This window comes from Panthera leo, chromosome D1 (assembly GCF_018350215.1).
Source record: "Panthera leo isolate Ple1 chromosome D1, P.leo_Ple1_pat1.1, whole genome shotgun sequence".
NCBI lineage: Eukaryota > Metazoa > Chordata > Mammalia > Carnivora > Felidae > Panthera > Panthera leo.
Genome location: NC_056688.1, coordinates 105,696,500 through 105,754,729, shown reverse-complemented (window position 1 = coordinate 105,754,729; position 58,230 = coordinate 105,696,500). Strand labels below are relative to the sequence as shown.

The window sequence follows — 58,230 nt, the reverse complement described above, 5'->3', positions numbered from 1 at the left end:
GAGGGCACGCGCGGCGCCGGCCGAGGGTGTAAAGTCCCCGTCCCTCTCCCGTGTTCCCCGCCCCACCCGCGGGGCCGGGAGCGGACGACACCCCCGGCAGCGCCGGGCGTGGTGGCCGCGGCCCCCGCGGGCGGGGCGGGCCCCCCCAGACGCCGCCCTCGCCGGCCCGGAGAGCCGCGCAGCCAATGGAGGCCGAGGCGCTGCGCGGGGATTGGAGCGGGCGCGGGGCGGGCCGGCGGGGCCGAGCGAGGGGAGGAGGCGAGGCGAGCGCTGTCAGCGCGGTTATAAGGGAGGGAAAAGTTCCCTGCGCCGGGAGCCGGGCAGGCGCACGCTCGTACGGCGGCCGCAGCGGCAGGGCGGGGCCGCGGAGGAGCGGGTGGCAGCGGAGGACGCCCCCGGGGACGCGACTCGCTCCCCTCGGGGTCTCTGTCGGACCTCGGAAAGGTACCGGCAGGGGGCGGGGGGGCCGAGGGCTTTTGCACGGGGCCATGGGCGACGTCGGGGAGCCCGGCCGGGGGCCCGCGCAGCCGGGGGCGCCGCTGCCCACCTTCCGCTGGGAGCAGATCCGCCCGCACAACCTCCCGGGCGACAAGTGGCTGGTCATCGAGCGTCGCGTCTACGACATCAGCCGCTGGGCACAACGGCACCCGGGGGGCAGCCGCCTCATTGGCCACCACGGCGCTGAGGACGCCACGGTAAGGAAGCCCACCGCTGGCCGGGTTGGAGCCTGGAGCTCGCTGGGGCCTGGTCGTGGGCACTGCGATCCGCTCTGCTTGCACGCTCTGGCATCCTTTCTACTCTTCGCTGACCCTTGATCTCCTGGTCCGGGACCCAGAATTGGGATGGACAAGCCAGGGCCTGATGTGGGCTGAGGAGGCCACGTCCCTGCGCGGAGGACCTGCACACCCGGCCATGGACGGGGTGGGGGCTGGGCTGGAGCGGGTCTGTAGGGGGAGTGAGGGGCTCTCAGAGGTGGGTGTGCCATGGCCGACTAGCCGGCCCGAAGCGTGAGCCCTCCCTGCTGCTCTGAGCTTCTCTCGGTTCTGGGTCCCCCAGGCCAGGTTGCTTCTGCCGAGTGCCAGGGGTAGGGTGGGGTCCCCAGGGGACTGGCAAGGCTGTGCCACCAGAGGCTGGGGGCTGGGCAGTAAAGCTTGGGCAGTGCCCAGAGGTCTGTGGCTTTCCCAAGAGCTGCTGTAAACTGCTTTGAGGGGCAGTGACTCACCTCTCCTGGGCTGGCAGCTGCACGTGGGAGAACTTTGCCAGCCAGGCTGGGTGGGCCTCCTCGGGAAGCACAGTCACCCCAGGAATAGACTGACCCTTGGGAACCCCGACTTCCCTTTCCCAGCCCGTGTCTAGACGTGTCTTGCCAAGGAGGGTTGTGACCCGGTCCAGTGCGAGCATCTGGCCGGAGCCCAGTGGTAGAGCAGCCTGTGCGGGGAGCCTCCTCACCAGCCCCTTCCCGTGGTCCAGCAGTCCCTCGTCTGGAGAGACCACGATGCTCTGCCTTGACCGTGGAACATTCGAGATGGGCCACACTGGGTACCAGGAATCTTCAAGATTCCAGGAGACGAATCCCTAAGTGGCAGAACTTTCGGCAGCAGAAGAGCGTGTCCTGTCCCGGGAGGTCCTGTTTACCAGGACTTCCAGGTTGGACAGTCTCCAAAGACTCTAAGGGAAAGGTCCCTCTTCCCCACTTCCCCCCTAAGAAGCTAAGGGTTTAGAGGCAGAAGCCTCCTGAAAGGCTAGACACTGACAGACTTGTCCACGGGCCGGGTGGTGGCCATGGAGTTGAAGACGACTATGGGCCAACAAGTGGGTGGCCATGCACAGGTCTGTATGCGCGTGAGCGCTGCACGCATTCGTGTGCACGGTTGGACGCGCATGCATTTCTGCGGGGGTATGGGGCGGTTGGGGTGCCGCTGCCCCTCCCCCTCAGCTGGCTGTGCCCTCGCCGCCCCTGAGGGATCCTATGGCTGCGTGCTCGGGCCTATTTCAACCTCGGAGCTGAAGGGCAGAGTGGAGGCAGGCGAGAGGAAAGGCTGACGGAGGGCATTTTTCAATGCTCTTTCCTGCCTGGTGCCCAGGCCGGTGCTGGGGGCCTCTCACAGGGGAACCCCATCAGACGCTTATCTCTTGACCCTGAGACCTCCATCTGGCAGGTTTCTCACTGATTCATCACCGGTAAGGTCTGTTGCCCATTTCCAGAGAAGCAGTCTGTGTGCTCCCTGGGGCTCGGTCCTGGCTCTGCCAGTGGAGACTCTGTGTGACCTTGAAGCAGGTGTCACTCCTCTGAGCCTCAGTTTCCTCATCTGTGAAGAGGGGAGAGCTGGGCCAGACAGTGAGCCAGCTGTGGGCAGGACCCTGCCTTTTCAACTTTGTGGCCCCAGGCCTGCCCACGGAGTAGTCCTTCCTGGTCGGTATACGTTGCTGGCTGATAAGTGTGCGCGTGTCCTGCAAACAGATGGACAGATTATAGACCGGCCCACTGCTGTGTGTGGTCAGGCCCAGCCCCCAGGCGCCCATTCCGGGCCGTGGAGCGCAGGTAGGGGTGGGGCAGCTGTCATGCCGGGGCTGTGTTCCTGAGGCCATCTCTCACTAGCCCCAGCCGCCCATCAGCTGTTCTCATGTCCAGGCAACAGAAGCCTTCCTGCCAGGAAATTCCCAGAGTTCCTGTGCCATGAAGTCAGCCTGTGGCCATCCTGGGATACAAAACTGGGTACCCTGGGGAGAGTGCTCTGGGCCCCGAGCCAGGTTTCTCTAAGAGTCATAGGCGGCTTGAGACTAGTGGAGGCAGCCAGGGAGGGGCGAGGCCTGGCTGTTGCTGACCAGAAGTATACCAGGGCTGGGTACTGAGTACTTGCTCTGTGCCAGGCTCCGGGTTTAGCACTTGACTTACGGATACTCTCTTTTAATCCCCAGGATACCCCTAGGAGGCAGGTACATTACTGGTTTTTCCCACTTTACAGATGGGACAACTGAGGCTCAGAAAAGCAGAGTGACTTGAAATTAAGTGGTGGGTCTGAGATTTGAATCCATAGCCCATCTTCTTAACCCCACGCTACCCTGTGACTTCACCGGCTTTTCCATTCGTTCATTCTGCAATTATTGGATCAGTAAACCCAGTAGCAGATATTCAGCGAGCAGGTCCTAGCCACCAAACTCTGCTCTAACCTCTGAAGATACAGCTGCGAACAAAACATCTCAAGGAGGAAGTTAGAGCAAAAGCTCAGAAGTGGGACGGTACTCAAGGAACAGTGAGGGTATGGTGTGGCTGGGAGGGGGCAGGCAGCGAGGTCCAGAGGTGACAGGAGTTGGCTGGGCTTCTGTGTCCTTGGAAAGGGGACTTTGGTTTATTCTAAGGGGGATCTTTGGAGGGCAGAGCAGGGAAGCCAGGGGAATCTGATAAACATTTAAAAGGATCCCTAGGGAAGACAGAGCCTTCCTGGAGAAAGGCAGGAGGCTAAGGGAAGAGATGGTGGGATGATTCTCCCAGGTAAGGTCACTCAGAAGAGGTGGCCATTCACCTGGGCTCCGAAACGCAGGCATGGCCAGGGCAGAAGGCAAGAGCGGCTATCGCGTGGCATTCAGACAACAACCGATTGGAAGAAAGCGGGTATGAGTGTTCGCCCATTTTGCGACAGGCTGAATATGGGTGATGCGAAGGGACCTTCTTGGGGCCCTCAAAAGGCAGGGCATCAGGTCCTTGGGCTCGGAGGGTGGGACTTGTGTCTGGGTAGCAGCTGGGGGGAAGTGAGGCATATCCCAGGCCTCAGAGTGAGGGTGGGGCCTCAGAGAGGGGCTGGCCATGAACCCAGATGACCTGGCCCCAGAGCCCACGCTCAGGCTTCCTCCCACCTCGCTGGCTGCCTTGGAAACCCTGCTGCCTGATGGCCACTCCCCATGAAGTGTGACCTCTCCGGGCTCCGTAGGTGGTTTCTGTAATGTCCCCACCCACTCAGGCCCCTTCCCAGGGTAGTCACAGTGCCCAGCTCCCCCCCTGGGGGAGTGCTGGGCAGGAACGCGGTACAGAGGTGGGCCGGGCACCCTGGCAGTCCTGCTTTTCCTCCCCAGGGCACCCAAGCGCTACTCTGTATGGCAGAAAACAGCTAGGGAGAACCAGGGCTTGAGGAGGGAACTGGAGAGTGGTAGTGGAGAAAGTGTCCGTGGATATGGCCCCTTTGGGGTCGCTGACTCGGGAAGTCAAGGGTGCTGGGGGGAGGAGCCCTACTGTGTGTGCTGGCCCGTCACCAGCCACACCAGGCTTCCCGGGAGGGTCTGTCCTTGAGTTGCCCCCGCCCGCGTGGGTGCGAGTTGGACGCGTCGCGTTCGGAGCTGTGCCTCAGTGTCCTCATCTGCAAAACGATGCACTGATAGTGCTTCTCCGCTGGCTCTGATGAGGAATGATGTGGGGAGGGGATGGTAAAGAGCATGAGTGCTGGGCACGAGGGTCTCCTGCATCTTCCACCTGCGAGAGGGAGGGGCGGCGGGATTCCTGGGGTGTCCCTTGACGCTTACCCCCCTACTCCCCATCCTCACAACCCACCGCTGCCTCCTCCACAAAGGCTTAAGGAGGCAGCAAGGACAGACCCAGACCTCCTGAGCGCCCCACCCCCACCCCCCCACCCCCGCCCACAGCCCCGCTCCATTCCCTTCCTGAGCTGGAACATTCCCGATTCTTTGGGGGAGTGACCAGAAATGTTCCCCATCCTGTGTGTCTGTTCCCCAGACTGTTCCCCAGTCCGTTCCCCAGTCTGTTCCTCCTCAGGCTGGCCAGGGCCCGACCGGCAGGGTGGACCCCGCTCTCCTCCCTCACGCCTACAGGCCCACCCTCCAAGGCCACTAAGTCTGAGTGGACTCGGGACAAGGGCGCATCAGGCCAGCGGGGCCTCGGCCAGAGCTGGACGCCGGGCCCTTCTAAGTGTACTTTTACCTGCACTGACTCAGTCCTCCCCGCAGCCTCACGAGATGGGCACGGGCGGTTTCTGATTTACTAATGCGAAAATACTGAGTGGAGGAGAGTGCGATCTTGTCTGTGGCTCATAAGTAGCTGTTCACGTTCCCTTCTCAGCAGGCTGGCGCTGAGCCCCCCACTCCCGCCCCTCAACTGGCTGCTATTTGGGGCTCATGTCGGGCTATGGGGGCAGGGCAGGAGCCACTATGAGCTTTCCAGGGACCGAGGCGGGGCTGGCAGGGCGTGGACATCACAGAGCTGCTTGGGTTCGCATCCCGACTCTGTCATGACAAGCTCTGACCTGGGCAGATGCCCCTGCCACTCCGAGCCTCTGTTCCAGGAAACTGGTTCATATCCCTGCCTTGTTGGCTGTGGATGGTTGGCTCGTGTCCACTCACTCACACCTGCTGTCCAGCCCCTGCCCTGCCAGGCTCTGAGGACGCTCTGTGACCGTAGCCTGTCACTGCCACCAGCGGGTTCACCCAGCTCTCTTCCCAGACCCCGCGAGAGACCCCGAGTGCCACCTTCCACTTGTTAGGTGGGGAAGGATCATAGGGAGGATGTTTCCAGGTGCACCAGGGGTAGGTGGGGGTGGGGCCTCCTGCAGTGAGTGCCCCAAGAAATGCCAGGACCACCCTCCTGTCCCCTACAGTCCAGTCGCTAAACAGCCAGGTCCCTGGCTGTGTCGGTTGATGAACAGCTTCATGGTGAGGCCCCCCACTACAACCTTCCCCCCCCCCCCCACACACACAGGAGACCCACTGCCTCCTCCTGGCCCAGGAGCGGCCACAAGCCCAGTTTTGTAGTCAGACTGGGTTCTGATCCACTCGCCATCAAATGGAACTGTGTGCTCTTTGTAAGTGGCTTAACCTCTCTGAGTCTTCTGCCCAGGCCCCGGGTCCTTAAGCAGTAGCCCAGAGAGGATCTGGTCCGTTGGTCCCAGCAAGTATTCCAGCAAGAGCTGATTTGCTGGTGCGTCGGGTTTGGGTCTGAGGCCGGCGACCCACCTTGTTGGTGCCGAGAACGCGATAGGGTCAGTGGTGCCCACCTGCTTCCCAAGGACCCGCCACAGCCCCGCCCATCCCCTCCCATCAGCTGGAGCCTGGTCTGCGAGCTCTGGGGTTTTCCCGCCAGCCCTTCCGGGGCTCACACCTCCCCTTGCCACACCAGGGGATAGACCTGGCTGGAGGGCCCTCGGGTGGCCCTGTCCATCAGCGCTTCTCCAGGCCTGGCCTGGGTGAATCAGGACCCAGGGAGAAGCATCCAGGAAGTTGGCCCTGGACCCCCCGGAGATCTGCTGGGCGCTAGGGTGGTCCCAGAAGACACAGAGGGAAGAAGGGCTGGGAGAGAAGGACTGGAAGAGGAAGGAAGAAATCCTGGGGCCGTGGCCACAGTAGGCACGCGTGGGCCCCATGTGCCACGAGGGAGTTTCAGCGGAAACTCCCCAGTGCCTGCTCATCAGCCTTAAAAAGGAAGGAAATTCTGACACCTGCTACAATAGGGGTGAGGCTTGAAGATGTTATGCTGAGTGACATGTTAGTCTGGCATAAAAAAGGACAAATCTGTTTGATTCCTCTTATCAGGGGTCCCTCCAGTGGTCCAATTCGTAGAGACAGCAGAGTGAGTGGTGGCTAACAGGGGCTGGGGTGGGGGTGGGGGGTTGGTGGTTCATGAAGACAAGAGTTTTAGTTGGGGAAGGTAAGAAAGTTCTAGAAGTGGACGGTGGTGATGGATGGCCAGCAATGTGAGCACACTCAGTGCCGTTAAACTGCACACTTAAAAAGGGTGAAAGCGGTGAATTAAGGGGCAAAAAAAAAAAAAAAAAAAAAAAAAAAAAGTTACTGCTCTGAAGTCCAGAGCCAGAAAGGCCCCGGAGTCTTGCCCTCTTTTGTCTAGTCCCAAGCTGGAGGGTCGACTCGCTCAAGGTCGCAGCGGGTGGGGTCAGCCCAGCCAGCCCCAGAGCGGCCTTCCCTCCCAGCTCCCCAGGAGCCTGGGGTACCCCCCCCACCCCGTCAGCAGCTTCCTGGGGTGGGGGCCAGCCTCCCCCACACTTTCTCACTCCCAAATGTCCTGCCCCTCCATCAAGGTCATCCCGGAGAGGCGGGGAGATCGGTAGTACACAGCCCCCCTCCCCTCTTAGGAGCTCAGGGAGGGAGTCTAGGTTGTTCCAGAAACAGCACCCTCCCAGCCCCCCAGCTCTCTGGGCTGCCCTGGGCCAGCAAGAGAGCAGACAACAGGAAAGGGGACCGCTCAGGTGGATCTTGCAGGTGGTGCCTCTGCGTGGGGGGTGGGGGGTGGGGGCCCGGAGGGGCCTAAAGTGCTTCCTCCTCCCAGGACTGTGGGGAAGTCCCGGTAGTGAGTGTAGGGCCTCAGCTTCTGGTAGGCTCCCTAGCAAGAGAACGACGGGAGGCCCCTGTTGTCAGCCTTGGTCCAAGGTGCCTCCTTTGGTCGCACGCAGTCACCTTCCCAAGGCCCAGGGGACACCCACCCCGTGGTGTTTCTACAGTTCGGGCAGCTGGATGACTAGTCCCTTCGGAGAGAGTCCAGGGAGAAAGACCCATTGAAGAGCTGGGGACAGTAACGAGCCAGGCACACCAGGACCGGATTAGAGAGACTGAGGGAGTCCGGCGGGGCAATCCGAGTTGGCTCACACTCCAGTGCTGCCTGGGCCACTTCCTAACTGGTCCCTGACCCCAGCGCTTTGTCTTTCTCGACTTTCCAACCCCTGTTGCATTGCACCCCATCCCCACCCCCAGCTGTTCCAGAGAATCACAGGAATGTTCCATATTTATTTGATTTTTTTTTTTTTTTTTTTTTGTAAAACCCATCGTTTCCACGTCTGCTTTTAAAATCAAATGAGTTGAACTGTGTATCTTCCTTGCAAACCTGAGAACCCAGTCTGTGTGGCCCTGGACTGATTTTTGGAGAAGGGTGCCCTGTGCTGGGAGAAGCAGCTGGGGCCTGGGGCACCCAGGGCCTGAGGAGGATCTGGCAGGGCATCCAGGGCCCGGGGAGGACCCGGCAGGGCACCCAGGGCCCAGGGAGGACCCAACAGTGTACCCAGGGTCCGGGGAGGACCAGGCAGGGCACCCAGGGCCCGGGCAGGACCAGGCAGGGCACCCAGGGCCCAGGGAGGACCCGGCAGGGCACCCAGGGCCCAGGAAGGACCCAACAGGGCACCCAGGCCCTGGGCAGGACCAGGCAGGGCACCCAGGGCCTAGGGAGGACCAGGCAGGGCTAATGGGCAAGGCTGACCCATTTGGCCCTCTTTTTATGACCCCTGAACGACCAGCTGCTTCTCCGTCTGTCTGCTCTGCCTTCTACCCCGTCTCTATCTGCCCCTCCGTCCACCTGACTGTCTGCTCTCCTTCAGGATGCCTTCCACGCCTTCCACCAGGACCTCAATTTCGTGCGCAAGTTCCTGCAGCCCCTGCTGATTGGAGAGCTGGCCCCGGAGGAGCCCAGCCAGGATGGACCCCAGAATGTGAGCGGGGCCCCAGTGGAGGCTAAGCCCCCAGTGCGGGGGCCTGGAGGGGCGGGGAGCATCGCCGGTAGCAACGCCATCCACATTACTCCGGGGGGGACCTGGGTCCTGGGCTGGGTTTGCCTTCCCTTCCCGGGCAGCAGCCGAAGGTAGAGCTGTAGGAGGCCCGCAGGAGCCCAAGGCCCGGGTCTGGCGGGGCCGGCATTTGCCACGTTCCATTTCCCTTCCTGCTGAAGGCAAGCCCCTTCCTGCTCTGGGTCCGGCATCCCCATCGACACTGAGGGTTTTGAAGCACTGGGCTCTAAGGGTTTTCCCAGCTCTGCCTTTCTCTTCTTCTTGTGTGCCCACACCTCTGGCGGGGTGAGCCCCTGCCACCAGCCGGCTCCCCAGCTCAGACCCCACACCGGTGCTCTCGCCCCTCCATCTCTTGGGCTGTACCCCTTGGGCCTGACACTGGGAGTGGCTGCAGCGTGGGTCGCTGTTGGGGGCTCCCGGGGGGAGGGGGGGGGGGAGGGCGGCTTCCATAGCTGACCAGCCATTCGGCCGTGGCAGGCCCAGCTGGTTGAGGACTTCCGAGCCCTGCGCCAGGCAGCTGAGGACATGAAGTTGTTTGAGGCCAAGCCCGCCTTCTTCGCTCTCTTGCTGGGCCACATCCTGGCCATGGAGGTGCTCGCCTGGCTCACCATCTACCTCCTCGGCCCGGGCTGGGTGCCCAGCACCCTCGCTGCCCTTGTCCTGGCCACCTCCCAGGTGACTCCAGCATTCTTTTGCCGCCACCCGAACTGCCCAGTAGACGTGGGGCCCGGCCCGTGGGGACACTCTGGACATACCTGCTGAGTATGAATGACCGGCCAGAGGCCCCGTGACGGCTCTATCTGTAGGTCAAGCTGCATTTTAAATGAGCCGTGGAAGCTCAGGGCGGGGAACCAGAAGTCTCCGTGACGGACTGGCAAGCCCGTAGACCTCCCGAGACTCAGTTGCCCTCATCTGTTAAAAGAGGAAGTTGGCCCACAGGGTCTTAAGATGTAGCATGAGCGGCGGCCGCGTCTTTTGAGCGGGGAGGGCACCCTGGGGCCCCTTCCCACCGGCTCCTGACCCTGCTCCCCTCCCAGGCTCAGTGTTGGTGTCTGCAGCATGACCTGGGCCATATCTCCGTCTTCCGGAAGTCCCAGTGGAACCACCTGGCCCAGCAGTTTGTGATGGGACAGCTGAAGGTGAGGGTGGGGGTGGGTGGTGGGCAGCCGTGGGGCTGAGCTGGGGGTGCCCCGCCGGGTCCACCCACGCGGTCAGGCACCTGGCCCCCGCCCTCAGAGCCCCCCCTTGTCCCCTGTAGGGCTTCTCTGCCCACTGGTGGAACTTCCGCCATTTCCAGCACCACGCCAAGCCCAACATCTTCCACAAAGACCCGGATGTGACCGTAGCGCCCGTCTTCCTCCTGGGGGAGTCGTCGGTCGAGGTGTGTGGGAAGGATGTGGACTCACTCGTCTGGGCCTCAGGCAGGGAGGCGGAGAGGTCACAGGCAGGCGGCAGGGGACCCCGGCCACAGCCCTCCGTCGTCAGAGCCTCCATTTTCCCATCTGCGGTAGCCACTGAGTCACTGTGACCGAGCCCCTGACGGAGCCCCCCCACTGTCACTCCACGCTGAGTCCCTACCCGAAGGGCACCCCTGCCCCCCCTCCCAGCCTGCCGGGGGTGAAGGGCCCAACTGCTAGGACCCAGGGTTGCCCTTGCCCCCTGACCCCAGCCCTGGCTGTCTCCTCTGCAGTACGGCAGGAAGAAGCGCAGATACTTGCCCTACAACCATCAGCATCTGTACTTTTTCCTGAGTGAGTGTCCCTCGGTCCTCCCGGGGGTGGGGGCACAGGCGGGGCCAGGACCTGTCTGCCCCTGCCTGCTTCCACCCCCTCCCGGGCCAGGGGCGGACCTGTTCAAACCCCCTCATTATGGCGCCGGCACACCTCTCCCAGCCCCTGCCCTGCTGGCCCCCGGCCCTGCCCCGGGGTTTTCAGGATTCCTTCCTGCACGCACGCCAGAGTGGCCTGGAGCCCTAGGGCCCCGGGGGGGGGGGGGGGGTTGTCGGGGTGGCCAGGATGAAGATTTAAGGGGACGTGGGAGGCTGGCCTCCTCAGGAGGAACACGGAGGCGGTGGGGCGAGGGCCAGCCCGGGGAGGCTCGGAGGCCAAGGGAAGATGGGTGGCCGAGGCCACGTGGGTGACGCAGGGTCAGCCGGCTGGACGGGACCGGCACCAGGCCCCACGGGCGTTCCCGGGATGTCAGCGCCGCCCCGCTCCCTGACTCCCTCGGCCTGGCCTGCCTGGCACCCCTGCCCTGCTCCTGAGCCCTCCTGTGCCCCTCGCAGTCGGCCCGCCGCTGCTCACCCTGGTGAACTTTGAAGTGGAGAATCTGGCGTACATGCTGGTGTGCATGCGGTGGATGGTGAGTGGGGGCTCTGCGCAGGCCCCCCAGGGGACGCCGTTGTGGTGGCGGGACGTGGGGCACAAGGGGGCGGCCCCGTCCGCGGATGCAGACGGGTGCACACGCGTGTGCGCGCGCGTGCCGCTGTGATGCGTGTGTACTTGTGCGAGTGTGCGCGAGGCGCGCGGTGCTCTCCCGGTCGGGGTGCCCTCCCTCGGGGTGGGGGTCCCCTGGGCCGGCTCTGCCAGGCGCTTGTCCCCGGGGAGGGGTTCCCCCATTGCACACTCCTCCATGAGGCCAGCAGGGCAAGGATCCTGTCCCTTTACGTAGCTGAGAAGACAGAGGCCCAGAGAGGGGTAGTGACCCGTCCGGGGCTCCGAGGCACATCAGGCAGAAGGGGTGGATGACCCCGGCTCCCTTTCCCGGCTGCCTCGGGGGCCTCTGCCCTCCTCCACCCTCCTCTGCAGGACTTGCTCTGGGCTGCCAGCTTCTACTCCCGCTTCTTCCTGTGCTACATCCCCTTCTACGGCGTTCCTGGGGCGCTGCTCCTCTTCGTCGCTGTCAGGTATGGCCAGATTCGGGATGGCAGCGAGGTGGGGAGGCCACACACAGGCAGCAGGGGACCCTGACCACAGCCCTCCAGTGTCAGAGCCTCCATTTCCCCATCTGCAGGATGGGGACAGCAGTGCAGCCTCCCTGGGTTGTTGGGAAACACGAGTGACAGGACCCCAGGGACAGTGGGTCTGCAGGAAGTGGCCTGGCTTGTAAGCAGCCCCATGGATGTCCGCCCTCATGAGCAGGGCTGCTCCGAGCTCTGCCTGGCAATGGACCCTGCTTTGCTCAGCCTCTTTAAACACCACTGGGAAAGGGGCCCCGTGATCCCGTGGTGCAGACGAGGAAGCCAAGGCCCGGGTCTGGTGCAGGGGGTGAGCTGGACATGGGCAGTGCCTGAGCTCCCCTCACAGGGTCCTGGAGAGCCACTGGTTCGTGTGGATCACGCAGATGAACCACATCCCCAAGGAGATCGGCCACGAGAAGCACCGGGACTGGGCCAGCTCTCAGGTGGGCAGCAGGGGTGGGCCCGGGCAGGGACCCAGTGAGGGGGGTGGGGGCCCCACGCCCACCTCTCTCACCTGTGCCCCGCCCACCTCCGCCAGCTGGCAGCCACCTGCAATGTGGAGCCTTCGCTCTTCATCGACTGGTTCAGCGGGCACCTCAACTTCCAGATCGAGCACCAGTGAGTGTGGGGTGGGAGTGAGTCCTGAGCCCAGGAGCTGATGAGGGGCCCCTGTGTCTAGTCTTTCCCCAGGGAGGCCGGGACATAAGCCCTGGACTCCCTGGAGGCTGGGGAGAGGTGGTGAACGGGGGGGGGGGGGGGGGGCCTGGGTGGCGATGGGTGGGGTGGGGGCCCCCTCCGTCACCCGTCACCTCAGGTGCCAGCACACGCTCTCCCCACCAGCCTCTTCCCCACGATGCCAAGGCACAACTACCGTAGGGTGGCCCCGCTGGTCAAGGCGCTGTGTGCCAAGCACGGCCTCAACTACGAGGTGAAGCCCTTTCTCACCGCCCTGGTGGACATCGTTGGGTAAGGATCCCCCGCTCAGCGCCCCTTCCTGGGTACCTGGCTCTCTGAGCCCAAGAGCTGGCATTCAAGGCCCGTCTGATCCACCTTTCGGTCCTCAGCCTGTGCCTGCCCTCCCTTCCCAGGGCTCTTTCACACTGCCGGGGTTTAGGGCAGCATCTGCCATGGGCCCAGACCCTGTCCTGAGGGCTATAGATAACATCAGTGAGCAAAACCGGCCGAGATCCCTGCCTAGCAGATCTGGAAACCAGTTAAACTAAGTAAATTACAGAAACTGTGGGAAGAGAAGGTATGCTTTGGCGAAATGGAACCATAAAACCTAAGAGTAGGAGCAGGAGAGGGGACTTGTGAGTTTCAGTAGGGTGGCAAGGTAGGTCGAGAAGGTCACATGTAAGCAGAGACAGGGAGGAGGGCAGAGGGTTGGCAGTGGTGACATCGGGGGGAAGAGCATCTGGGGCACGGGAACAGCCGTGCGAAGGCCGTGAGGCAGGCGTGTGCTGGTGTGAGTGGAGGAGGGACACGCGGGACCTGGATGCCCTGACCGGGAGTGCACCGATGGGGCTCGATTTGAAGCGAGAAGCAGTGCAGGGGTCCCTGTAGCCGTCTGGGTGAGGGACAATGGAGGTGGCCTTGGCAGTGGGGAGCAGAGGGCAGATTCCCCCAGCCAGAGCTCTTCCACCTCTGCGCTCTGCACATGCTGTTCCCTTTGCTTGCAGGCCCTTCCTTCTAGGCTGGTGTTTGAACTCTTGCTGCTTCCCCTTCATGACCCTTCCAAGCCCCGCCGTCCGAGCCCCTGCCACTGGGCAGGGTCCCATTAGAACACCTGGCTCAGGGGTTCCTGGCGAGTGGTTGATATTTCTGGCTCCTCTGCCTGTCATCGGGCTCCTGGTGGGCAGCCTCTGTGCCTTACACACGGGCTCCAGGGTCGCAGGGCCTCGCAGAAGGAGACCAAAGAGAGAGGGACAGGCCCGTGCTGACTGCTGCCCGGCCTTGGTCTCCCCCGACCCGAGGTCTAGATTCTACTCCAGTTGATGAGAGTGTAGCCCCCTCCCCGAGTCTCCCCTTCTGCTCCCCCACCCCAGCTGCCTGGCCCAGGGGAATGGGACGCGCGGAGGACTGTCTTAGGGGAGGGGTGAGAGAAGACACCCACCCCACCTCTGCCTCCTAGGTCCCTGAAGAAGTCTGGCGACATCTGGCTGGAAGCCTACCTCCACCAGTGAAGGCGGCACCCAGGGCCCCAGCGACCACCAAGCCGGCCCAGGCAGGCTTGACCACTCCGCCCCACCCCCACCCGCACCCCACCCTCCACCTGGCCTAGGGGGCCCTGCCCACCCTTCTGGATCTGCTGTCCTCACCTCACCACCCCCCTCACCTGTCTGCTTGGCAGCCCTAAGGCCATGGCTCTTGGCCAAACAGGACCAGGGCTAGGGGGATAGTACATAAAGCCACACAGCATGGCATGTTTTCCTAGAGCAAAAATTTAGGGAAAACGGTTATTTTTATATAAAAAACAAACACAGAAAAACGGTGGAGTATTGAATCTGCAAGAATCTTGGAGCGGGGCTTCCTGAGAGGAGTTTAGGCCACTTGGGCCATCAGGGTGCTGGGGGGGCAGGGGGGCAGGGGGAGAGACTGGTGGCCCTGGGTCGGGAAGCTGGCAGCTGGCCCAGGCTCGGGTCTCTGTGACGGTCCCTCCCTTCCTGTCCTTTCACCCACTCACCAGCAACCTGTGGCCGTCACGTTGGGTTCACTCGCTTTGCTCCTCTGCAAGGTGGGACAGGAGCCGGTCCGGCAGACCAGGGCTCGGGCCACGTCTGCAGGCGCCCCCCCCCCCCCACCCAGCACAGGAAGGGGAAGCCAGGATGTCCCCCCGCCCCGCCCTGCACTGGTCTCCCGGAGCTTCCGAGGGCCACCTGCCAGTCTTAGCATTTGCACCCAGCATCATGCTGGCAGGGGTGCAGCTTGACTGTGTTCAGTGGCCCACAGGAGGGGACCCTGGGTTTCTCCCATGCCTCCCTGGGACCCGGTGCTTGCCTGCTGGAAGCAGCTTAAAGAAAACAAAGTGCTGAGCTAGCTAGGTTTTCTCTGAGGCCTTTTCTGGAGTGGGAACGGGGAGTCCTCCCCACCAGCCACAGGATTGCCCCTCGCTTTGTCAAGGCCCCCATTGCCCGGGACTGGGTTCTCTTCGGGGAGGTGGAAGGGGCACACGTGCTGGGGGTCTCGTCCAGTCTTTTCCCAGGACTGCCCGGCCCCACCCTGATCCACACCCCATGCAGCTCCCACCCTCCTCTCCTCCGTAAACCAGGGGACTAGTCCCACCTCTGCCTGGACTCAGAGCTGTGTGACCTTGTGGAAGTTATTCAACCTCTCTGAGCGGTAGTATGATCCCCGAGGGTGACGGAAGGTAAAAGGGATGCTGTATGGAAGGCTCTTTGCATAGGGCTTGGCAACAGGCCTCTGAAATGTAAAAAGTTTTATGCACAAAGCCCTACACCCTGGGGCCCCACCTGCCCTGACCTGGGACAAGCCCGTGGCTGTCTGAGCGGTGCCATGCGGGCCCCGGGATGGCATTCCCTCCATCTCCTGTACAACCGCGGCATTTCCTGCAGTGGCTCGGAGGGACAGACCTGAGGGCAGCAGTCCCCACCGTGGGGAAGGCTGAGCCTGCAACGCCACCTAGGGGCATCCAGAGTATCTGCACCATTGTGGGGCAGGGCACGCTCCATGCTGCCCCTGGTGGTGGCCGCGGGGAGTGCTCTCTCCGCCTGCAAATGGGTGGTTGCCTAGGGACCTCCTCCTCCGAGGACGCTTAGGGAAGACGCCTGGCCTCAAATAGCCACCGATCTCTCCTTATTGCCTGAAATCCTTCACTGGCGGGTCATCCTTATCCTTGTTCCACTCTGTCCCCCATGCTAGAACCTCTGGGGATAGGTCATCACGCCTCTCCTGGGCTGAGCTCCCCCTTATCAGATGTCTTATGCAGTCATGGAACAAAAACCTAGGGAGCGTGGGCTAGGTTTGTAAAAGGAAGGAAGGAAGGAAGGGCCTTGGCGGAGCCTCCAAGAAACCCCGTATCCCTGCTTTACCATCTGCCTACATCTGCACAGCCCGGGCAGATGGCAGAAAAGGAGATTCACAAGTACCAGCCCTGCCTGTGATGTTGGGAATGGCTGGTCCCAGTTATGAACGGACTCCTTTGGGACAGGACAGGTTGCTGTCTTTCACTGGTCTTTCCCACACTCCCCTTCCCTGGACACGTCCTAGAGCACCCGGCCGCCTCTTCTGCTTGGTCCTTTCCAAGCTCTCGGGACCTGTCACTAATTCTCCTGGGTACTGGCCCTTGAATTTGGAAGAAAGAACTAAATGCCTTCAAAATACAAAGAAACACATTTATAATGGCAGAGGACCATAGAGACGTGGCCTTCAAACTAGCATGCTAGGTGGCCCCTTGTGTGTATGCTTGGGCCAGTCTGGTTAGAAATGTCAAATGCGGCCAAGAGAGCTCCGGATCTCCAGACCTCTCCGGGCCTCAGTTTCTTATTTAAAAAAAAAAAAAAAAAAATTTTTTTTTTAATGTTTGTTTATTTTCGAGAGAGGCAGGGGAGGGGCAGAGAGAGAGAGAGAGAGAGAGAATTTGAAGCAGGCTCCAGGCTCTGAGCTGTCAGCACAGAGCCTGATGTGGGGCTTGAACTCACGAACTGCAAGATCGTGACCTGAACTTGACGCTTGACTGGGATGCTTGACTGAGCCACCCAGGTGCCCCAGGGGCTTCAGTTTCTTCGCAAGTAGTTGTGCGCACTCCTGGGGTCCACAGCCTATCATTTCCACGTGTCAGCTGTCAGAGCAAGGATTCTTTGAGAAGTTATGTCCTGTCCAGAGGGGCACAGCTCTCTGGGGATGGTGCGGCTGGGACAGCTGAGGAGTCCTGATTGGTCCAAAGCACGGTGTCTCATGAGCAGTGGCCGATGGCTCCCAAGGGCCATCCGGGCCCAGGGCTGCCGCCTCTGCCCTGCCCCTTGTCACCAAAGGCCTCCTCTCTCCTCCCAGTGGGCCAAGAGGGTTTCTGAGGGTCCCACCAGAGGCCTAAGGAACTTGCCAGGGCACTGACCACCTCTGGGGCTCTGGGAGCATGCACAGGCCGGGCTGCTCTGCTGACCCCTTCTCCGGGGCCTGGCACCCTGCACGTGCCCGGGCCACCCGGCAAACTGATACTATTCACCAGGGTGGCCACCTTGCTGGGAGTGTGCTCTCCTCTCCGCAAGGACTCGGCCTGCTGTCTCTGTCCCCCTAGACAGCTGCCTGGCCTCTCGGGAGTGGACTGGCATTTGACATGTTGTGTGCGTCGGGGGGGGGGGGGGGGGGGGGAGGTGCCTTGTTCTGGGAGACAGCCTTTCCCTCAAGGAAGCGAAGAAGATGCCCAGGCAGAGTGCTGGGTGAGGAGCTGGGACCCAGCTGTTGCCACCAAGTGGCCTCAGGCCAGGCCCTTCCCTTCCCGTTCCAGCCTCACCTGTGAATGGAAGCTTCCAGTCTTATCATCACTCAGAGCCTTGAATGTGAGGGTGTCATGACTTTGGCAGGGGGTGGGGATCCGACCCCCATGATTCTCTCTGCCAGGTCCGGGGACAGGAGAAGCAATTGGGCAGAGAGCAGGTATGGGCGTCCCCAGCTTCTTGCCCCAAGGGTAATACTTCAGGTCAAGGACGGTGTGGTGGGAAGGAGTCACAGAGAAGATCCACATGCCCACTGACCTGAGCCAAGGTTTAGCGGGTGCCCTCATAGCCCCAGCCGCCCCCCACTCCCACCCCACCACCACTCTCCCCTTCCCCAGGAGCCGGGCTGTCACAGGTGATGAGCCCTGGGCTTCCAGCCGGTGGGGTGGTAGGGCCACCCGGGACACAGGGGACCACACCCAGCCTAGGCAGGAGGTGGAACACAGGCCCAGGTGAGAGGGATGGGAAGTGTGTTCCTGAAGGTCTTTCAGCCTCAAGAGCCTCTAAAGGGTCTCCCAGAAGGGCCAGGGCAGGGGCTCGCAGGTCAGATCACTGTAGCCCGGTGCCTTCAATAGACAAATGTGGCCCAGAGAATAGGGGCAAAGGACTCCCCCAAGGCCACTCGGTGGGTCTCTGCCTCCTGGCTCAGGCCTCCTTCTGCAATCCTGGGTCCTACTGCAGTGTCCCCGCACCCACTGGGGACATACACACCCCCCACTCGGGACACCTGGCTGTCACTGCTGGCTATACTGAAGTCATGGGGAAAGCAAGAGGGGGACGAGGGTCTACTCTGGAGCCCTCCCCAGCCCTGCTAGGAGATGCAAGGCTAAATGGGGAGCCCCCTGAGGTGCTGGCTGTGCTGAACTTCCTGGCCCTTTCCTGGCACACCTGGCTTGACCTGCCAAGTGAGCCACCCAGAAGCGGGGGAGCAGAGCAGCATGGGAGGCAAACCGAGCAAGGATCCCTGGCACATCCCTTTGGACTTTTCCCAGGCGTGGGACTCAGTCTCTGCCATTGCCTCTGAGCTGGTGGCCCTGGACTGAGATGGCATGGCTGTCTCCCCAGGTTGTGGGGACCCAATGAGCCACGGCACGGGCCACAAGACGGAAGCGTAGGTCTCCAGGACTTTCCAAAGCCCCTTCTGAGAGTTTCTTTGCCCCCGGGGCTCTGTGCACAGACCAGGAAATGGGGAGAAGGGAGTCTGGCAGAAGCCAGTTGACCGGTGAGGTTGTGGGCAGACAGCTGGTCTGAGGATAAACTGGGGACAGAGATGGGGATGGCAGGAAGGTGGCCTCGGGCAGCTCCTCCTTGCTGCCCTCCAGAGACCTTCCAGAAAGCCTCCTGTGGCTCTGGTGGCCACGTCTGGAGTTGGGTTTGTGTGAATGCACTTAAGGGGAGGGGAGAGAAGTTCTCTCCAGAACAGAGGCAGCAGGGGGCGGAGGTGGGGTGACTGCAGCTGGGGAGGGGACAGGGAAAAGGCCGCCTGTGTCAGCACGAGCCTCCTCCCTGGTGCCCCGGACCCTGATTGCAAAGCCCCTTCCTCCAATCCCGACACCCTGCCCAGCATTAACACTCATAAAGTCATCCGCTGATCAAGAAAGTGAGAATAAAATTACTTTTATTTCCAACAAATGTAGGGGGAGCAGGGAAACAACGTGGTAAAAATTAAGATCAGTTCCCTATGGGTCCATTCTGTCTCTGGGGGAGGGACAGCTCCTTGGGCCTCGCGTTCTCAGTGGGGGGGCCTCGGGCCCACGCTGCCATGGCAAGCCGGAGGTTTGTCACACTAGAGGCTGGTCCCCCCCAGCCAGGGGGACTACAGCCTTCCCCCGAAGGCCCCACTTTGAGCTTGCTTCCGCTCCCCTCCCCTGACGCTAAATATTGGTTAGTGGGTTAGATTTCCGAACGCCCCAGGCCGGAGGCCTCCTCCCTCTCACTTCCCATCCCCTCGGCCACCTGGCCTCCAGCCCCAAACGCCTAGTTGCAGTGTTTACTCGGCCCTCATTAGACCTCCCTCCCAGTCCCCCCCGCACCCCCCCCCCCCGTCCCCGCCCAGCTGCTCAGGGTCACCTCCTCCGGGACTGCCTCTCTCTGTGCCCCCACTGCCCCCTCGACGACAGCAGCGGCCCCAGCAGCCCCCCGCAGTCAGGGCCACCGTGGGCTGAGTGAGCCCGGCTCAGCCGACTGCGGGGCCTGGGGAGGCGGTGAGGGGCAGGTGGTAAAAGTTGTCACAAGGCCCAGCCCTGCTGCCACCCGCCTGTCAGAATGTACCGTGTAGCAAAAGGTTAAAAACGCCAGAAGATGGGACAGCGGGAGACAGTGTGAGCATGTCCACACTGGCAGCCCCAACTCGGGGGAGGGGCTGCGTGAGGCCTCCCTCGGGCGCCCTCCTGCAGCTGGAAAGGCCCGAGGCCACTTGGCCAGGCGGAGAGACTGGCTGGCGCTGCCTGGCAGGTGGGGGAGCACCTTGGAGAAGGGGTCCATAGCTCCAGAATCTTAGGTCTCCCAGCCCGAAGAGGGTGGGCGGGGCGCAAGGCTGATGCTCCTGGGACCTGACAGGACCTGCCTGACCTGGCCACGGGGGGCCTCCGCTGAGCCCACCTTCAGGACCGCCCCCTCGGACCCGAGGTCATAGGCCCTGCGGCCGGGAAGACGTCGGGTGGAACAGCACAAGCCCTGGGTCAGAGGGCACCGGAGGGGCGAGGACACTTCCCGGGGCCCCGGGGGGGGGGGGGGGGGTCTGAGCTGGCTGCGCTGCTCAGGCAAAGGCAGTCGGGAGGCGGGCCAGGACCCTGGATATCCGGAGAGAGGTGGCACCGGCAGGGAGGCCCCGAGCACCGGTGGTCCCAGCGTGGGCTGGGCGGGAGACGGGAACGAGGAGGACACAGGCTCCCTGACACCGGCTGACACAGGCGGCGGGGCCTGCAGGGCCGGGGAGAGCATCGCGCCCGGCGAGGACCCCGGCCCACGGACCCCAAGAGCATCTGAGGCAGAAAAGGAGGCGTGAGGCCCAGAGGCCAGGCAGCAAGGCTGGGGAGGCGGGTGTGTCGCGGGCCGCATCTGTGGACCTCTGGCCCGACAGAAGTTTAGGGGCAGGAGGTGGGGGCTGGGACGGAGCACCTCTCTCTGCTCCTGGGGTTGGGGGCGGGGCGGAGAGGGGGAGGGGCCGCCTGACAAGAGGGCAGCCCCATGAGGGCGAGAAGGGAAGGGAAAGAGGAGAGGGAAAACGAGAGAAAGACCAAAAATGGGGTCTGTGGGCCAGCGTGTACCCCGGCCTCGCGGACACCCCTCGGAACAAAAGCCCACCCCCCCACCCCGTGGCCAGCACTCCCCCCTGCTCCCCCTTCCCCGCGGGCGCCCCAAAGGCTTCATTTGTGGAGGTACGCGTCCAGCCACAGCTGCCCGGACTTCTTCAGGGACCTGGGAGGAGGAAGGGACAGTCAGGGCCCAGGAGGGGCGGGATCCTCCCCCCACCCCCACCCCCACCTAGGAAGGACAAAGGGAAGGTCCTCAGCCAGCCCAGAGAGAAGCCAGGCCATCCCTAGTAAGGGAGGTGGCCTGGTGGGGACGCCCGCTCTGGCAGGGCGCGGCCCCCTTGCTGTTGTCAGTCCCCAGCTGTCAACAGCTGGTCTCGGCCCTGGGCCCCAGCACCCGTGGCCTCCCCCCTTACCTGATGATGTCCTGCAGGGCCCTCAGCAGTGGCTTCTCCTGGTACTTAATGCCGTGCTTGGCGCACAGAGACTTCACCAGCGGGGCCACCTTGTGGAAGTTGTGCCGGGGCATGGTGGGGAAGAGGCTGGGGGGAGCAGGGCCAGGGTGAGGGCTCTCCCGCTGTGCCCCCAGAGGAGCCGGCACTCGGGCGGTGGGGCCCAGCTGGGCCTCAGCTCCCCTGTCAGCAAAGGGATCGATCCCCCTGCCCTGTAGGCTTACAGGATCGAGGGAGGCCGTTGCTACAAGCTCTCGAATCACAAAGCTTGGGCCACACGTGAGGGGTGGCCGTCCCCGGTGCAGAGTGAGCCCCCCTCCCTGACCTCGGCTGCAGAGCTCGGTGCTCTGGAGGGAGCCTGGCCAGGGTGAGGGAGAGAGGTCGCCCCGAGGTGCTGCCCGAGCCCGAATGGGGCTGGTGGCCTCCTCCCTGTGCCACCCACCTTCCCCGCCGGCCCGCCTGCCCGCCCGCGCTCACTGGTGCTCGATCTGGAAGTTGAGGTGCCCGCTGAACCAGTCATTGAACAAGGACTGTTCCACGTTGCAGGTGGCAGCCAGCTGCAGAGGGGAGGGGGCGGGAGGCCAGGAGCGGAAGGGAGAATGAGGGCTTCACCTCCTTCCCCCCGCCCCCAGGCCCACCCCTCCCTCTCGCACAGCCCTGCCTAGAGACCTCAGCCCTCCCAGTGGGAGGCCACAGGCAGCCCCAGGGAGGCCCCACCGGGCGCACCGGGCAGCCAAGTTCTGGAGGCCGGGAAATGGACCCGCACACGCTGTGGGGCCCGGGTGACCAGCTCTGCTGCCCTCACCTGGCTGCTGAACCAGTCACGGTAAGGCTCGCAGTCGATCTCCATGACGAGGTGGTTCATCTGCGTGACCCACACAAACCAGTGGCTCTCCAGGAACCTGGAAGACAGTCCGGCTCAGCGCAGGAGCCACGGAGTCTTGCTGCCCGTGGGGCCCAGCCGTGGCAGGAACAGAGCCTCTCCCCTAGCCACAGACGGCCCGGGGCAGGGGCGGGGGCGGGGGGCGAGCCACGGCCCTTGCCGAGGCGCCACGTCGTGGGGCCCAGGGCAGGAAGTGGGGAGCTCTGAGCCCTTCCGCACGGAACCCCCCCCCCCCCCCCCCCGTGTCAAAGCCCTGTCAAGGCCAAGCTCAGGTACCTGATGAAGTTGAGGAAAAGGACGGCCCCCAGGATGCCATAGAAAGGGCTGTAGGTGAGCAAGAATCGAGCATAATAGCTGACGGCCCAGGCCAAGTCCTGCACAGAGAACAAGATTAGATGTGGGACAGCCGTCCTCCCGGGCGCTGCATCCTGACCACACGTGTGCCCACAGCCCCTCGCGCGCCGCACTAGGCAAAGGTGGCCTCAGGACGTGGGGCACCAGGCCCGCGGAGGATGCGATGCTTGCCCGCACAGGGCTGGTGGCCGTCTTTGTTTCCGGGGAAATGCTGAACGTGTGTGCAGCAGGAGGGGGCTGGGTGCTTTGCTTCAGGGAAAGAAACAGGGCGGGGAGCAGGAGACGCCAGCCAAGGAACAGCCCCTTTCTGGTCCCGGGGATTCTGAAGGTGCATATAATGCCCCCCACAGCTGCCCTTCAGCCGTGTCCTCCCATTGGGACCCGGGATCTCCTTCCTTGCAGGACAAAGACCAGCGACACCGTCCGTCCTCCACGGAAAGGCTCTCCCAGCAGGCTCTGACTCTGCTGGTCCTCTCCACACATTTGATTCTCCTCCTGTCCCCTCTCCCGGCCTGCCCCTCGCCAAGGTGACAACAGCATCGCAAGCTTGCTTGTCTTCTGTCACTGGGCAAGTGCCTCCCTCGGCTGTCCCCACTGCTCTACCCTCCACGGCAGCCCCACGGGTAGGCCCTCTGTGGAACGGGTCCCTCTCTCTCCACTGCCTCGCTGCAACCCGACCCGAGTCCGCATGCCTCCCATCGGTCTCCTGCTTCTCCTCGTGCACCATGGCAACCAGAGCCACCTTCTCAGCCCTGAGCAGAACCTGTCTCTCCCGCAGAGCTCTGCAGGATCAGGGACCACTCTCTCTCCAGCCACCCTGACCCAGCTTATTCCGGCCCCAGGGCCTTTGCACTGTTTGCTCTCCCCCATCACTTTTCCTCTCCAGAGACTCAGCGCGGCCTCTAAGTGGGGCTGCCTGTGTGAGTCCCATCTCCACCATTGGCTCTGTATAGCTGTGGGTGACTCATCCAGCTGTGCCTCTGTGTCCTCATCTGCGGGACAGGGAGAGAACCTCCCACCGAGGTTGGACATGGGTTGACCACCTATTACAACAGTAAGTGAAGCCTACAAGTATAAGCTCTGAACGACTCCAATCCAGTCCCTGCACACTGTCACCACGGAGATCTTCCTAACACGCAACTTGGATCATGACACTGCCACCCCCAAAGCCACCACTCGCCCCGTCCCCCACTAGATAAAGGATAAGCCCTAGCCTCTGGGTAGGGCGCATGGGCCCTTCACATGCCTGCCCACCGACCTGGCCTCCTCATGCAGCCAGTCTCTCGACCTAGCTCAGGGTCTGCGTCCAGGCTGCACCCACCTGGAGGCTCCTTCTCCCCTTGTCTGCTTGGCCAACTCATCCTATATCTATTGTTGTTGTCGTTGTAATGTTTATTTTTGAGAGAGACAGAGTGCAAGCAGGGCAGGGGCAGAGAGAGAGGGAGACACAGAATCTGAGGCAGGCTCCGGGCTCTGAGCTGTCAGCCCAGAGCCCGACGCGGGACTCGAACTCAAGAACCGCCAGCTCATGACCTGAGCTGAAGCCAAATGCTCAACCGACTGAGCCACCCAGTCTGGCCAGGTTCCTCCTTGAATGCCTCCTCTCTATCAGAGGCTGAGTTGGGTGCTAGGAGCAAAAGGAGGTCCTTCACGAGCCCCGCGTCTGGATGGAAGGTGACAGAAGCAATGGGGAGCACTGGGTGGGGTCCTGACACGATCCTCGGATTTAGGAAAGGCCTTCCTTAGGAGGCAGGTGCCTGAGCTGGGCTGGGACGAACCAGAGGGCAGCCAAGCAAAGAACTGTAGGAGACATTTGCAGAAAGGCGACGATACGAAAAAAAGCCCAGACAGGAGAGATGGTGGGGTGCGCGGGGGTGGGGAGGTGAGCGGGGGGCAGGGGCTGGGTTTATATGCAGATCTTACGTCCCATGTGCTACAGCCCAAGTGCTCGCCGTGGGGGCGGGAGACAACACCAGGTCCCGTCTGCCTTGGGACACTGACTTCTACCTCTCGGGCAACAGAAAACTCCTGAGAGGTTTACACATCGGAAGAACACAGTCCCATTTGAATCTTAAAATAGATCCCTGCCAACTGGAGATGGAGGGATTAGGTTATTTCGGTAGCTGAGACAGGAAATGATGGAGACTCGAAGCAGGGCCCCCAGTCCCAAGGAGGAGATACAGATTCCAGAACGATTTAGGAGGTGGAGGCAGGTGCATCTGAGGACTGGTTGGTCGTGAGGAATCCCGGCTGGTCCCTGCACTGGTGCCATCGGCTGAGCAGGAAAGGCAGAGGGGAGCAGCTGGGAGGCCAGGAGGGCACGACCTTGGGATCCAGCGAGGGGTCTTGAAGGCGGTGGGAGAAGCGAGCATTCCGAGTTCTGCTCCAACTTTTCCATCACGTTCATTTTCATCTCTTGTGTGTGTTCGTGGTACAGTAGAAAGTATGTGTATATTGGGGCTGCCTGGGCGGCTCAGTCCGTTAAGCGTCCGACTTCGGCTCAGGTCATGATCTCGCGGTTCGTGGGTCCGAGCCCCGCGTGGGGCTCTGTGCTGACAGCTCGGAGCCTGGGGCCTGCTTCGGAGTCTGCGTCTCCCTCTCCCTCGGCCCCTCCCCGACTAGCGCACTGTCTGTCTCTCAAAAATGAATAAACACTTTTTAAAAATTAAAAAAAAAAAAAAGAAAGTACATGTATATGAATGAGGTGCGTGCTTCTTTCTTTTTGTGCAGAGGGACACATGACCACAGGACCACTGATGTCAGGGGCAGGGAAGCACAGGGAGGAGAACCAGCAGAGGTAGGACGCGGACGCGGACGGAGAGAATCTCAGGAGAGAGTGGCTCGTGGCGTCGGACCCAGAACCTCCAGGATATGGTGACGGGCAACATTGCCGGAGAGTAAACACCTCTCTCCTTGAAGCTCTGACTGACAGTGTCTCAAGCCCTCCCCTCCAGGCCAGGATTTCTCATCCTCTACACGACCGACCGCCTTTGGGGCTAACTCTCCACCGCGGGGGCCTGTCTGTCCCGTCCGTGACAGGACGTTTAGCAGCGTCCCCGGCTAGATGCCCACCAGATGCCAGTCGCACTGTCTCCCCCGAGTTGTGACCACCAAAAATGTCTCCAGATATTGCCAGCTGGCCCAGCAGAACCGCTCCTGCGGCGGACCACTGCCCCAAGCCACTGCCCCAAGCCCCTGCAGGACACATGTCTGTCCCATGCCCTGTGCAGTCATGGACCCCAGGCGTGGCCCTGGATCTTAACTGCTCTGAATCCCCAGCACCGGACCTGACCGCAGTCAGCTCCTGTTTTGTAGAAGGAGCCCGAGGCTGGAGGCCGGTCCCTCTCACCCAGCTTGAACCCGACTCCCCAGCAGGGGCAAGGGCAGGGCGCTGAGGGGTCCTATCATATTCCCCTGGTTCTGCCACCTGATCCCATTGAGGTACGTAGCCTCATTTCCTTTCCTGCTGTCCTTATCAAGTACTTTGTCCCTTGGGGAACAAGGACGGTAAAAAAAAAAAGGAAATATTCAGGCAGGAGTCATCTGCCATGAAAGCTGGTTAAAATACCCCCAGTAGCTGGGGTGCCTGGGTGGCTCAGTTGGTTAAGTGTCCGACTCTTGATTTCAGCTCAGGTCATGATCTCATGGTTGGTGAGTTCAGGCCCCGCATCGGGCTCTGTGCTGACAGCACCGGGCTCTGTGCTGACAGCACGGAGCCTGCTTGGGATTCTCTCTCTCCTTCTCTCTCTCTCTCTCTGCCCCTCCCCTGCCCCTCTCTCAAAATAAATAAATAGACTTAAAAAAAAAAATACCTCCAGCAGCACCGCGAAACCCCACACGGCAGGGCTCAAGTTCCTTTTCAGCTGTGTGATCCCTTCCAGAGCCCGGGGTCCCCAGGGGAAACAGCAGTTTCCGCAGGCGGGAGGTGTGGGTTCAAATTCCCAGGGTTTAACTGACCCAGAAACTCCCATCCTCCAGCCTGTGCCGTTTAACTCATAAACCAGGGTAAAACATAAGGTAGGTGGCCGTGCTGAACTGTTCCTGGAACACGGTAAGTACTGATGAAACGCTCGCTTCCGGAAAAATATCATGTCCCAGAAGCGGGTGGTACGGGTTCTGCCAACACAGGGCTGGCAGGGACTTCCAGAATCTACTGCCTCCCGGACCACCCCAACGCCTCCTGGGTCCCAGCCCTGGACCTTAGCAGAATCAACAGGCATGGCCCCTGTCCCACAATTTCAACGAGAGAGGTTAAGGCAAAGTACTCGGAAGCCGTTCAAATGCTATAGAAACAGGAGGTAGTATTTGAGAGAGACTGGGGGCTGATGTAAGGGGAGAGCACAGGGCCTGGGTTCTAGTGCCAGACCCCCCCCCCCCCCCCGCTTGGTGTCATCCTGGGCAAGTCCCAAACTCTCAGAGTCTCAATATTCTCATTTATGAAACTGGGTTAAAAAAAAAAAAAAAAAAAGACCAGCAATACCTACGTCCAGCTCCACTTGGCCTTCAGGGCAGGGGCCCCGTCCCAGTCCCAGGGAGCCACACTCTGCCACAGGCAAGGCTCTGCCAGTGGGGATGGCTCCATCTGGGTCATTCTATCAACCTGGTGCATAGAATCACGCCTGCACTCTACGTAAAGCCAACGGCCGGGGCGTGGGCCGCGCTGGACGGCTCTCTCTGGACGCAGAATCTGGAGATTCTGCCAAGCCCGACGTGACAGGCTGGATTGTGTCCCCCTAAAATGCGTACGTTGAAACCCTGCTCCCAGGGCCTCCCGTGAGCTTGTCTGGAGCTAGGGTCGCTGCAAATGTCATCAGCTAAGCTGGGGTCCACAGGGTGGGCCCTCATTCACTGTGACCGGCGTTCTTCGCCAAGGGGAATCTGGACACAGATACAGGTGCATACAGGGAAGACGATGAGAGACACCCACAGGGGACCCGGCTGTCCACAGGCCAAGGAGACTGGCCGGGACCAGGTCCTCCCTAACAGCCCTCGGAAGGATCTACATCCCCAACACCTCACCTCTGGCTGCTAGCCCCCAGAACTGCGAGAGCGACCCCTCTGTGGTGGGACACAGCTGCCACTCTGTGCTCCTTTCTTGCACGGCCGTAGCAACCGGATGCACCTGTCATCTGAGCCAGCGCCCGGCGGCTCTCCGTTCACCACGCGGAGCATGGTGTGCCCTGGCTCACGGGGTCTCGGGGCCGCACGGGAGGCAGTGGCCGGAGCGGTGGACAGGTGGCCCGAGTCTGGCTCTCATCACGTCGCCTTTGGGAACTTTCCAAGGGAGCTCTGCAAAGGCGGTGGCCTCCCACTGCCCCCACTGTGTGTGTGTGTGTGTGTGTGTGTGTGTGTGTATGTGTGTGTGTGTGTGTGTGTGTAGGGGGGAAATGTGTGAGGCTGGGGCGCTGTGGTCTCCTCGGTTCCTGGGAGCCTCAAAGGAGGTCCTTTCCTGAGAGTGACAAGACAGCCCCCCCTCCCGAGGGGGGACAGGGCAGCCCCCTGGGCCCACCTGCCCCTGTGTGCCCCCACACCCTTGGCCAGCTGTACCCCTTGACTCACCACCCAGTCTCTGCGTGTGATCATGGTCATGATGATCTGGTACTGGAAGTACACAGGGATGAGCAGTGGTGGCCCGACTGCGGGGAGAACAGAGGTGCTCAGAGCCTGGACGGTCCGGGGCGGGAGTCGGGCTGAGCCCTGGATGGGGGGCCCAGCCCTTCAGCTCACAGGCAGAGGTGGCGACCTGTGCCCGAGGAGCAGAGGTGGAGCAGACGCCCCCCACCCCCACCCCGCCCTCCCCTCTATCTGGGACCCCACCCCCCCACCCCCTGAGTGCAGGACCCTGGGTCTGTGCCCCATCCGTATCACAGGCCAGGTGCCGTCTGCTGGGGATGCCGTTTACTGCCGGGGCCCCTTCTGCTCTAACAGGCTTGGGGGCGATTTCTGGGTCCGAAGGGGTGTCGGGCGAGAGCGGATATATGGCCCTTGTGGGGTGTGGTTGTGGGGTGCGCCCCGGCACTCACTCAGGAAGAAGTACTCGTGCTGGTGATTGTAAGGTAGGTATTTCAGCTTCTTCTTGCCGTACTGAGGGGAGCGGAGAGAGCATGAGCACCCATCACCCCCAGGCTCCGGCCGCCCGTGCCCCCCCCCCCCACCACCGCTCGGCGGCCACCGCCCCTCTCCTGTCAGTCTGCACCCTGGGCCCCCAAAGCTGAGCCCCTCTGGCCCTCGGGGCTCCTGGCTGCCCCGGCGAACAGTGGCCACCGTTTCCTCGGGTTCGCCGGGGCTGAGGGTGCCTACCCCAAGCTTCACCCCGTGCAGGCCTGAGCTCACCCACGCCTCTGCCAGCCCAGGAGGCTGGTGCTTCTGAGCACCTGGGTCAAATCATTGCCCAAGGCCACACGGAAAATGGGCCCAGCTGGGATCTGGCCCAAGAAAGCTGACTCGGAGTCCACACGGCAAGCCCTAAACGAATGTTTGTGGAGTGAGTGAGCAAATGAATGACTCACATGGGGACCCACAGAGGGAGCTCCTTGGACAGCCTCCACCCCTTTGAGGGCGAGAAAAGCTCTCGGGGCATCCCGGGGAGCTCCCCAGAGCCCGCCGCAGCCGGGAGAACCCAGGTAAGGGCCAGGGGAATTGTTAACAGTCACCGGGGTGGGAGCAGCTCCTTCCCTGGAGCCTCCCGCAATTTTCAAAAGCTAATCACTTTCCCCAGGAGGATGCTTTTCTGTTCAGGGTGCCGGCAGGCCAGGGAGGCCACGCCTAGCCATCTGGTCCCAGCCAGGGCACCCTGACGCCCAGACACTCCGAACGAGGAGGGCCACGCTGGGGCCTGGGCACATAGCTGCTTCGGTCGTGCTGAGCACGAGCCGGTAGGGGAGCCACTGCCCCACAGGGTCCCTGGAGCCCTTTATTTTTTTTTATTTTTTTTTTATTTTTTAATTTTTTTTTAACGTTTATTTTATTTTTGAGACAGAGAGAGACAGAGCATGAACGGGGAGGGGCAGAGAGAGAGGGAGACACAGAATCCGAAACAGGCTCCAGGCTCTGAGCTGTCAGCACAGTGCCCGACGCGGGGCTTGAACTCACGGACCGCGAGATCATGACCCGAGCCGAAGTCGGCCGCTTAACCGACCGAGCCACCCAGGCGCCCCTGGAGCCCTTTAATTCTAGGGTCCAGTCCTCTGGAGACCGGCCCACCTCGCTCCTTGGGGACTGAGACCGTAAGGTGATGCTCAGAGAGTGGCCCCCTGCTCCTGGTGCCGATGCTGAAGGGCCACACAGGGAGGCTGGGCTTAGACCTGCACAGATCACTTAGTCTCTCTGAGCCCTGTTCGGCACCCAAATCACTGTTCGTTAAGAGGAGCCAATGAGAACATGGGCATAAATGCCAGGTGCTGGCCCCTGGGACACTGGCCCTCATCCACCCTTCCCTGGATCCATCCACCTTCAGAGGAAGGCGATCATTCTTATTTACTGCAGTCAGGAGAGGAGAGCACATTACAGATGGCGAGACCCTGGATATTGGCCATCCAATGCCCCCATCTCCAGGTGAGAGAGAGGAAAGTGACCGTCAAGCTCACAGGCAGGGCCCATGACTCTTGAAAGAAGGGGCCCTGGTGGGAAGGAAGCCCAGACTGTCCCCAGGACTGGCGTCTTGGCACCAGGGGCCCTGGTCATGACACATCTGGCTGAAGCACCACTAGAAGTGACCCCTTTGTTCCGTGTGGCCTCCTGTGCCTTGGCAAGGGTCTCGCTCATCCCCAGAAAGTGTGGCCATTTACGCGAGGACGGTCACTAAGGCCAGGGCTGCGGCTGGTCTCGGAGAGGTCCCAGCCAAGGAAGCTTCAGAGGCAGCCTTCGAAGGTTCCTCAGCGGCCAGTTGACGGGTGGGGGAGGAATGCTGTGGTCCAGGGTTCCGGAGAGCCTACAGAAGGGGCCGCTGGATCCTGTTCTAACCTCCTCCTAGAAGCCAGGAAATGGGCCCACAGGCCCAGCCTGAGTCTGCAGGCTTCTCGGCCCTGGACAGGGGCCCTTCCGATCACATCTCGGCCCCACAGGTCATCCCAGGAGGTGGCCCCAGGCCCGGAGGACCCTCTCGGGCTAGTTGGACTCCACTCGGGAAGTGACCCTTAAGGCAGGCCCGCCAGGTGGGTAGACCAGAAGGTCCCCATAGAAGGACTTAGGGGTGGCACCAGGGAATTCAGCTGACGTTGCGTTTCTGTAGCAAGCCACTGTTTTCATCGCTTTCTGGTGGCCTCTGGGGAGTGACAGAGATCACATGGGTTGCCGTTCCCCCAGCTCCCACTGGCTCCCGTGGGTGCCCCGCCCCCATGCTGCAGACTGTCCCACAGGCGCTGCTGGGTCCCTGGCCCCCTGCCCGGCTGTCCCTTGGGCAGCGGTGGGCCTCCCTGTCAGACCCTGTGTCCCCAGGCTTAGGGAGGCAGGGGCTCGGGATTCGGAAACAATTCAGTATTTGAGCAAATTGCTTCACACACACCCTCCCCTGCCCTGTCATGAGCTTGGGGCTCCTCACTCATCGAGGGGGGGTCTGATGGGCACATCCCAGGGCTGTTGAGGGACCAGCACATGAAGCAGATATAATGGGACTTTGGGACCACGAATGGAACCATGAACTGTCGTCACAGCTACACGTGTGGCGTGCGGTGACACAACAAAACGTCACCGCACATCACTGCACGTTCCCATCTCGGTGACCTCAGCTGGAGCAGGGGCAGGGCCATCTGGCAGGGTAAGGCTGGCCCTCTGACAACCAGAGAGTGCACGCCCGGTCTGGCGATGTGTGCCTGACTTGCGGGCTCAGCTCATTGCCAGCATCTAGCCGTGTAGGGCACCAGGCTCAGGGGAGGCAGGCAGAGGGCGTCAGAACGTACAAAGCTGGGAGGAGGTGCCTGCTCCCTGCATCTCAACTCATCAGAGAGCTGGGGTGGCCCCACAAGCTCATTTCCTAATGTCCAGCAGGTGGTACCTTGGGCAGGTTCTGGCAGGACCCAGGAGCGCTGGCCTGGGGGCAGGACAGCCTGGGTTTGGATGCTGCTGCTGCCTTTTCTAGCTACAACCTCGAGCGAGTTATTTCAGGTCTCTTGGCCTTAGCTCTTCCATCCGTGAAATGGGCACGATGAGGGCTCCTGCCTCGTGGTTAAGCAAAGATTAAGCGATATGTCGCATGCCGTGTTCGGCCGATGCTAGGCGCACGACTCAGTCAGAGTCTGCTCTCCGCAACCCCCCCATAGTGGGTGCGGGGCCTGGAGGACCCCCACACCTCCTCTCCTCCAGGAGAGTCCTTGTCACACGGAGGGAGAAAGCTCAGGTGGCAGGGCTGTCATAAGTGAGACGCAGAGAAGACAGAGGGTGCTTTCACTCAGGCCAGGTGGCCTCCTGTGGTCTAGAGGACAAAACGGTGGCACACACAGGGCTCCCTTTGACGCATTCCCGAGCTGAGGCTCCTAGGGGACAAAAGCAGGGGCAGGGGGAGCCCTGCCAGCTCTGGTGGCCTGGCTTCCCGGAGGTCCCTACCGCTTTGCCCAGGCTGGTCTGACCGTCCTGTGCCCAGCCCCTCCGCAGACCACGGGCCAGGCTTGGCTTACAGGCTGAGTGGGTGCCAGGGGCGTGTGCGGGGGACTTTTCAGCTTTGGAACAAAATGTCTGAGGAACAACAAGGGCCTTCCTTGTCCGTTCAGGGTTGGGGGAGGGGAGCTGTCACCAAGCCCAGTCCCCGCCTCTGGGAACCTGCAAACTCACAGAGAGAAATGAGCTACGTGGCCACTCTGGGCTTGCACAGCATGGCAAGACCCCGGTCCGTGGGCCCCGAGAGGAGGGCCGTGGTTGTTCCAAGGGAGGGCTGGTCACTCGGCCCGTTCACAAAGGTCTCCCTGGAGGGGCAGGTGCAGACAGGCGGCGGGGCCGGGAGAGCATCCCCGTCCCAGATGGGCGGAAAAGGAGGATGTCGGGTGGGGAGGCACAGACACTCATGGCTTCTGAAAGCCTCTTACAGCGCCACCGGGATAATGGCCTCACCGTTCCCCTCGGGATGCGACAGATAGACAAATGGCTGAGCGAAGGCTGCCCCTGACATCACCGCTATTTAACTCTGTTCTGGAAGTTCCAGTAATGTCAGAAAACCCAAACCAGAAACAAGAGTGTGGAGCTATTAGAAAGAGTAAATCTTCGTTATTTTCAAGGATAGAATTGTCTACCCAGGAAACTCAGAACAAGCAGCTGAAATAACTCAAATCACAAAGAGGCCTGAGGGGGGCGCCACGGTGGCTCAGTCAGTTATGCGTCCGACATTTGATTTCGGCTCAGGTCATGATCTCACGGTTTGTGGGATCCAACCACACCCCCCCCCCCCCCCCCCCCCCCGCCGCATTGGGGTCTGCGGACGACGGCACGGAGTCCGCTCGGGATTCTCTCTCCCTCTCTCTCTGCCTTTCCCCTGTTCTCTCTCTCAAAATAAAGAAATAAATATTTTTTAAAAAGCCAAAAAACAAAAACCACCAAAAACCCCAAAGAGGACTGAGTGGACAAGCAGCTGGACCTAAGATGACAATCAAATATCAACAGCTTCCCTGAACCCTGGCGAAACCCCAATAACAAAAATGGAAAATATCCAGCATGAAATTGAACAAGAACCACCCATGAGACGTATAAAGAAAAGTCTACGAGAAATAAAAAGAGGCTTGAGCAGTCGGAGAAAGACGCCTGACTGCTGGATGGAAAGATCGAGTACGAGGACGTCAATTCTTCCCAGGAACGGAACGTCAGTCCGCTAACGAGCTTACGGTAAGTTATTAGGGGCCTAGGGTGGATGGAGGGCCGCCCAAGTCGTGCAGACGGTGTCCTGCCTGAGGCCAGACAGCCCAGCCCAGGCGCAGGGCTTGGGGGAGCCCCCCCTACCCCGCTCCGTCGTCGCCACATGGGAAGGGCCTTGCGCGCTGACAGGGGTGGTGCTAGAAAAAACTGGCTGACTCCAGAAAACTGCGGAGGGAGGACGCCAGCCTTACGCACAGCCTCTTCGGCCAAAGTTAAAATAATTCAAAGTGAAGCAGTAAGACGCTGAAAATAATATGTACGAAGGACTTCCTTGGGGTGCCTGCCCGGCTCAGTCGGTAAAGTGTGCGACTCTTGATTTTGAGGTTGTGAGTTCAAACCCCACATGGGGTGTAGAGATTACTTAAAATCTTTTTTTTTTTTTTTGTTGAAGAACTTTCAAAGCATAAAAGAAATGAAAGGAATCTGCAGGAGGGGAAGAAATGAATACATCTTGGTACAAAAAACCAACAAAATCCTCCTGAAAGTCATAAAGAAGACCAGAAGGCAGATAACTAAGAGGCCCACCCTGCTCACCCTTCTGCGTGCCGGGCAGCCCTTTGGAGCCGGTCTGTTTATCGGGGCCTGGAGATAAGAGCCCCGGCTTCCTTGCTCTGGAGGCCAGAGGCTTTCTCAAGATCCCAAGGCCTGGGGGCGCCTGGGTGGCTCAGTAGATTAAGCTTCTGACTCGATTTTTGGCTCGGGTCATGATCTCACGGTTTGTGAGGTCGTGAGTTCTCAGAGCCTGCTTGGGACTCTCTCTCTACCCCTCCCCCACTTCCTCTCTCTCAAAATAAAGGAATAAACGTTAAAAAAAAAAAAAAAAAAAAAAGAGAGAGACCTTGAGACCTGGCCATCTGGGGCCAGGTGGCTGGCCCTGGGGTGTGTGGGGTGTGTGGTATGTGGGCCCGGCCTGAGACAATGTCATCAGACCCATGGTCACCAGGGTCCCTTCCAGGGCAGCAGGGTCCTGTGGACACTGGGGCACGGCTGGGTCAGGAACCCAGCAGACATCTGGCCTTTCCCTCGACACGTGGGTCAAAGCAGAGGATTTCCACAGAGCCCCCGTGGCCCCGGCTGTGGTCTCTCAAATGCTACCGGCCATCCGATAACCAGATCCCTGAACCTTCCCTCCCCAGCACCTGCCCCAAAGCTGGCGTTCCAGAAGTGTCTACGGAGATGAGATGTTGAAAGAGGTTTCCCTGGCCACCACACGGAGAGGAAAGAAGGCTTCCTGCCAGCAGAGCTGGTGAGACTGGATTTGTGTTGTTAGGGACACAGAGAGCATCTGGCAGGACAGCCGACGACCCTACCACATGAAGCCTCAGGGAGAAAGGGAAGCCTTTGTCCTCACTCATCGAGGCCCCAAGTTCGTCGGCCCCGCTACCCGGACACCTCACATCAAAGCTAGCAAACTGTTTCCTAGAAGAAACAGGGCAAGCTTGTGCTTCGGCAGAGAATATAATCCCTGCCTGGCCAGAGAGGCTCCTCGCTTCTAAACACTGAATTTTGGCTAATTTCCTCTGCATTGACAAGGCCACGGAAAACCCATGTTTCTGCTCAGATGTTCTCTTGGGTGGAACTGAAATGGGGAAGACAGGGTAAGAGCCAGAACTGGAGGAACAGGCTCTCTCCATTCCTTGTTCCAACGCTTGGATGCCAATATCGTCGGAAACACCACAGCACCGCTGGGAATCCCAGGCCCCTCTCCTTCCTTGATGCGCCTCTCTTGACAAATGCTTACGGAGTCCCTACTCTGTGCACGGCAGCGTGACGCTTACGAGCTGTACAAGAGCAACGAAAAAATCTCCTAAACTCATCTCACCACCATATTTACAAACAGCAAAGCATATGTAGATTTTTTTTTTTTTTTTTTTTTTTTTTTTTTGTAAATTAAACCCTAGAGAAGAGAAGTTGAGAATTGGCAATGTATTTTCCTGTCTTATAAAATAGCATGGGTTATGTTATGGTATAGAAATACACCAGAGCACTGGCCAGACCCCAGCAAAGGCTGATGCACCTGGGACTCCCAGAAAGGGGTCCATGTTTGGTAAGGTGGCAAGGGGCAGGATAGAATGTCTAAGGTTGTTTACTTTGTCGTTTTTTTTTTTTTTAACTTTCTTTCTTTCCTTCTTTCTTTCTTTCTTATTATTTTAAACATTTATTTATTTTTGAGAGAGAGAGAGAGAAACAGAGAGACAGAGTGTGAGCAGGGGAGGGGCAGAGAGAGAGGGAGACACAGAATCCAAAGCAGGCTCCAGGCTCCGAGCTGTCAGCACAGAGCCCGACACGGGGCTCAAACCCACGAACTGTGAGATCATGACCTGAGCCGAAGTTGGATGTTTAACAGGCCGAGCCACCCAGGCACCCCTAAAGTTTATTTTTGAGAGTGAAAGAACGAGAGAGAGAGAGAGAGAGAGAGAGGGAACACATGCCAGCGAGTACGAGTTGGGGAGGGGCAGAGGGAAAGAGGGAGAGAGAATCCCAAGCAGGCTCTACACTGTCAGCCCGGAGCCCAACTTGGGGCTCGATCCTATGACTATGAGATCAAGATCTGAGCCGATATCAAGAGTCAGACACTTAATCGACCGAGCCACCCAGGGGCCCCAAGAATGTCTAAGTTTTAATCTTGGTTTCTAAAAAAGAAATCTGGAAGAATTTATATGCTATGTTGTCATTAGTGGTCACCGTCAGGGGTATGATCTTTGAGGCAAAGGGGGACAATAGAGGTAACAGGAGATTCGCTTTGTCACTTGGTGTATTTCTGTACCACTTAAGTGCTTGTAATGGGTAAGTTCTAGATTTATAATAAAAAAAAGGAACGAATATAAAAATAAGGCAGTGTGGTAATGTGGAAGGGAAAGGACCTGGCTGTCAGATCTGGGGCCTCGTCCCAGACTAGCCACTAACCCATGTGATCCTGAACACACCCCCTCCTTCCGCTGAGCCTCACTTTGTCACCTATGGTGAAGCGGGTTGGCCAAGGTCCCTCCCAGCATCGAGGACTGACTCTCCAAATAAGACTTCCCTGAGCTGATCTTGGGGGACCGCGCCTGAGCCCTGGGACTGTGCCTCCCTGCGAAACCGGAATCAGGTTTCCCTTGCCCCCAGGAAGAAACAAGCCAGGAAGCATTCTCCCCCAGCCCACAGGAGGGAGAGAGGCCCCTAACACCGATAAGGAGCTGATCCGTTATTTGTACGTGAGGCCACGCCACAGAAATTCCAGCTTGAGTAATTCAGGAAAGGTTTCCACGTACGCATTAGATGCAGATGCGTTTGGATGTCTATTCAACCCCCAGGATTCCTTCCCTGGTTCCCCCTCGGGTCAAACACTTCCCACGTCGACACTGACCCTTCATCGTACCTCAACGGGCTGCCATTCGCCCAGGACAAACACATGCAGCATGTTCACATCCGGATCCTTGTGGAAGATGTTGGGCTTGGCGTGATGCTGGAAGTGACGATGGTTCCACCAGTTGGCGGAGGCACCCTGTGGGGGGAGACGGGGTGAGTGGCACAGTTGTCTGGCGGGGGGGGGGGGGGGGGGGGCGGGGACCAGTTCTTAGGAGCGCCAGTGCTCAGGGCTGACTTCACCATCATACACGGGGCCTTGGGCACCCCCCGCCCCCCAAACATCAGAATGCAGTCCTGCCGGTACTAAGTCCAGAGCGCTGGGCGGCCCCAGAGGCCAGGACTTCTGGGTGGAGCCAAGCCATGCCACCCCTCCAGGCCCGTCTTCCCATCGCCTTCAGCGATGGCGGGCAAGGACAGCTAGTGCTAGGCGGGCGCCTTGGCAGGCGTGGGGTGGCCTCTGGACTCTACCAGCACCAGGTGTGAGCCTCCACCCCCCGCATCCTCTGTATGTCCCCCACATGCCACGTTCTACAAGGAGAAACACTTCTGTTTCAGGAGACGGTAAGAAGTGGTCTCTACTCTTTGGCCCGGGATCCCACTGCGAGGCAGGTACCCAAGAGAAATGAAAACACGGCCACACAAAATTGGACACCGACGTTCCCAGTATTCAAAAGAAGCCAAAAGTGGAAACAACCCAATGTCCGTCAGCCTGACGGCTGGATAAATAAAACGTGGTTGATCCGCATGGCGGGATACCGTTTGGCCACGCCACAAAAAGGTGTGAGGCACGGATATCTGCTGCAACGCAGGGGAACCTTGAGAACGTCACGGTAAGTGGGTGAAGGCAGACACAAAGGACCACGTACGTGATTCCATTTATATGAAATGTCTGGAATAGAGAATCTAGACATAGAAGGAGCCGTGGTCGCCTAGGGCTGGGGTTGGGGATGGGGGGGAGGGATGAGGGGGTTGGGAGGGGGTGGCCACGAGCTTTGAGGTTTCTTTTGGGAGTGATGAAGATGCTCCCCAAACGACGGTTGCATAAATCTGAGCACATACCATAAGCCGTTGGCAAGAGGCAACCCAACAGCCAGATAGGCTGCTGTACCGAGGGGTGAGGTCACATCCGGGAGGCCAGAAGGCGGATTTAAGAAATGACCCCTAACAGGAACAGGTAATAGCTTCCCAGTTCTAATATGTAAATATAAAACCATGATTCTAGGAGACAAGAAGCATTATGTAAGGATGTCCCGCAAGGTCAGAAAGTTCTGGCTCACCAACTCCAGCTCTTGCCACACTTTGGAGACATGCCCATCCCCCAAAGTTGCCCTGTGGCCCACAAAAGGAAATTAAGACCTTCCTGATGATTGTCTCTTTACTGGTGAACTACTCCATGATCAATCAACTCTTTGGCCAAGGGTCCGGCCATCTGCAAAAAGGCCTCATTGCTAAAACAAATATTTTACTTGGAAGATACTTTTGGCACACACACGACCTCTGGACACTAAGAGTCATGGGCTGGCACAGCCACCCGCAGCTGTAGCCTTTGTGGAGACCTGTGAGCAGGTGAGTCTCAAAACCCATCAGAGCCAAAAAAAAAAAGAAGACAGTGAGCGAGAGTTCAGAGGACTGGAAAATCAGATAATCAGATGACACATTCGCCTTTCCAGCCAGAAGGAAGGAACCCAACTCCTGGGGAAGGTCATATGGAGAAGTCTCTGGCACAAAGAAATTGAGGAGCAAGCCATGATGTTTAGGATACACCAACCCAGCGATGTTTGTTGAATGAATAAGTAAGTGAAAGAAAGAAGGCTGAACTGTGAAACCGCCCCCCCTCCCCCACCACCGCCACCGGGGATGACTCAGTGACCGACTGCCCGAGAGCTATCTCACTCTCTGGGCAGATCAGAGACAAAATGTTGTTTGATCTTGCTGTTCCCCTGCCGCGATTCTTTTCCATTCTTCACTAGGCAGAGCGATCCAGAGGCAAGCCCCTGACTAGGGAAGGAGAGGAAGGCACCCTAGCACACTGAGATGGGGCCCAGGAAGAGAAGCAAACCTGCAGGAAGAGGGGACTGGCTCGCTCTGCAGGCTGGGCAGGAGGGGGCCTGGCAGAGTGAGTGACAGGTGCTTTCCAGACAGAGGGAGGAGGCTGGGGGCAGGCCTTGAGGGTCGGGGAAGGGGTAGTGTGGACTGCTCCAGAAGCCAAAAGCCCTTTGGTTGAGTCGGAGACCCAGGATCGAGGCCAGTAATCCCGGGGTTGAGCTATATCAGAGCCTGAGGGAAAAGGAAAAACGTGTACCCCTGGCTGTAATGAAGCAAGCAAATGCATCAACAAGAGTTTCTGAATCTACTTTTGGTTTGCCTCACTTTCTTCTTTTTTTTTCATTTTTTATTTTTTTAATTTATTACTATTTGTTTAATGTTTATTATTTTTGAGAAGGAGAGAGACCAGAGAGCAAGCAGGGAAGGGGCAGAGAGAGAGGGAGACACAGAATCGGAAGCAGGCTCCAGGCGCTGAGCTCTCAGCATAGAGCAGGGTGCGGGGCTCGAACTCACAGACCGCGAGATCATGACATGAGCTGTAGTCGGCCACCCAACCGACTGAGCCACCCAGGCGCCCCTTTATTTTTCATTTTTTTAAATGTTTATTTATTTTTGAGAGAGAGAGACAGGGAGACAGAGCGCGAGCAGGGGAGGGGCAGAGAGAGAGGGAGACACAGAACTTGAAGCAGGCCCCGGGCTCCGAGCCATCAGCACAGAGCCCGACGCGGGGCTCGAACTCATGGACCGCGAGATCATGACCTGAGCCAAAATCAAGAGTCAGACGCTTAGCCGACTTGAGCCACCCAGGTGCCGCCCCACGTCTTTCCTCCCTTTTGTCTCAGGTTCCAATATGGCTCAGCACAGCCCTGACCTTTCTTTAAAATGCTGCTATTTTGTTCACGGGCAAGTTTTTTGCATTAATTTCGTTTTTTTAAAAAACACATTCAAATGTCGATTACTGAGTCTTTTGGTGTCCCCGAAATTGTGTGCGCGAGGCAAGTGCCTCCCTCGCCTTAACCCTAGTCCTGGTGGCCCGAGATGATGTACTGAAAAGGCTGTCGGTCTTCTGGTTTCCATCTCCAGATGCAGAGTACCGATTAAAGGGTTTTAAACAGGGGTGCCTGGGTGGCTCAGTCGGTTGAGTGTCTGACTTCAGCTCAGCCCATGATCTCGTGGCCCGTGGCTTTGAGCCCCGTGTCGGGCTCTGTGCCAACAGCTCAGAGCCCGGAGCCTGCTTCGGATTCTGTCTCTCCCTCTCTCTCTGCCCGTCCCCGACTCACGCTCTATCACTCAAAAATAAACATTAAAAAAAAATTTTTTTTTTAAATAACAAATAAAGGGTTTTCAACAGAGGCGTGATGGCTCAGAACTCTTGTCCACTGGAAGTGACAGGGCTGAAGGAGAGGGGGCCCTCGGGATGTGGGGAGCTCACACTGGAATCCTGGAGCACAGCAGGGTGCCAGTAAGGATCAGGTCCCAGCTCCTCGAGACTCCCGGCCCGCCGTTCTCTGTCCTCACCGGCTTGTGCTAAAACATCCAAGTTGGCAGGGCACTTGGGGACCTCCCTGCAGCCAGCCCCCTTTTTTCCCAGCAAAGGGACCAGACGAACAGGTGGGCCTACAAGACTTGCCTGCCGCTGTGTGACTACGGGGTGCCCGAGCGATTTCAGGCAAGCCGTTACCCTCCTGGCTCCTGAGCACCCCCCCCGGGGTGAACTGCATGACTGTGCCACTAGCCTAGACACAGCCGGAAGGACACGGTTAGCGGAGGGCTGGCGAGGCACGAGCGGAACCCATGTCCCCGACCTCTGCCCGTTGTGCCAGGGTTCTGATTTCATAAACTCATGTCCTCTGTCCTGGCCTCGTCTTCCATCTGACATAAGAGCGAGGCTCCAGGGCCCTTCAAAGACCGAGGGACATCAGGCAGGAAAGGCCTTCCCTCCCGGCTCCCACCCGGCGTCTGGAAACAGGACCCGGCGGCCCGGCCCATCTTTGTTAAGCGTGTGGGGCTGACACCGGTTGGGAGTGAATTGTTACTTTCCAATACAGAGGAGGGTTTTCTCCAACAGAAAAGAGTATGAAACAAAACAAAGCGCTCCACTATACGTACCCTCTCCCTTCACCCCTGAATGTTTGGAAAGAAACCAGGTTCTCAGGCCCCTTCAGGCTCAGGGCCAGGCGAACTGCTGCGGAACTCGTTACTAGTTCGTCGCCAGTTCACCCCCAACCAGACCCGCAGCCGACAAGCCAAGGGCTCCGTGCAGCCTGAGTTGCAGGGGGACATGCTTAATCCACACATATAGCTCTTCCCACGCCAGGGTGAGGAGGGATGGAATTGTTTAGGACACAACCTTTCTTAGGGAGCAGCTGGGGGTTGCTGGGGAAGGGCTGAGTGGGGGATGATCTGTTTCAGAATGAGTTGGGAAGGACTTATTTCCAAAACCAAGGACATACGGCTATCAGATGAGCACAAGGTCACAGGCAAGGCCAGCCTGTCCTCTTCCGAACTTGCCTCACTGTAAAGCTTTGTGGGGACACCCCCTCATCTGCAAGGAGGTGAGAAAGGAGGACCTATTTACTCATGAGCTTTAAACAGCACTGGCCCGGGGCGCCTGGGTGGCTCAGTGAGCTGGGCCTCCTACTTCGGCTCGGGTCATGATCTCGATGACTGTGGGTTCAAGCTCCACGTCGGGGCTGACAGCTCAGAGCCTGGAGCCTGCTTCGGACTCTGTCTCCCTCTCTCTCTGCCCCTCCCCTGCTCATGCTCTGTCTCTCTCCAAAGTAAATAAACATTAAAAAAATTTTTTTTCATAAAAAATAAACAGCACTGGCCCTTGGGCTCAGCTGATCATCATGCTATTTGATGTCCCTTATCTAAAGACTTCTATGACAATATCTCCCTTTGAGATTAAAAGGAATTTACTAGATAAGGCTTTAGATAAGGAGTAAACAATATAATCAATTGAGTCAATATACAAAAGCAGGATACACCTGCCCTCTGGGTTTTTTTTTTGTTTGTTTTTTTTTTTTTGCTGGTTTTATGGGTCTAATTTAATATGGAGACAGGGCTCGGAAGGTCAGAGAAATGCAGGATGTGCTCAGTCCCAGAGCCCAGAGCAGCCCGGTGGGAAGAGACTGCTCACAGGTGGCTCTGCCTCGTTACCCTGCGGCCACGGCCACTGATCCAAGAGGAGACCTGGCTTCCACAAAGTGAGATGGTGCCGTGCCAACCGCTGACTGACGGGTGGACGCCCAGGGCTGCTGGTATTTACCTTTAAGTGGCCAATGATGAACTTGTGGACGAAGTGGTTCCATGTGGACTTCTTGTAGACTGACAGGTGGCCATAATCGTGTTGCAGCCATCCAGCTTGGGTCTGGGGAGAGAGATGCTTTCACAGTGCCAGCTTTCACCCGTAACCAGCCTCTGTGAGCTGGAGGCGGGGGAGGGGGGCGGTTGGGGCGGGGGCTTCCGGTGACCGGTGAGGGTGTCACACGTCACCTGAGAGGTAGCAAGGACAAAGGCCGTGATGACGGTTGGAATCCAGCCATTGCCAAAGTAAAAGATGGTGAACCAGGCGATGCTCTCCATGGCAATGATGTGGGCCAGGAGGAGGAGGAAGAACAGGTGGTTGCTCTCAAACAGGTTCATATCCTCGGCGGTCTTCCTCAGGGCCCGGAAGTCCTCCGTGATCTGGGACTGTTGAGCAAGAGCACAGGGAAGGTGTCGGCCACCTGGCTGCTCTGGAGGGGACCGACGTCTTCTGGCCCAGAGAAGCGGTGGCCAGGGGGGCCGATCCACAAGCCTGCGACCCCAGGGAGCCCGGCCACCGTGCACCGCATCAGCGGCCTCCACGGCACCCGCCTGGGCCTCCGCAGCCCTGGGGACCGCACCGTGTGGCCACAGCCAGTCGAGTAGCGGAGAAAGGACTCGACTCAAAAGCCTGCCTTGTACACACCGTGTTCACAGTGACATTATTCACAAGGCCAAAGGCAGAAGCAACCCAGGCCTCCATCAGTGGAGGATGTGGTGCATCCACACAGTGGAATATCACTCAGCCTCAAAAAGGAAGGAGAATCTGACACCTGCTGCCGCACGGATGAACCCTGAAGACATCGTGCTCTGTGATATTAAGCCAGACGCCAACGGACAAATATTGTACGATTCCACTCAACTGAGTTACCTGGAGCGGGCATATCACAGACAGAATGTAGAATGGTGTTGACCGCGGCTGGCGGGAGGGAGACCGGGGAGTTCATGGCTAACGGGGACAGTAGCAGTTCGGGGTGGGGAAAAAGTTCTGGACTTGGGTGGTGGTAAAGTTTGCATGACAAAGTTTGAATGCACTCAAAGCCACTGAACTGTGCATCTAAAAACGGTTAAAATGGTAAAGTTGATGCTGTGGATATGTATATATTACCACACACACACACACACACACACACACAGGCACATGCAAGCTTGCATTTCCCACTCCCCGACACTGCCCTGACTTGTTCTGGGCACTCTGTCGAGTCTTGAGGGGATTGCGGTGGGGGAGACAAAGCAGACAGCTCAGGGAGGCAGGACACCTGTTGGGCACTGGGGATGTGGGGCCCTGGAGACCAGGGAGGAGTTGGGGGTGGCTCTGGGGAAACGAATGTGACTGGGAGACAGAAGGGGGCTGGGCGGCAGGGGTAGGGCAGGCAGGGAAGGAGAGAGGGTGCTTTGAAAGGGTAGATGGGGCGGGGCGTGCGTGGAGAAAGCCAGGTTTGGGAGCCTGGGTGATAAATGTCGAAGAATCTGCCAACCATTTAAGCAGCAGGGAGAGCAGGGAAACAAGGTGGGGGCCAGAGAAGCAAAGCCAGGAAGCAGGGAGCCCACAGGACACTGTGGAGAGGAGAGAAGCTGCCTGCCTGTGGTGCAGGGGGGAGGGGGGAGGAAGGAGCCCCAGGTCAGCTCCAGGGAGGGGTGAAGACAATCTCCCCGCTCAGACCTTGAGGGAAAGGGGAGAGTAGGGGCAGAGCGGTGGAGATCCAGGGCAGAAGGGAGGTTGACCTTAGGAGGGCACAAGGAATGGCCTGTATTTCCCAGGGAAGGAGAGAGAAAATGGTGTGTGTGGGGGGGGGGGGTGGAAGGGGGGTTCAGGGGCTGGACAAGAAGGAAGGACCCTGTGCCAGCCTAGCTCGACTGAGACCCTGGAGGTGAAGAGGTGGGGGATGAATTACTCGAAGGTAGGGGGCCAGCCCAGGCTGGCAGTGAGAGAAGAGGGCTCACTGCAGAGCCTCTGGGTGCTCTCTGACCCCAGATATTGGGCAGTGGCTCTTCTGCACTGACATAAAGCTCCCTTGGCCCACCCCGGCACTCTCTGTCTTGGGGCGAGCACCTCCCCCTCTCCCCACACACCCTCCCCTCCTTTCTTGGTCTGGGCACACTCACATTCTTGCCATGGTCCTGGCTGGGCTCTTCTGGGGCCAGCTCTCCGATCAGCAGAGGCTTCATGAACTTGTGCACAAAATCAAGGTCACGGTGGAAGGCTCGGAAGGCATCCTGGGGAGCAGGAAAGCAGGTGGTGAGTGGGGGCCTCAACCCAGGGAGGGCAGGGCTCACCAGCACCGGCTCTCTGTGTCCCCACATTGATTGAGGCCTCCCGGGACCCGGCCCTAAATGTTCTCTCCAGCCTCATCTTGGCAGATCCCTCTGTGCCCAGCTGCACCGGCGGCATGCCTGGGTCGCCACCCTGAGCTCACCAAGGGTGCACGCGGACATTCAGGATGCCGCCGAGTGAGTCAGAAAAATGCGCCCCTCCAGGGAGAGGCACTGTGCGGGCACAGAGCTGGGCAGAGCCCAGGAAGGATGAGAGTCTCCGCAGAATCCTGGAGCCTGCTACGACACAGAAAACGTGCTTAGGAGATCACGTCAAACCAAAAACAATTACAGAACTAGGTAAAAACCATTTCTGAAAAAAAAAAAAAAGTTTCCGTAATCTGAAAAAGTATGAAAATAATTACTGAAATTATGGAAAAAAAACCCTGGAGAAGCCTTACACTATTACGTGTTAAGTTGATTTCATTCCTTTTCCAACTTTCTCTAACACGGATACATTGCCTTTAAAATAAAAAAATAATATTGTAATATCATATCATCATATTATCGTAATTCTGATTATAAAGTAATAGCATGCCTAATTTGGGCAAATTGAAGGAATGTACAGAAGAATAAAGAGAAAAATAAATACCACCCAGACGGTGAGCACCATTGTTAATATTTTAGTTTATTTTCTCCAGGTTTTTTTCTGTTATGTCCATTACTTTTTTTTTTTTATTTTTTAATGTTTATTTTTTGAGAGAGAGTCAGAGCACGAGTGGAAAGGAGGCAGAGAGAGAGGGAGACACAGAATCCGAAGCAGGCTCCAGGCTCTGAGCTGTCAGCACAGAGCCCGACGAGGGGCTTGAACCCACGAATCGTGAGATCGTGACCTAAGCCGAAGTTGGACGCTTAACCGACTGAGCCACCCAGGCGCCCCTCTGTTACGTACATTATTATCTAAGCCACCTCATAACAGATGCAGCAGTTCCATTAGAGGTGAGCTGGCATCAGGTCCCCCTCGTGGGCTACAACATGCTGTCCCAGTGGTCAACAACATTTACCCTGCAGTGAACCAAACTGAGACATTGCAGGGCAGGGGACTAGAATGACGCCACGAGAAATCATCGGAAATGTCACCGTAGTGGAGAAAAAAGTGTGCGTGTGCGTGTTGGGAGGTGGGTGTTTCGATTTTTAAAAACCGACAAAGATAAGACACAAAGATATAAAAACAGCAATGCTTGGGGCACCTGGATGGCTCAGTTGAGTGCACGCTTCTGGCTCAGGTCATAATCTCACGGTTCAGGAGTTCAAGCCCTGCATCGGACTCTGCTGTTAGCGCAGAGCCTGCTTCAGAACCGGTTTCCCTCTCTCTCTCTGCCCTCCCCTCCCTGGGTGGCTCAGTAGGCTGAGCAGCTGTTGGAATTCAGCTCAGGTCATGATCTCACGGTCCGTGAGTTCGAGCCCCATATCAGGCTCTGTGCCGACAGCTCAGGGCCCGGAGCCTGCTTCGGATTCTGTGTCTCCCTCTCTCTCCGCTCCTCCCCTGCTCACACTCTGTCTCTCTCTCAAAAATAAAGATTAAGGAAATTTTTTTAAATGAATAAACATTTACTTCTAAAAAGCAGAAACATAAAAACAGCAATGCTTGATCTGAAAGGCTCATATTTGGGGGGGGGGGGGAGAAAAAAAAAACCTCAGCCGTTTTCCAAGACATTTTGGGAGTTGAATGAGAAAATTTGAATATGGGCCGGACATCTGATCACATTAAGGAGTTATTATTAGGTTTCTTAATAGCAGCAAAAGCATTGTGATTATTCTTAGGGGGAGGTGGTGAAGAATCTAGGGCCGAGGTTGCAAAGAAAATCGCACGCGCATAAAGAGGGGAAATGCAAAAGTGGCAAAACGTTGCGATCTTGGTTGAGGAAATACAGGTATTCACGACAGCAATCGCCAGGCCTCTCCCGCTCCCTCACTGCATCCCTGGCATCAAGTCTTTTTGCCCAGTCTTTATTCCATTTGTATCTAGAACAGACTTACAAAGCAACACTTTGTGCAGTTTTGGAGGCAAAAAAAAAAAAAAAGTCCATGCCCCACTAGCTGAACAGAAAGGGCTCAGATCAAGTATATTTTCAGAGCAGAGATGTGATGCTGGTCTGGGCCCCGGGCAGGAGGGGAGGGGGCCTGGGGGCCGGCGCTGACCAGCTCCGCCACTCTGGGCCAGCCTCAGCGCCCTCTGAGAAGTGAGGACCTTCCCAGCGCCAAGTTCGAGGCTCCCCGGGGAAAGGCCGGCCGGGAGCTTTGAAGGCAGGGCCCGGGCATCGGCGGTGCCATGGAGGCAATGCTGCCCTCCAGTGAGAGCCTACAGAAGCCTCTCCATTGGCCGTCCTCACATCAGACCACGGCTTTCGAGAAATGACAGGAAGTCCTTGGTGAGGCAGTTTCCTGAGGGCCGGCTGCTCTCTACTCCTCGGCTGCTCTCTACTCCTCGCTGGGAGGTGAAGTTCAAGTCTGCAAGTAGTTCTGACCGCTTTCTGAGCAGGCCTGGGGGGACCACCCACGAACCCACCAAGCTCGTGCCCATGCCGGGGTCTCTGCACGGCTCTTCCTTCTGTCTGGAGCCCTGCTCCCATAGTGTCCCCCGGCTGGCTTTTCCCAACCGCCCTCCAGTCCCACCCTTTCTCTGGGCCTCGCCCTGTTATGCGGTCTTCCTCACAGTTGTCGAATTCGCAAGCCATTGTATGTACTCACTTCCTTCTCGCTGGTCTCTCCCACAAGGATACGCGCTCCACAAGGGAAGGACCCCAACTGTCTGGTTCACTACGAGCAACCCCAGTGCCTAGGAGGGGCTCACAAGTGAATGCGAGGGCCCAGGACCCCCCAGCTGTGCTCTCTCTGACCCCGCGGAAGCCTTTCCACTCTGCAATCACGTTCAGACTCTTCTTGCGCCGTTTGGTGCAACTTTGCTCGTGCTTCTAAGACCCCAGAACACTTCACCTTCTCCAGCACCCGTGCTGCTGACTGTGGAACCATCCCACACTGACACAGCCACTGAGTCACAGGCTTTGTGCACGTAAGGCAGTAATCTTTACCAAACTCTGAGGCAGGCCCTATTTAATTTTGTTAGGTTTAAAAAAAATGTTTAAGATGTTTATTTCTGAGAGAGAGAGAGAGCAAGCAGGGGAGGGGCAGAGAGAGAGGGAGACACGGAATCGGAAGCAGGCTCCATCCAGGCTCTGAGCTGTCAGCACAGAGCCCGATGCGGGGCTCGAACTCACGAACCGCGAGATCCTGACCTGAGTCGGTTAAGTCGGATGCTTAACTGACTGACCCAGGCACCCCAGGCAGGTCCTATTTTAGAGACAAGAGGCTGAGGGAGGTGAAACTGCTAGCCCACCGTCACATTCCAGGGGTGCCTACTTCTAGAGTTTTCCAATGTTAGTACACAGGTGTCAATCCAAACGAGCTTTTCCTCCCTGAGAGTTGAGCACTTTTTTGGGCCTCCCCGCTTCGGAGCGTGGAGTGTCGCGGGCAGGACTCACGCACTTACAGAAAGTTCTCGGGAGCTGTTTGGTTACAGAAGGGTCTGGCTGGTGTAAGGTGGGTCCCCAGGCAAGGCAAGACAGGCAATGCAAACGTTGACTTGGAACCAGAATCTACCCTAGCCCGACAGGAAGGGAGGCCAAAGGCTTTCCAGGAAGGGCTGGGACAGGGGCAAAGAGAAGGGAGTGGGGACAGGTTGGGAGCAGACTGGAACTGTCCCCAGGAGGGCAGGTGGGCAGGTGTGTGTAGTGGGGGGTGGGGAGGGCAGGCCGCAGGCAGAAGCACCAAAGATTCCCAAATGGAAGACACGCACGCCACATTTCCTGCTTCTGCCACCAACCCAGGGCAACGCCAGCCAACCTCTGCATGAAGACACCTTCCCTGGCCCGGCCCCAGGGTCTTCCGACCACACGAACGGTTGGGTGCCATGATCTGTTTCTGGCTATGTCCCCTTCTCAGCAGAGCAAAGCTAGTCTCCGGTCCGGCTTTGGACATCTGGGGCCTTAACCCGGGACCGGGAAAGTACAGGAGCAGCAAAATCAGGGCATTCCAGGTTTTCCAGGTTGCAGGGACTCTGGGGAACAAGAGGGGTTAAAGAGGGAGAAGCAGAGGAGGGACCCTGAGTTCCCGGCCAGAGACGGGGTCGCTGACTTCCTCTGCACAGCAGAGGCCCTGGGCCAAGGGAAAGGGGGCAGTGGAGGCTGTGGGCAGCCAGAGGGCCCTCGAGGGGAGTGCGCCAGCTGATGTCTGGCCCATGCAACGCCCCCCCCCCCCGGGGGTGGGAAGGGTGCAGTCACACAGGAAGCAGGTGCCTGCAAAAGGCAACAGATTCTCACGGATGCTAAGACGTGGGAGGATGCTGAGCTGGGGACGGTACCCTCCCTGAGACCGCAGTCAGTGGGAACGGGACTGCTCGGTCCCGATCCAGCTCTAGGAGGTACAGCTGCCCTCCAGTCACAACCAGAAGACGGATTTCAAATGCAGCGAATGCCTCTTCCTTTGGTAAAAATGGGGTCACTGAAGTCTCTCTTCTTCACACTCCGTTTCCTATTTCCTGAACCCCCTTGCCATGTGTGCTGGGGACATGCACATGCCCACCTGTGCGCGGGAGGCCAAGGGACGCACAGTAAGTACAGTACCGATCCCTCACACTCAGAGCGCGTCCTCAAGTTCAAGGGGTGAACTCACGCACAGCCCATTTGAGCCTGGCGATGACCTCCCACTTCACAGACCTAGAACGCAAAGTGCATAGCAAGTGCCTTGCCGCGGGATTCACAAAGCTGGGATGCGATTCTAGGTCCTCTGCCTCTCAAAACCGTGGCCCCCCTGCCCTATCTACAGGAGGTCAGAGATTTGTTCCATTTTCAGTGTGGTGCCTTTTCAGAACAGCGTAGGAGCAGGTTCACAGATGGAACCAATCCTGACCTCTTCCCGCCTTCCCTCGGTTCTAAGAGGGGACCTATGCAGACAGGGCAGGAGAAGTTGGAGACAAGGCAGGAGCAGGGGGCAGAAATGAGGGAGCTGGTGCCTAGAAGGAGGGGGCTTGAGGAAGGAGTGAAGCGAACCCAATAGATGCGGTCACTCTCTGAATTATTCATCTTTTTTTTTTAAGTGTATTGATTCTGAGAGAGACAGTGAAGGAGAGAGAGCACATGCGAGCAGGGGAGGGGCAGAGAGAGAGGGAGACACAGAACTTGAAGCAGGCCCCTTGCTATGAGCACAGAGCCCGACCGACGCGGGGCTCGATCCCGTGAACCACGCGCTCATGACCTGAGCCCAAACCAAGGGCCGGACGCGTCACCAACTGAGCCACCCAGGCGTCCCTGAATTATCCATCTTTATGCCCAGGGCCCAGCCCAAAGCCACAGAGACAGTGAATACGTGTGTCAGATGAATCATAGTTGAAGATGAAAAGCCCCAAGTCAGGAAAGTTCGGAGGGCCAGAGGAAGAAAGAATAGGAAGGGAGGGTGGATGGGAGAAGGGGAGGTGGGAAGATTCAGAAACCCTCGGCTTAGGGCTGAGCCCTGCCACTTGGGCAAAATTTTAAACTTGAGCGAGGTCTTTAAACCCGAGAGCAATGAGAGATACCTGTGGGGCTGAGCTAACACGCGGGCATGTGCCCTGTGAGTTGCAAAAATCAAGTTCAGGCAACGCCAAGTGCTAACTTCTGCAGAAGTGCCAAATGACAACGGTCCTTGGCTCTGTTGTCCTTTCCAGGAACAAAGAGGTGTTCCTGACTTCTGAGGCCTTTCTCCAGGAGCAGGAAAATCCCTTCTTGAGGCCCCGAATGGTCTCAAGAATGGCTTCCTTGACTTCTGACCTCTTGGGAGGATGTTCCTGCCTTGCGATGGGCTCAAAACAGTGCACTGCAGTGCTCCGGGTGGGGGGGGGGGGGGCAGTCTCTGTCTGCTGCCCAGTCCCTCCCCAAGCTTGCATGGCCCAGACACTCTGGCTCTCCCCAAGCTCTGAGGAAGAGGTCCATGCTCTGAGGGGCAAAGCTACCTGCTGAACAGCTTAAAACCAAGGAACTCTTGATTCCTAACCTATTCCTGCCTCTCCGAGTCCTCTTATACACCCCCTGCTTCCCATGGCCTTTTCCCATCCTGGTCCCAGACAGCAGAGAGAGAGAGAGAGAGAGAGAGAGAGAGAGAAAGAGGGAGAATCCAGTCTTACACTCCACTGTTAACTCAACCACACCACCAGTTAGGGCATACCGCTCCATAAAAGCCTCGTCGTAGAAGGTAGTAAGCTTTAGGGGAAAGGGTTGTATATATGCATTGCTACTCCGATAAAAGCTGGCATAGATTCAAACTTCTTTCCTCCCAATTCCTCGTTGCTTACTTTTTAAAAATTTTATTTTAGAGGGAGAGAGGGAGAGAGAAAGAGCACAAGCAGGGGAGAGGGGCAGAGAGAGAGAGAGGAGAGAGAGAATCTCAAGCAGTCTCCACACTCGGTGTGGAGCCCAACTCGGGGCTCGATCCCACGACCCTGGGATTATGACCTGAGCCAAATTCAAGAGTCAGATGCTCAACCAACTGAGCCACCCAGGCGCTGCCACTGCCCCCCCCCACCCCCGCCGCCTTGTTGCTCATTTTACACAATCTTCATTTTTCTCCAACTTGTCTGATAACGCTTTGTCCGTGGCATTTTCCTAGCGTTTACAGCTTACGAAGTGCTTTGCCACACAATACATTATTTTTCCACATAAGAAAATATGTTTGATAGCGGAAAGACCCCAACCCGGAGTCAGGTTTTTTACTTGAGTCGCCCTTACCCAACTTCCCCCAACAGTTTGTGGGAAGGTCCCCAAGCCGTAACGCAGATGGTCTGAAAACCTCATGTCCACTAAGTTATGATTCGCATTACAGCCCCCGGGGCACTGTTCTCCAGCAGGTGAGACCGGATGGGCCCCAAAGCTGTAAGCATCTTCTCCTGTGGGCCCTCCTGGGGATCTCGCATAGGCCTGGACCCTGCTCATCAAAGCAGCAAGCCATTAACAGCCGGAGATTATAGCTGCCTGGTCTGGCCTCCTTGGCTAGGCCCGTCCCAAGGAGCCTTGAAAGAGGAAGGGAGATCAAAAGTTGCACCGTCAGGGGCCCATACTGCTAGGACAGCAAAAGCCCCGGACAGCAAACGTCCAGCTGCAATGATCTACGTATCCCTCCCGTGGCTTCTCCCCTCTTCACCCTGCGCAAGTAGCTTTCAGCTCATTGCCACCAAGAGAGGCTTTCTTCCCTCCTTGACTCTCTCTTCGCTTCCCTCTCTCCCATCTGAGTCCACTGGGCTCCAGCTGCACCTTAAAGAAATGCAAGCATTTCAGACTGGGGGCAGGGGTGTGAGGGGAGGGGGCTGGGAGGTGCCCCAGGGGCAGAGCCACACCTTTGGTGTGGGTAAAATGGGCAGCTGTGGCTCCTGCCGAGGCCCCATCGCCCCAATACCTTTCGGTGTGCAGATGAGGAAAGGGCATTCCTGGCAGGATTTAGAAACAGAGGACCATTGAGTAGTTGAGGAGCCCGCGAGTAACCTTGGTGCAGCTGGGACCTGTAGCCAAGCCCGCCTAGTGCCGCTGAATCCACGCAGCTCAAGGCCCCTCTCGACCTGGGCTTTGCAAACGCTCCTTCCAGTTCCCCACCCCGGGGGCCCAAGAACCGGTGGTCCTTGAGGGCTTGGGAACAGGAGGTCCCGGGCGGTCCCTTCGTGGCAGCCACTGTGGACCTTCTTAGACAAGGATTCCAGCAGGAGCGAGCCCGGCCTGGACGAGCTTTTTCCTTCCCCGCCCCCTTGTCTGGCTGGAGAGTGAGGGACGCGCGCTGAGTCCACAACTGGCCCCTCTCCCGCTCGGTCCCGCGGTGCCCCTGAGCCGCCATCTTCCACGCTGGGGGTGCCACCCCCCCTAAAGCCCGATTGCCCCCTTCGGAGAGTCCCTAGCTCCGTGTGAACCCGGGAGGAGGAGCGGACGCGTGGGTCCCAGCGCGCGCAGTAGACCCCGCGCGCTTCTCCACCGCCCGGATCTCCACTGCGGCGCCGCCTCCCGCGCCGCAAAATCCGACCCCCATAGCCGGGTGGCCCGGGCCGTCCTAAAGGATGAGGGCTGGGGGGGCGCGGAGGGCGAGCGCAGGAGGCACACTTTTCCTTTCCTCCCCGACGCCCCAGGCTCCATTCAGCGCTGGAGGTCTCGTCTGCAGCCCTGGGACTCCTGGCCCCCGACTCCCGCCTGCAGCAGAGAAAGGTGGCGGGGGAGCCCCCAGAGCCTTACCGTCGCATCTTCCCCCGCGTAGTGCCCGATGACCCGCTGGCCCCCCGGGTGCCGGCTGGACCATTTGGTGATGTTGTAGACCTTGCGGTCGATGACGAGCCACCTGTCCGTGCGCAGGTTGTGCTTCTGAATCTCCTCCCAGCTGAAGGTGGGCATCGGCGCCTCGCGCTCGGTGGCCCCCCCGCCCTGGTTCCCCCCTTTCCCCATGCTGCCTGCCGCCCGGGACGCCCCGTGCACTGCGGCCTCCTCCGCTGGCGGCCCGAGTGTGCGGCCCGGGCCCTGCTCGGTTTCGGCTTTTGTCTTCTCCTACTCCTCCTCCCGCCGCGCCCCCTCCCCCAGGCCTCCTCGCCCGCGCTCGGGAGTATCCCTGCCTTGCCTCCCGAGTCTCTCCGGCTTCCCGGGGCCCTCAATCGGTCCCTTCCCTCCGCCCCTCCCTCCGCCCGCCAGCCCGCGGTGGACTTTCGCCTCCAGTAAAAACTCCCGGGGAGCTCAGGACCCCGATGCCTCCTCCGCCCGCCCCTCCGGCTCCCCCCGCCCGCGGCTCCGCATCCTCCCGCGTTCTCCGCCGCCCGGGTTTCCACAGTGATCAGCAGAGCGCTTGCACCAATCCGGGCGCGTCGCCCCGCCTGCCATTGGCCCAGGAGGATCTTTCGAAGGCCAGCGGGCTGGAGCGGCGGTCCCCGGCTCCCCCCGCCCGCTCGCGCGGAGTGGAGCCCTGCGGCGAGGCCGCTACGTGTCCTCCCTCCCTCCACCAGCTCCTCTCCCCCGCCGCCCCCCACCCCCACTCCAGCCCCGGGGCGCCGGAGGAGATGCCAGAAGAGCCGCGCGGCGGCGCGGGGGTGGCTGCAGGGCCCCGCGCGCGCCCCCCGCTCCGGGGCTTTGCACCTGATGCCGGCCCACTCCCGCAGCGGCTGGCCCAGGTGACGCCCTTCCCCCCGCGCGCTGGAATCGGGACTCTGGTGTCTCCCGCCTTCCACGCTGGCGCCGTCCTGCGGCCTCCCTGGAGCCGGCCTCGGCGTCGCCCAGGGCTCGGAACCCTGGTAATGCGGAGATCTCAGAAAAGAATTGCGGGGCCTCTGCCCTGCCTCTTTGTGCGAGGCGCCCATGGTAGTGGCGGGGGAGCGAGGGGCGCGACGCTGATCCGGACGGTCCTGGCCCTGGACTCTGGAAGCGCACGGTCTTTGGTGGGAGACGGAACCGGCGTGCGGTACAGGACCACACACGACTCACACTGGACAGTAGTGTTGCATACAGACTCCAGGAAATAAAGGGGGAGGCATCTAAAGGCTAGGTGGGGAGGCAGGCCCCCAGACTCCAGCTGGATGGGTGTCCAGAGCGAAAGGTCTCGCCTGGAGCCCTGGATCCTGAAGGTGGACTGAGGCTAAGTGGGATGTAAGGAAAACCGGGGGTGGGGTTGAGGACAGCCTTGGGAATCAGGAGTAAAGGAGGGGCCCTCATATTTCAATGGGATGGTTTCTAGGTCCCCGAGCGCCGGCACCCTGATGAGGGTGTCTCACCCCAACCCTGCGAGGTGAACATGTAGCAAAACTGACTCCATCTGGAATTCACTTTGCCCTGGACACTTCTCCCTCGCTTGTTAATCCACACTAGACCTGTCTGGCACTGTAAGCCCCTGGGACATCTGTTGACCTGAGGTTTCAATAGGAGTACTGAATTAAGACAGAACACGTTGCACAAAGTACAGAACATTCTTGCCCTGTCACTCCATAAGCACACGATAAGCTTATAGTTATCAATTGTTTGAAGTTTCTGAGGTAGGGGCGCCTGGGTGGTTCAGTCGGTTACGCAGGTTAAGCATTGAACTTCAGTTCAGGTCATGATCTCAGGGTTCATGGCTTCGAGCCCTGCATCGAACTCTGTGCTGATAGCTCAGAGCCTGGGGCCTGCTTCGGATTTTGTGTCTCCCTCTCCCTCTGCCTCTCCCGGGCTCATGCTCTGTCTTTCTCTCTCTCTCTCAAAAAGAAATTAAAGTTTCTTAAGGGAAATTGAAGAACCTGGGCTATGTTTTTGTTTTTTTTTTAATGTTTATTTATTTTGAGAGAGAGAGAGCACGAGCAGGGGAGGGGCAGAGAAAGAGGGAGACACAGAATCCAAAGCAGACTCCAGGCTCTGTGCTAACAGCACATGCAGGGCTCAAACCCACAAACCTGAGAGATCACGATCCAAGCCGAAGTGGGATGTTTGACTGAGCCACCCAGGTGCCCCCAACCTGGCCTATGTTAAAGACTTCTGATTGACTGCTTAAGCGCCCGTGGCAACTGTAGCTCGTTTCTTCTTTTCTGCTTCCCTCCCCCTCGAAGAACTCCTGATGGCACTGGGGTAGGAAGATGGCCTTTCAGGACGTTCGTTCATCATTTTCTCCGTCAGCTGGTATTCTTCAATAAAGTTGCTTTTCTTGCCCCGACACCTTGTCTCTCAACTTACTGGCCCGTTGCGAGACAAACAGATGGGGCACGGGTTCCATGACAAACAGGACCCATCTTGTTACAGCTAATACGGTGTGGAGAGACTGAGGTTTAAGAAAGATGAAATGCTTACAGCTACATTACACAGCCGGGCGCCTTCCGGACATCACCCTGCCTCTCTCTAATGAGGTCAGTGGAAAGGAGCCATTGTAGAAACTTCGCTGGAGAGCAAGCCGATGCAGGGTGGGGGTCGCGGGGTAGGAAGATCACTCTAGCCAGCAGGTGGGGGGCGGGGTAGTGGAGGCCACACAGGGTCCCCTCCGGGCCATGGCCACAGTGGTCAGCCTCCTCTGTGTCCTGCTGGTATCCGTCCTGAGCGTCCTTCATGCCTGTCATAAGCTCCGACAGGAAGAGAATGAAGCCTCTCCGGCTTTAAAGAGTGGCAACAGACATCCACAACCAAAAAGCCTGGCTCACAGGATAAGAGAGGGTGACGCAGGCACTCAGGGAGAGTACGCAGGCTTTCATGTCCGTTAAAGGTGCACTGAAACACCAAGCAAGGCTGTGATTTTTTTTTTCAAAGGGGGATTAACACAATACGTAGATAACCGTAATGAAAAATTTTTTAAAGGTCATGGGGCTCAGAAGAAGGAGTGGTCATCTGAAAGGGACAGCCGGGAATCATCTCGGGGAGGAGCCTCGAAGGCTGAGAACAGGGCCGCAGGAGAAGCCACCAAGGTCTAAAAGGCAGTGAGCACAGCTGAGGATGGGCGCGAAGCGGGGAGGCCAGCCAGGGGGTGGGGCGGAGGGGAGCACTCCAGGAAGGAGTGGAGGAGGGGCTGAAGTGAGAGGGAACTTTAGAAGGCTGGAGCCCATGGCCAGTGCTGCCTTGCCCCCCATCTGCCCTTCTCCTGCTCTCTTATTTATTGCTGTCGCTACTCGAAGGAGCTGGTGAGTCTGCTCCTTTAGAGAAAACCTCACAGTACCCAGCTGACCCCAGAGTCACTCAGGAAAAGGGGTGATCTCAGAGCCGGTCTCGCGGTTCCCATGGTTTCCCGCTGCCCCACAGAATCCCTCCTCCCCAGCACTGCAGCATCCCCGGGGATCTTGCCAGGACCTCATCGTGATCATTGCACTTTATCAGAAACAAAAGAGAAGAGCCTGGGTGGCATGGAGCCCAGGTCCTCCCCACCAGCCAACTGGGTGAAAGGCTGGGCAGAGTGGGATGGGGGTGGGGGCTAGGAGACAGGGCCTGGGGGCTGGAGCCTGTACAGCCAGACCCCACTGAACAGCTGAGGGGGCCTTTCGGTCTGTACTCACAGGGGTTCTCTGATGTCTGCTGGTGGACGGACGGGGTCGCCCAACGCCCTGCAGGGAACAGCCCTGGGGGTGAGGAGAGGGAATAGGGTTCTGACACAGAGTCCCCCTTCCCACCCCACCACCCACCCCCAGACCGTGGGCAGAGGACCAGTGGCCGAAGCTGCATGCTCCTTCTGGCCCCTTCTGGCTCCTCCTTTCCTTGGTTGACAAAGATGGCCAAGGCACCACTAATCTTTGAGAGATCTTTGCCGACGAGGACATGGGCACTCAGGGTGATGACAGGTCTGGCCCCTCGACCAGCAGATAGTAGACTGGGTCCTAGAATGCCAACCCCGGATCCTGCTCCCATGAAACCTTCTAGAACGCTCTCTGAAAGGTCACCAGCCAGTCCAATCACCCTTCTCAGACCTTTCAGAAGCTTCTGGCAGGCTGGCCTCCTTTCCTCTTGCCATGCCCTGCTCCCTTGGTTCTATGACAATACACTATCCAATTCTACTGTTGGACCACCCTCCCCCCGCCTTTTTTTTAATGTTTATTTTTGAGAGAGAGCACACAAGCAGGGGAGGAGCAGAGGGAGAGGGAGAGGGAGAGGGAGAGAATCCGAAGCAGGCTTCGTACTGTCAGCACAGAGTCCGACACGGGGCTCGAACCCACGAACTGTGAGATCATGACTTGAGCCGAAGTCAGATGCTTAACCGACTGAGCCACCCAGGCGCCCCAAGGACCACCCCTTTTTTGGTCTCAATTTCTGTCTCTTCCTCCCCCTGCCCCCTAAATGTTGTTGGCCCTTGGCTCACTCAATATTTTCTCCTTCAGGGGCCAAATTTGGGATGTGACCACACGAGGGATGATTCTGGGTCTCAAATCGACACCCACTTAACTTCCTACACAGGCAAAGCCGAAAGTCCCACTAGCCCGACAGACTCACCATAACCTCCTGAGTCAAGAAATCGGTCTTAGCAGATGTATCGCTTGGATCCAGCCAGGTCTCATCTTCACTGCTTTTTTTTTTTAATTTTTTTTAACGTTTATTCATTTTTTGATGGACAGAGAGAGACAGAGCGTGAGTGGGGGAAGGCCAGAGAGAGAGGGAGACACAGAATCCGAAGCAGGCTCCAGGCTCTGAACTGACAGCACAGAGCCCAACGCGGGGCTCGAACCCACGCACTGCGAGATCATGACCTGAGCTGAAGTCGGACACTCAACCGACTGAGCCCCCCCAAGGTGCCCTCAAAATAAATAAACTTAAAACCAAAAAAGCTCTTGAAGACATGGGCTTTGTTCTGTAGCTCCAGGGCCCGGATTCCAGTCCCGGCTCCGGCCCCTACAATAGCTGTCAGGATTATAAGGCTACAAATCAGACAACTACAACAAAACCTGAAAACCACTGGGCCGTTTATTCAAGTAATATACCGAACACAAGGGATTTATTCTCACGATTGTTGTTATCCTCTCAGAAGGACCAGGTTTTGGGTGCCACTGTGTCTTTGGCTACCAGTACTGATAATTAACATTTCTCGAGCATTTACTATGCACTCAACACTGTGTTAACTCCTTTACATCCCTTATCTCTTTTAATTTTCATAACAACCCTATGAGCACCGCTGGAGACACTAAGGCTCAGAGAGGCTAAGTAGCTTGTTCAGGGTCCCCCAGCTCATAAGCAGAGATGGAATTCGTCTGGCTCTGTGGCCCTTGCCCTCTCCACCCAATCACACGGCCGGATCTGCTTCCGAGTTAGTAAGTTCAAGTGCATTTGCTCAATTCATAATGTCATACGATTTAAGCGCTGAAAGGACCTCATTTTACCAACAAGACGGCTAAGGCCCAGAAAGGACAAAAGGCTCGACCACGGCCAGGGAGCAAATCAGTGGCCCAACAAGGACTAGAAGTTCTGGCTTTCTGACTCAAAGGTCAGTGCCTTTTGGGTATGACCTCATTATTGGTAACGGCCAAGACATACACATGTGGCAAGTCCCGATTCCCCCCCACAAATCAGACACATGCCTTTGAGCATGATGCTTATGGAATGTAAGAGCTCTGAAGGGTGTCTGAACCTGGACCCCAAAGGCTCTTTCTGTCCTCACCTGTTGCTGCCTCTCGGTTCTGTCTCCTCACCTGGCAGAGACCTAGGGTCAAAGGCATCAATCAGTTTGGGGTGGGGAATTTGTGGGGCCTCAGCAGACTGGTCTCCAGTCCCCATCCCCAGCCTCTGCCAGCACACAAACATCAGGTGATTTTAAGGAGGGAGCATGCAGAGAAGGGTGTTGTGACCTTACTGTCTCCATTTTACAGTTGAAGAAATTGAAGCTCAGTGAGGTTAAGTGACCAGACTATTTGGGATTCGACTTCCGGGGCTAATTCCAAAGTACAAATGCTTTCCAAATCCGCATTACTTCAGGCAGCACGTTTAACCCCTTTGATCCTCGGTTTTCCCCCAAAAAGATACACACATACCCCCCTGCCCTCAAAAGGCTGTTGTGACAATCACTTGATGTGATGGATAGAAAAGCACGTTGGGGGC

At 58.5% G+C, this 58,230-nt stretch overlaps 2 protein-coding genes across 2 annotated transcripts; one reads left to right on the top strand and one right to left on the bottom strand.

Moving 5' to 3' along the window:
- Positions 1-297: 297 nt before the first annotated feature.
- FADS3 (fatty acid desaturase 3) lies at positions 298-13,991 on the top strand. Its single transcript, XM_042906084.1, has 12 exons — positions 298-695; positions 8,325-8,435; positions 8,988-9,185; positions 9,548-9,649; positions 9,769-9,891; positions 10,201-10,261; positions 10,795-10,871; positions 11,318-11,415; positions 11,816-11,912; positions 12,008-12,087; positions 12,310-12,435; positions 13,601-13,991. Exons 1-12 carry the CDS (start codon positions 489-491, stop codon positions 13,650-13,652), a joined length of 1,332 nt encoding a protein of 443 aa, XP_042762018.1. The 5' UTR covers positions 298-488; the 3' UTR covers positions 13,653-13,991.
- Positions 13,992-20,247: 6,256 nt separating this feature from the next.
- Positions 20,248-52,361, bottom strand: FADS2 (fatty acid desaturase 2). The gene is made up of 12 exons (XM_042907277.1): positions 51,961-52,361; positions 43,514-43,624; positions 41,597-41,794; positions 41,370-41,471; positions 36,063-36,188; positions 27,889-27,949; positions 27,425-27,501; positions 21,788-21,885; positions 21,434-21,530; positions 21,106-21,185; positions 20,593-20,718; positions 20,248-20,342 (listed from the first exon to the last, which is right to left on the bottom strand). Exons 1-12 carry the CDS (start codon positions 52,165-52,167, stop codon positions 20,291-20,293), a joined length of 1,335 nt encoding a protein of 444 aa, XP_042763211.1. The 5' UTR covers positions 52,168-52,361; the 3' UTR covers positions 20,248-20,290.
- Between the last annotated feature and the right edge of the window lie 5,869 nt (positions 52,362-58,230).

Bases quoted from the DNA above. Each gene is read 5' to 3' on its own strand.
- FADS3 (XM_042906084.1), top strand. From the start codon at position 489: ATGGGCGACGTCGGGGAGCCCGGCCGGGGGCCCGCGCAGCCGGGGGCG. The intron at 696-8,324 runs GTAAGGAAGCCC...GCTCTCCTTCAG, and splicing joins ACGGCGCTGAGGACGCCACG to GATGCCTTCCACGCCTTCCA. The intron at 8,436-8,987 runs GTGAGCGGGGCC...CGGCCGTGGCAG, and splicing joins GCCAGGATGGACCCCAGAAT to GCCCAGCTGGTTGAGGACTT.
- FADS2 (XM_042907277.1), bottom strand. From the start codon at position 52,167: ATGGGGAAAGGGGGGAACCAGGGCGGGGGGGCCACCGAGCGCGAGGCG. The intron at 43,625-51,960 runs GTAAGGCTCTGG...CCTGCTCCCCAG, and splicing joins ACGCGGGGGAAGATGCGACG to GATGCCTTCCGAGCCTTCCA. The intron at 41,472-41,596 runs GTGACGTGTGAC...CTCTCTCCCCAG, and splicing joins TTGTCCTTGCTACCTCTCAG to ACCCAAGCTGGATGGCTGCA.